The 72,089-nt window shown below is 47.9% G+C and overlaps 1 protein-coding gene across 1 annotated transcript; it reads left to right on the forward strand.

Moving 5' to 3' along the window:
- The first annotated feature begins 16,404 nt into the window (after window positions 1-16,404).
- LOC129405010 (uncharacterized protein C2orf78-like) lies at window positions 16,405-32,814 on the forward strand. The gene is made up of 4 exons (XM_055139973.1): window positions 16,405-16,436; window positions 23,851-23,927; window positions 29,064-29,840; window positions 30,938-32,814. The coding sequence occupies exons 1-4, from the start codon at window positions 16,405-16,407 to the stop codon at window positions 32,812-32,814; spliced, it is 2,763 nt and encodes a 920-aa protein (XP_054995948.1).
- Window positions 32,815-72,089: the final 39,275 nt, after the last annotated feature.

Raw genomic sequence — 72,089 nt, forward strand, 5'->3', positions numbered from 1 at the left:
TCTCTACATTCTCAGCAATGGAGAGCCATCAAATGCTTCCTTGACAGTGGGACTGTCTTTTCTTTTTTGGGGGGAAACCCTAGCAACAATAGTGAGTTATGTTTTGAAACATGGACTATAACCAAGATAAAGCGTAAACGAAAAAAAAAATATGTCCACAGCAATATATGTTCATTTAAAAACATCAGAAAATACATACAAAAAAAAAAGAAGAAAAAACAAAATACCTGCAACTATACTTATTCCAAAATAACTATTTGAAGCATCTTTATTTATATGCTTTTAGAATATATTCTCTGTATGCAATTTCTGTGCACACACACACGCTCGTGTGCACACACACAGGTGTGTATATAATTTTTTTATTGAAATCACAAATGCGCATAGTTATAAAGGTATGACTTTCCTTTGATAAATATAAACATGTTTGCCTACCAATGTTTTGGGCTTAACTCTTCTCAACTTAAGCAGTATAAAAATAAAGGGTTGTGGTAATCAAATAAAAAAAAAGATTAACCATCGTTGAATGTAACAAAACTTTTCCACGTGATGTGAAAATGAGCATGTGACACACCTGCATTGTGTGTGATCGGCAATGACTCACTTGCACAACACCTCCATCTCAGGCACTCTGGAGTTGGAAGATAACAGTGTTGGCCCAAGCAGGAGCAGTCACATGGGTCTCTGGTGGAACATGATGAACATCAAAGCATGCATGCATGTCGGGGTTCTGGAGGCTGACAGTAAAACCTAGGAAACAGGCACGTAATGGTTGCTAAACACCCATAAATGAATATGGTCAGGGACACACGTGTGTGTTAGAGCTAGAGTGGTATCTGTAAGTGGCCACTGGCATGATGCCCAGCACTAGACTGTTCTGGGGGTGGTGGTCACCCAGTGCTCTCAGATCTGTATGCTCCTATGACTTAGTCAATCACTGTGCGGAGGCAGAGCGGTGTGTGAGGACATGCCACCCTCCGTATGACAGTGAACACCAGTCATTGTCTCAGACAGGGGGAGCTAACCTGTGATGCTACAATCCCCTAGCCTGTCACACAGAGCCTCACACATGCTAAGCTTGTTGCTTGCCCACTGACCCTCATTGTAATGCCTTCTATTTATTACAACTGTGAATTAACTCACTCACTCAAAATGAATGCAGTCTGAGGAGTGCTCCCTTCAACACTCCGTGATCTTTTAGAGCTGCTCCCTTGAGACACGTATGCTAAGAAAGGGCAATAATGATCTTCTTATAGAAACATTGGTTACTACGCTAAAGGGGAGGAATAGCCAAGCACGAGTCCTACCTCTGAAGCTCAGCCCCTCTGACCTCATCTTCAGCCCATCCACAGTTTCCAATGGAACCCAGTGACAGAAGAACACAAAGAGTCAGGTAAGGCACATTTCTGTTGCACACAAGGGTACCCGGGCCTGGGGAGGGAAACCGGACACTGATGGTGAAAAGCCTACACTGGGAGTAGGTGGGTGTGGGAACATTAGGACTTCATGACTGAAATCCAATTATTAACAACTTCTTAACGTGTATCTCACTGTGATTCCATTTAAAGAAATATTCGGAAAACAAAAATAAAAGCTTTCTTTAAAAAGACAAGAAAGTGAGGGACAGTTCCCCCAACTGTGAGCACGGCTTGGCATCACTGGCCAGTGCTGAAACGGGAACAGATGCTGACAGAGAAATCTGTCTCCACCCCCTGAAGTGCCGCGCCCTACCCAGCAGTCAAACGGGTGCAACCCCAGGACTCCAAGTTTCAGGGAACCTGAGCGCCATCAGGCTGCTGTCCCGAGCAGGCGCCACAGCGAGCACCGCCCCTTCATCCAGTCAGGCGCAGCGGCTCCGCGTCCCCAAAGGTCACTCAGAACAGTCCAACCAAAGGCCTGGAGCTAGGCAGCGAGTGTCAGACAATCTCCACACACACTGACCCGCCTGGGGTCGCACCCACACGCCGCACGGTGGCGCCTTCCCGGCGGGGCCTCACGGCAGGTGCCTAGGCGAGAGCAGCCCCCGAGGGCGAATCCGCACACCTGCAGCTGTTTGCGGCCGCTCTCCCAGCACCCACTCCTCTCCCTCCCCTCCCCGCTCGCCCCTCTCTGAACCTTCCTCAGGAAACACCGCATCACCCCAGTCAGGGGGACGGGCTTGACCTCAGCGAGGAAAATGTCCTTTGTCTCAGGGAGGCAAATCTGAAGAAAAGAAAACCCGCTTGGCTCTGGCCAGAGCAACTCCCCTCTCTGGGCCCCGACGGCCCGTGAGGGAAAAGCCCGACGCCCTCACGCGGCCTCACTCGGGAAAAGTCGGCAGCGAAGGGGCCGCTGAGGCGGGACGCGGAGAAACCGCCCCGCGCGGTCGCGCTGACCCGAGTCCGCGACCCTCCCAGAGGAACAGCCGGAGCAGAGGCGGGACGCGGAGAAACCGCCCCGCGCGGTCGCGCTGACCCGAGTCCGCGACCCTCCCAGAGGAACAGCCGGAGCCAGAGGACGAGGACGGGTTTGGGCACAGACAGGCCCTCAGTCACAGTAGCTCCATCCACACCCTCCAGTCACGCGCCGGCAGGAGCGAGTCTCCGCCCCCAAAAGAGCGCGCGGCTGCCCAAGACAGAGCCAGGAAAGGCCCCTCAGCTGTGAGGGAAACAGGAGTGAACCGAGCAGGAAAGGGGACGCGAGGCCACGCCCCCAGCGGCTCACAGGCGAAGCCACGCCCCCAGAGGGACATGGTTGAGGCCACGCCCTAAGGAGGGGCACAGGCTAGGCCACACCCCCTGGAGGGGCATTGGCCAGGCCACACCCAGGCGGCTCACAGGTGAGGCCACGCCCTAAGGAGGGGCACAAGCCAGGCCACACCCCCAGGCGGCTCATAGGTGAGGTCACGCCTCGAGGAGGAGCACAGACCAGGCCACACCCCCAGGCGGCTCACAGGTGAGGCCACGCCCCTTGGAGGGGCACAGGCGAGGCCACACCCCTAGACCCTCAGTCTCACAGGTGAGGCCATGCTCCAAGGAGGGGCACATCGAGGCCACACTCCCAGACCCTCAGGCGGTGGCAAGGGACACACCCCCAGGAGGTAGTGTACCAGGAGGTACACTAGACTAGCAAGATCCCACCCCCACCTGGCACAAAAAGCAGTTTGAACAGAGAAGCAGAGGAAACCAACTTCTTAGAAACCAGAAAAGCAGGGGAGATATTCCAGGGGGCAAGGCGTTTGCTTGCACGTGGGTGACCCAGAGCACTGCCAGGAGTGAGTCCTGAGTAGGTGGGTCTGGGTGGCTCCCCAGGCCTCTCTGCCCCTGATATAACCAGGTCACGCCCCTGCCTCACTCTCAATCCCATGATATAGACAGGTCACGCCCCTGCCTCACTCTCAACCCCCGTACCCTTCCCCCATTTCCAGCCGCATGCGCGTGGGCGAGACCCCTGTGCTCTGGGCCTGTCGCGGGGCCTCCCAGCTGTACCAGGAGTTTCCTAGTCTCCAGCCGCAGCCACGTGCACCCCCTGCGTCCACCTCCTTATCGCTGCCTGGGCATCGAGTCCAGCCTGACCTGAACCTCATCTAGCCCTGCCTGTACCGGGCCTTAGCTGGGTCTAAGCAGCCTGCCCTACTGGGCCGTGGGGACGCAGAGCCCGACCTGACCCTGGAGACCCAAGGGGAGGAGAAAGTCTACAGAGATGGGGAAAAAGAGCTGGGCCTGGGGACTTTTACCGGCTCCTGTAGCGCTCCCTCAGCCATCCCATTGGCTACCTGTTAAAAGTGACACGACTAAAAACTCCTGGCGCCCCCTCCCCATCCATTCCTGCTGTATCAGTGAGACCTTACTCCCCGCCACCCCTTGGCAACAAACCTAGCAGTGGACTTTGATGGGGCAGCCCATGAGAAACCCTCTAAAAGCCAACTTGACCGCATAGGCTGCTCTGCTTATGTGGTGCCTAAGCATATGTGTCACCCACATCTCCCCTCTTGGGATGTGGGCTTTCATACTTTCATATGTATGTAATGCGAATATGTGATAGCGGCCCCTTCTGTACTGTAGAGAAGCCTTGGTTACTGTGAGCAGGTTACTGCAGGGAGGCTGTGTAGGGAAGTGAGGCCAAACTCCCAGGTGGCCCTCCAACCTGGCCACACCTCCAGGAGAGAGTACAGTGGGGAGGGGGTTTGCCTTTCACATGGCCAAGCCAGGTTCTATCCCTGGCACCCCACGGGGGTCCATGGGGTTCCTCCCTTGTGACATCATTTATTGGTGCGTAGGCACACAAGGTTCCCCACACTGCCAGGAGTGATTCCTGAGTGCAGAGCCAGGAGTAACCCTGGAGCGCTGCTGGGTGTGTATTTAATGCTGAATTTGGTTCCCCAGGACTGATCTCCCTGCTTGAGGATTTGCGTCCGAAGTCTCTGATGAAGTTCCAGAGGTGGCACTGGCCTCTACAGGAAACACAGGAATTTAGGTGCCACTGAGGCCTCTGATGTTGATCCAGAGGCAGCACTGTTTTCTAGGGTTTGTGCACCATTTTTTCTGCACTACTGGTTTTCTGGGTTTTTGTGAGTTAGGTCAGGAATTGGGAATGTCTTCTAGACTCTGTTTTGTGTGGGGAATGCCTGGGTGAGTGACTGATTTGGTCCCACAGCATCCACAGGATCTGAGTGGGCTCTAACATGCAGTTCTGTGGACGGCTACTTCAGCCTAATGGAGATGTCCGTCTCAGACGCTGGTCCTTCGAGGTTGATCCAAATGGGGGGCTCACACCAGCACTCTTAAGCTAAGACCCCGCGAGGGGTCTGGCCAGGCGAGCACCTGAGAGTCGCCTGTGACTTATCCATGGGGTCCCCTCCCTTGTGACATCAGCCATTGGGGGTAGGCACATATAAAATTCTCAGTATCCCCCTTCCCATGGACCAAGAAAGTCTGCTAGAATGGAATGATCTGGTAAGAGAGATGAAGGACCTTAAGTCCAAAATTTGATGTTATTCCACAGCACCATAACACGGGCTGCTTGCAGGAGGGTTCCACTGAGTGAACAGAAGGAAGTAGCATCATTCCTGCTCCAGGAGCAAACTCTGGAGACAAAGGTTCTGAAAATAACGGAGATACCCTTGTGCTTTTGCTACCTGTGCTGCCACTTCAGCAGCTGCAGTGCTGCCTCTCCATCCCTCTGACTGGCTGCATCCGGGGCCCTGCAGCTGAAGACAGCCAGCAGTCGCCATCTCCGTCCCTGCATTTCCTTTGGTATGAATTTCTCCCTAGAATATTCTTTTTTTTTTTTGTTTGGGTCACACCTGGCAATGCACAGGAGTTACTCCTGGCTCTGCACTGAGGAATTACCCACGGTGGAGCTCAGGGGGCCATAAGGGATGCTGGGAATCAAACCTGGGTCTGCCGCATGCAAGGCAAACACCCTACTCTCTGTGCTATTGCTCTAGCCCCCTAAAATATTCTTATTGATATCTATTAATTCCTCATTTTAAAAAGGAGCACATAACTGTACTTCTGGGTCACTGATAGATTAACATTTGACTCCAAATAGATCTGATAAAGTACTCAGAATCCACTGTAATTTTTTACTTTAAAAAAAACTTCATGCTGGGGCTGGAGCAATAGCACAGTGGGTAGGGTGTTTTCCTTGCACGCAGCAGACCGGAGTTCGATTCCCAGCATCCCATATGGTCCCCTGAGCACTGCCAGGAGTAATTTCTGAGTGCATGACCCAGGAGTAACCCCTGTGCATCACCGAGTGTGACCCAAAAAGAAAAAAAATTCATGCCCCTACTCCCCAAAAAAGAGGGCCAAGGACATAGTACAGGGGTTTACATCTTGCCTCCCATTCAATGACTGGCACTACATAGGGTTCACAGAGCACCCACGGGTCTGGCACAAAAGCTACCCTTGAACAAAAGAAATCAGGGGGCTAGGAGATAGTAAAGCAGTTAAGGCAAAGACAGAGAATGGTTCCAGCCCTGATTCAGTTCAATCCCTGGCACTACAAGGCTGGGTGTGACCAGTAGGTCTCTGAACACTGCTAGGTGTGGCAAAACCTCTCCACAAAATTTAAATCCCCCAATAGGCGTGTTATGTCCATAAAAATAGAAGGCTTATATGAGAGGTGCCCAGAGTTAATATTATTTGGATTCAATGAACTCTTAAGTTTCTCTGCAGTAACAAAAGCATAGCAGCAACTGTCTTCTTGTGTCCATACAAAAGGGACATAAAGGAGAGAGAAAATCAGTACTTCACTTACAAACACAAAGTCCAGAGATCTCTGAAGACTCTGACTTTACAAGTCACAGGTTTGATTAGAAGAAATGAGCAATTAACAGACAGGGAAAGCAGAGCATAAAGGAGAAGTTAGAGATGAATGGGAGCATTCACTTCAGGAGCTTTGTGATGGGTGTTACTCAGTAAACCTAAGCTTCTCCTGGTGGAGGAGAAAGGATTGATCAATATTATCCAGCCAGTGATAAGAAATCTACACACACATTGCAAACCAGAGTGTCCGTATATATTTGTATGTTTGTTTGTTTTTTGGTGTCCCTATATTTTATTTTTAGTACTTCGACTCTCAGGGAGTTTAAAAGTCTGTTTCAAGAGGAAATGGAGCAGGTTAATTTTCACTAGAAAGATGCCCCTCACAGACAAGCACTGTGATTCCTTGAAAATCAAACACTACAGATTGACAGTAAGATCAGGTTGATCGGGGTCAACCTGAATTAAAAGAAAGCCTGAGGAATACCATCCCAGCAATAATGGGATCGTAGATGCTGGAGTACTCGTGCAGAGCTAAGGCAGCTGTGGGCTGGGCAGTTAGTTCAAAGGGCTGCAGTGTGTGCTTCATGTGTGGAAGCTCCCGCCTACTTACCCAGTACCTCACAGAGTAGATGTCTGCCGAGTATGAAGAGATCACGAGCCCTGTGCTGTTCCTTCCCATGGCTCCGTTTCACAGAAGGAATGTTGCCACCACACTAAGATAATCAAATATCTGCAATGTCAAATGGTTGAGGGACCCATAGCCCAAGAGAAACTGAGTGACCGAGTACCTGGGGGTCACGTCTCTGCCAGCCCTGGCCTGACTCACCAAGCTCTCGGCCACTTGGATCCAATCCAGTAGCAATACCTCATTCCAAATTCCCCACAAAAAGAAATTCTTAAAAGTAAGTACTTTGTAGATGAGTATTTGGGTTTTTACAGGGGATAGAGTTGGCAATGCTCAGGTAACCATGCAACACTGCAGAACACATCAGATCACATCCAGTTTCCAGAATGCAAAGCATATATTATAGCCCACTGGGCTCTCCCCCAAGAAACCCAAATAATATTTTAAAGGAAATAATCAAAACTTTTTCTATAGCCAAGTCAAGATAATAACTACACGTAGACCCAGAATGCAAAGCAGACCCAGAAGGCAGAACCTCCTTCACTCCAGTCCCACCAGGACTTGGGCTTTGGTGACTGCCACCAAGGGGCATGAGGAAGCCCACACTGGACCTTCTGCCGCCCAAATCAACACATCCAAGACTGGCCGTAACACCACCAACTAAAAAAGAGCTGCTCTCAATGCTGAAGTAGGAATTGGTGAATCTTACGTAGTTGTAGCCAGCCACGTAGCCTCGGCCCCGAGGGTCCCACATGCTGCTGTATGTGCAAAGCACAGAACGCCACCTGCTCGGGAGTCAGAGCCTGAAAACGAAAGAGAAAGCACAGTCATTGGGACCAGGGGCCACATTTCCACACACCCTGAACTTGAGGAGCAAGAAGTTTCGAGAAGAAGCCAACCCTATCCCTATAGCATTTTCTCATCACCTAAGTGTTAGCAGATCAGACTAAGGGACTAACTTGCACTTCCTTGTGAGTCCTAAACACAGAGGGTCAGAAATAGCCTTCAACGGGGCTGGAGCAATAGCACAGCAGGTAGGGCATTTCCCTTGCACACAGCCAACCCAGGTTTGATTCCCAGCATCCCATATGGTCCCCTGGCACCACCAGGAGTGATTCCTGAGTGCAGAACCAGGAGTAACCCCTGTGCATTGCCAAGTGTGACCCAAAAAGGAAAAAAGAAAAAGAAATAGCCTGCAAGCTGAGTGCAAATTTGGATTTGAATCCAGGACTTCAGGTCTGAAGGGCTGGAGTGATAACACAGCGGGAAAGGCACTAACCTGGCATGTGGCCAACCTGCCTTCAATCTCTGGCACTCACCTGGTCTCCCCTGTGCACTCCCAGGAGTAATTCCTGAATGCAGAGCCAGGAGTAACCCCTGAGCAAAACCAGGTGAGCACAAAAAGTTAAAAAAATAAAAAAGCAAACATGTCTTCGGATTGTGCCTGCTCAGTCAAATCAAAGTGTTGAGCATAGCAAATAGGCCACCACACAAGCCTGTCTAATCTGAAAGCGGGACACAGTGGACAGCCCTGGGGTTAGGAGACCAGGGTGGGCAGCGGGGTACATGAGGAGGGAGAGGAGGCAGTCCCGGGGTGAGGAGACTGGGGTGAGCAGACAGAGAGTAGGTATAGGGGGAGAGGGGCAGTCCCGGGGTGAGGAGACTGGGGTGAGCAGACAGAGGGTAGGTGTGGGGGAGGGGGGCAGTCCTGGGGTGAGGAGACTGGGGTGGCGACTGGGTGAAGCACATCAGCGTGGGCACATGGACCCCCGCCTGCTCCATGTCTTCCTCAGTGATGTGGGCTTTGCCCTCTGCCCAGGCTTGGAACCCACTCTCGATCTCATCGCTGGACTTGACGTTTTCTGACTCCTTGTCGATCAGGGAGGAGGTGTAGTCCTCCAGCGAGACCAGCCCTTCCTGTGCACAGTGGGTAAGCGATCCCTCAGCCACTCCAGACAGAGTCTCAGGCTGCTCCCATCCACATCTCCTGCCCCAGACCTCAGCCCCACTCTCGAGTTTCCTGGCTCTGGTCTCTCTCCAGTGGTCCAGGCCCACTCTGCCCATTCCTGCGTCCCCACTGCAGGGCAAGGCCCTCCTACCTTCCTGGGTCCACGGCGTCCAGGAACTTCTCAAACCTGGGCTCGGGCTCAGCCTCCTCCACCATGGGCAGGTAGTAGCTGAGGCCTCTCAGGCAGGAGCAGAAATCCTTGTGAGTCAGACGCCCCGTCAGGTTGCCGTCAAAGTGTCTGAGGGAGAAGCACGGCCCTTAGGATTGATGCACAGCTTCATCGGGATGGGGAGGAGAGTCACATGGGGAAGGGGCGAGCAACCGCTTGTGGGGGAGCCCAGGGCTACATGGCTTGGCAGAGCAGAGCTGCAGTTTCTCCGGAGATGTGAATGCAGGGACCCAGGCCTCGAAAGCCAGAGCTGCAGCTCTTTCGTGTCTTCACTTCCATGACCAAAAAGGAAGGTGCCAAGGGCTAGCCACAGAAGGCCCCGGCACAAGAAGCCCATTTGCTGCGCCAGCTGCAGCCAGTGTGTGCCCAAGGACAGGGCTTTTTGCTTTGCTGCAGCTGTGAGGACTTTTCTGAAGCAAGCATTTCTGAGGCTGGGATGTTTCCCAAACCGTGTGTGGTTACACTATGGTGTGTGCTGTGCCATTCACAGTAAAGTACTAAGGAGTCATTCTCAGGAAGCCCACAAGGACCAAATGCCCTCTTCCAGTTGAGATCCACAGATGCTCCCTCAAGACCTCCACCACAACACGTGGAAAGCATCTGAAGACTTAAGGGACTGAAGACAAACAAAATGGAAATTATACTCCAAAGCAACCCCCCAAATCCATGGTTGCAACCACCCTGTCCACACACTGGTTTAAGATCCCACTGAGCCACTGTGGGGAACCCTGGGATTCAGAGATCTATGAGAAAGACCTAGAAAGGACAGAGCAGCCGTGGAAGCCATGCTCACTAGTAGGTTGCACTCAGAAGTTACTCCTGGCGGTGCTCAGGGGACCATATGGGAGGCTGGGAATCAAACCCGGCTTGGCTGCATGCCAGGCAAACGGCCTACCCGCTGTGCTATCGCTCCAGCCCCTTCTTGAATTCCTTGCATAATCTCATCTCTAGAATACACACCATTCACCTCATTGGCTTCCCAGTGAGATTCCAGAGTCCCTGTTTCTTTGGGCAAAGACCCAGTTAAGAAGACAGAAAAACATGACTCTCGGAGGCCAGCGTTTTGGACAGAGATACAGGTGCCCCGAGAGGAAACAGCTCCCAGTCCTCACAGACCCCTGCCCTGGTGTAGCCCCACTTGCCAAGACTCCTCTGGGAGCCAGCCCAGCCTCTACCCACACGCACTCCCAGAGACACTCAGCTCTGCGAAGGGGCCTCTGCTCTGCCTGGCAGGAAACAGCCACCAGCAGGGCCCCACCTGGTGGGGGGCAGGGTTGGGTGAGAGTCTGGCTCATGGTCTCAGCCCAATTTTGCTCCTGAGCTGATCCAGTCTAGGTGGCCTCAGCATGAGGTTCCCGGATAAGCCAGCACAGCAGACACGAGAGCAGAATACTGACCGTCCAGGAAGTAGGCCCTGGGCATGGTGGTCCCAGCAGGAGTCCGAGGAGAGAAAAGAGAAATGTGAGTCAGCAAGGACGCACAACACTGCTTGTCCAGGTGTACGAGACACGTGGATGCTCTGTCAGTAAACACCTTGCTCTCCCAGGGTCCCCCTGAGAAGCTCAGTGGCCCTCAGCCCCTGCTCTGGGACAAATATATCAGGAACGGGGTTTGGGGCACAGGCTGGACACAGGAATCTAGACTAGCAGTACCTCTAAGCTGTGCCCCCCCTGGCCTCTGTCTACCAGGATCTCTGGGCTCATGAATGGCATACCATTGTCTGGGACAAGCCCACCGCTCCATCACAGATGGTCACACTCCACACAAACTCTCAAAACTGCACTTCCGGAACCTACAGGACAACTGACCAGCTTGGACAGTTTCTTCTAACCCATGACACCGTCCACATTTCCAGGTCCCAAGACATCTGACCTATAGAATATTTTGCATTTAATTAAAGCAACAGCCACAGACTATCTCCTTCGTTCCCGTCAGTCCCAGTGACTGACACCTTCTTACTGGGTGTCCACACCAGGTTTGTCTCGCATTTGCAGGGAAACACATCTCCTGAGCCCGAGCATACTTGGTGACAGTCACAGGCAGTCAGAGCTGCTCTGGATGGAGAATCTTATACACATATTTCTTTGGCTTTGCATGCAGTGCTTGAGGGCTACTCGCAGTTCCGCCTAACTGCCACGAGATGGCGGTTTCTCTAAGAAATTTCCACCCTCAGGTGTGCTTCAGGGGTAGATAAGGGGTACTTCAGGACCTAGCATGCATTCTGGGGCGTGCAGCAGGAGCAGAGCCCCTAGGGGCTTGCCTTGCATTCTGCAGACTTGGGTACCTTCGCCGGTATCCCATGCGGTCCCCCAATCATGCCAAGAGTGATTCCTGAGTACAGAGCCAGTAGCCACCCCTGAGCATCGTCGATTGTGACCCCAAAACATAAAAAAATATCAGAGCAGCCTCAATCAGATGGCAGCAAATTCTTTCGCATGCAACCTAAGTGGGGTGCCGAGACAAATCTTGCTTCCACACCCCTCATTCTCACAGATGGGAGAACACCCTCAGATATATGGGGTGTCAGGCTGTGGGGTGCACAATACCAGAAAACTCTGATGAAGCAGTTCAGCCAGAGAATTAGCAGAGCAGGTTTAGAACTTCCTTGCTGAGAGAACATAACTTTTTTATTTAAAATCTTTAAAAAATGAAAGCTTGCCTTCCTTGATGTAGACGAGGTTCAATCCCAGGCATTTCTAATGGTCCCCAGAACCGCGCGGGCCCACACCAAACTCCCAAATAAAATTAAATTCTCAGCAGAATGGGTGTATGTAGAATTTCCAGGGAAAGAGATTGGCTGCCGAGGCTCTTTATTACCATGTTAAACAAAGTTCTTCGCGACCCACCCCAGTTCCCAGAGGAACGGCAGGTACCTTCACCCCAAAGTTCGGGAGACGTTGCGCTTGAATCTGGCCTCTTCCATCCTCCTCACGGAGAGCAGAGGACTTGGGACTTTCCCTTTGTGTGGGAACCCCGAAGTTCTCCCAGGGAGGGAGGAAGATACACGTCAGAAATGTGGGGTGCTGGGGGTGGGGTGACAGGCCGGTTTGGAGAGATCGCACTGCGGGGAGGCACAACCCTCTTCTGTGCTCTCCCTGGGTTCCAGCTCAGGCACCCTGGGGGGTCACCTGGGCCGCCCTAAGAAGCGTTGCGGCCACCACAGTCCAAGCCAGAGAAGCCAGAGCCACTCGCTCGGCCGGCCAGCGCCGTGGGCTGTGCAGCGGGTTGAGGATCCGGCTCCTCTGGACAGAAATTCTTTCCTTTTCCTGCAGAAATTCGGAGGGTCCCGGGAGCTGTGGTTCCCGAGAGGTCGGGACCTGGGTGGGCGTTTCTTAGAGGAGCGTCCCCGGGAGGGGGAAGCGCCCACAGCGCCCCCTCGCGGGCGTCGGCGGGAGAGCCGGGGCCGGACTTCCCGCCCGAGAGTCCCGCCCTGGGGTTGTGCCGGACTCGCCTGCGGGTCCCCAGGCTCTCGCGGGCCGCCGCGGGCCGTGCAGGGGGAGCCGCGCGGGGCGACCCGGGCGTCGGGGCTGAGCCCGGCAGCGCGGCCCGTGCTGGGCCCGCAGGAGCCTCTCCCCCTCCGAGCCCCGCTCGCCAGCGGCGCCTGTCCTGGCCGTCCCCGCACTCCGCGGTGTGAGGAGCAGAAGGCGGGGGAGGCCAGGCGCAGCGCGGCCCCAGCTGGGCGGGAGGAGCCTCCGGGAACGGCGCGTGTTTGTGTTTCGGGGCCACCCCCGCCCCTGCACCCAGGACTCACTCCCGACGGTGCTCGGGGAACCCACGGTGCAGGGACAGACCCCGGGCCGCCCCGGACAAGGCCAGCGCCCTCCCGGCCCAGTGCTCGATCCACGCCCTAGGCCGCGTTCTTGACCCTTCATGACCCCAGACCTAACACAGGCAAAGAGGCTGGAGATCTTGACCATGGGGAAGTCGGGCCGCGGCAGTTCCGCCCAGTGGCCACCAGAAGGCGCTGTGGGCCGTTTCCGTGCTACCCGACCTGGGCACTGGTACATAGGGGAGGGGCTGGCCTTGCACAAGGCCGACCCGGGTTCGACTCCCAGCATCCGGTAGCGTTCCCCTGAGCACAGCCAGTAATTCCAGGATGCAGAGAGAGAGAAGTCAGCCTTGAGCAACGCTGGGAGTAGCCCAAAAAGGCAAAGAAAAATAACCATCTTGCTTACATGCATGCACGCACACACACGCGCCCCATTTTTAAAAATCCAGCTGAGCCTCTCTCAACTAAGCTTCTGCAGAGTCTGTTCCTGCCCTGGCACACTTGTCCCTGTTCTCCCCGTCACTGACCACAGTTACTGCTCAGGGCCTCAGTCAGGCTGCACCTTGTCCCCGGGAGGCCCGTGGGTCCTTCCAGCACACACGGCCCCCAAACTCCCACCATGCCTGTGGGTCCTCCACTCTCTCCCTCAAGTCAGCCTCTCTCCTCCCAGAATGCCTGTGTCCCGATGCCGTGACTGACCTTCCCTCGCCGGAAGGAGCCCTACCAACTTCCTGGTTTCTCCCTGGACCATGAGGCCAGTTTCACTTGGGGTCAGTGGATCCCAGGCTCTGGGTGCCTCCCACAAGCACCATTTGTCTTGGTAGGGGGATCAACTTACTAAGCAGTGCTCAGAGGTTTGGGGGGCCCTCTTAGTGGGACTTGGTTGCTCGGGCCTTGAGGTGCTGAGGGACGCCAAGACCATAACTGTGTGTGGTGAACCTGTGGTGCCATGGATCAAAACTGGGTCTTTGAACATGCAAGACATGTGCTCTGGCTCCTGAGCTACCTCCCCAGTCCCTGGCCAGGCCCTTGTGGCCTTGTCATCCCAGACTGAAAACTGGAGGTGTCTGGATCTCCAAGAGTGATTGTGGGCTTCAGGAAAGATTCAATCCAGCACACACTCTTCAAGCAATGATGGACAGATGGAGTTGGTGGGCAAATGGCCCTGATTCTTGGCTCCCTCTCAGCCTGTGTGGGGCAATTCCCAAGTGCTGCCTGACTCACATTCTCCCAGATGTCCCCAGTGAAGCCGAGTACACCAAATGATGACAATGTAATGATGGCAGCCCGAGTCATGGGGCATTGCTAGGACAAGGAGGAAGTAGCTGTAAGCAAGAAAACCATGTACAAACATCACCGGCTTCTTCTATAGCTCTGTTTTCACATTGGGAGCACGGTGACAAGTACAAAAAGTGCCAAAGTGTTCCAGCCCTTCAACCACCCTAAATTGTTGGACTTTTGGTAACTCACTTGACTGTTGGTATTACAAGCTTCTCTATAGCTAAAACTTTAAGTGAATATTGTTTCTCTTAAATGTAGCAGGAGATTATCAATATCACAGATTTTTTTCGTCACCCTCTTGTTCCTTCCAGAAAAATTTCAAAATCCATCTGTATTGGGAACTGCACATTCTCTGCAGCTTCCCCTTCCCGTGGTGAACAATGCAGCTTCCCTAACAGGAAGGCTCTGCAACTACTCCAGAGTATCTACTCCAGCTGGTAGTGCTGCTTAGCACCTGCCCTCAGGCTCTGGCACCTCCTTCCAACCACTGATGGGTAGTGCCTATCTTGACCAACGTTCTAGCAGAACAATGCTGTCTGGGGTGTCTGGCCAGAGCCAGATGTCCACTTCAGCTGTTTCTTACCCGAGTGTTTTGGAGTGGGATATTGCAGGAAGTGTTGAAAAAAAGTCTTCCATGGGAGACTTTACTGGGACTGTCACTGACCAAGACACTGCTGTCTCTTCCATGTCAATGGTAGCTCGTTATGAGATAACCTTGGATACCGACATCATGGCGTCTCTGTTCCCATCACTTTCTGCCAGCCATGTTGAGAGGACACCATCTCAGGTTCCAAATCAGAGCCATAGCCTGTCGCTTCCCGACCAGGAAGGGAGCCAGGTGTTACTATCATCAGGGCACTCAGGGACCTCTCCTTTCTGGAGAACTAGATCCCTGCCTGCAATGCTATGGCTCCATGTCATACACAGGAGGCAGGGGCTCTGCCCTCCAAACGTACAGCAACACATCCCCAGAAATAGTTATGGTTCTAAAGGAGGTCCAGGCCTCAAGTAACCGACCACCAGACTCCACCTCTGGAATCTACTACTCTGTGCTTGCTCAACCCATCACAGAATTTAGTTATCAAGGTGAGTAAAACAGGGAAAAGGGAGAGTCAGCATTCAAAACTTCGGGTCAAATAGGCAAGTGGAAAACTGTCCGTAGGTAGATGGCATTTAAGTTAAATGCCATCTTACACTGAGATTTTTAAGTTTATGAAACTTGCAGTTAAGTTAACTATTTAATTTTAAACTCCCCTCACACATTTTACAGCACGTTATTTTAAATTCAGCATAAGAGTTCCTAGTGCAGATTGGAAGGTATGATAGTATAATGGCCATCTAGGCTTCATATGGTGAAACACCAGGAGCACACCAAAAAATGCCACATTTTTCAATGTCCTAGTTTGAGTCCCCCAGTATTACCAAACTAATAGTAAACTACATTTCATAACTATTGTTTTTGTGTGTTCTGAAGACATTTCAGAACTCTTATTCTGATGGTGCCCCTTTAACTTTCCTTTACTTTAATGTACAACAAGGTTCTGAATACACCTGGTGTTCAGAGATCCCATCCAGAGTCATCCAACCTACAATCTCTACTTGAGCACTGATTCTCTGATGAGTGGCGCTTAATTCCATCTCCTATTCCATGATATGAACTGTCCTTTTTTTTCCAGGAAAGTTGAGAAATTGAGAGTACCCTACAGTGCTAAGCTCTGTATAGCATTTAATAGTTTATAAATCTCTAATTTCGACCAACCCATCTCGACCAGGCTTCCTGAACCCTACTAGCTGGCCTATTCCTTCCTCAGACTGCAACTTCTAGACCTGCTCCCTACAGGACAACAGCTAGCACTTCTCTCCAGCGGGAGCCTCTTCCTGTCTCTTTGACCAAGCCCCAGGCCCCACCCAAATGTCAGAGTCAGGTTCTGCTCTAAGACTTCCATTTCCAACCAATTCCATGCAGAAAGCCCAATGTTCCCGAGCCAGTAATGTCAAAGCCCATCACAAAAAAGCAAAGACCAGAGCATGAGGCTATGAAAAGGAAGGCTTAACAGGATCACCTCTTTGGGGAAAGTGCAGTTTTTTTTGTTTTTTTTTTTTGCTTTTTTGGGTCACACCCAGCGATGCTCAGGGGTTACTCCTGGCTTTGCACTCAGGAATTACTCCTGGCGGTGCTTGGGGGACCATATGGGATGCCGGGGATCGAACCCGGGTCGGCCGCGTGCAAGGCAAACGCCCTACCCGCTGTGCTATCGCTTCGGCCCCAGAAAGTGCAGTTTTTTATTGAGAGAAAAAGAGATGGGCATCTCTCGATACTATGGCTATGAAATGTGAGTAACTGGAATGATGTGTGCCACTTTAGGTACCAGATGGTTGTCATAGACAAACACTTGAAATGCCATACACATTTCATTCATTCTGATATATTTTTAACAAGTTAAAGAAATGCATTAAAGTTTATAGATTGATAAAATAAAGTTCTAAATTTTGAGATGCTGTCAACTGTGTTTGTTATTTGGAGGTGTTTGGGGTTGGAGGATGGCATGAGAAAGAATGGGGAGTTAGAGAGAGGATAAAAGAGAAACAAAGATTCTAGAAAGAGAAACTTGGTTCGGGGTTTTAAAGCGCATAAGAGGAGAAATTTAAGGGCCTGATGAAGAGTAGGGGAGGGTCAGAGGAACAGTATTGCTTAGGGCATTTGCCTTGCAGGAGGCTGATCCAAGATTCATCCCTGGAATCCTATAGAGTCCCCTGAGTCCCACCAGATGTGATCCTTGAGCACAGAGCCAGGAGTAAGCCCTGAGCACAACCAAGTATGCCCCCATTTTTGGTCTCCAAAAAAGAATGGGAGAAATGGTATGGTGAGAGGGGTTGATTTAAGTAATGAAATCTAAATAGACTGAAGAAGGCAGATGAGTCTAAGATGAGTGTGTAAAACACAAAAATAAAAAGAAAGGGCGCGCAGGCGGCGAGGCAGGTGAAGGAAGGAAGAAGGCCAAACTGGTTGCTCGATCAGTTTATTTCATGTCCATCTCCATTCCATTCTCCTCTGATTCTCCTCCTGCTTCTTTCTCCCCCATCCTACTTCATTCTCTCTCTCTCTCTGCCTCTCTCCCGGCTCTTGGTCTCTCTCTCGATCTGTGGATCTGGCCCCCGTGGATCTGGCCCCCGTGGATCTGGCCCCCATGGATCTGGCCCCCAACCCACTCTTACAGCCTAGTTAAATCTCCACAGCATGAGGGGGTTGAGGCATACACATAGGTGTGGTCAGCAATAGGGTAAGGTTCTTTTCCCTCAGGGGATGCTTCTCCTAGGACTTAATTCTCTTTCAGCAGGAGGATCCACCCAAGGGCAGAGTCCCATGAATGTGTTTCTCTTCTCCTCAGCCAGCAAACATATAAGAATTCATAATATTAATTATTTTGTATGGACACAATAAGAGATGCATTAAAGCTTATAGAATTGCTCTCCTGGGGCCATCTCAATCTCAGACTACAGTGCTCAGGCCAGATCAGTCTTTCCTATCCCTGGCAGGGTCCCAGTCTCATAATTACTATTGGATCATGACAGCATTTGTCTATGATCAAGCTCTTAACTTATAGTTAAGAATTAGGCACTTTGGCCAGGCCCATCTCGATGCCAGGGTAGCACATAACTCACCGCTTGCCCTGGATCCTTCCCGTCCCACGTCGGGGACCCTACTTTGTGGTGCTAGGAACTGAGGGCAACTGAGGCTTAAGTGGAGAAAGCAGATACCCAGGAGGGAATAATATTCGAGGCCAATTAAGTCTTAAGTTATAAAAACATAATATTGTCTTCTTGTGTCTATACAAAAAAGACATAGCTTTAAAGTAAATTATTCAAAAGGCATAAAGAGGAGAGAAAGGCAATGTTATAATATTCAGTGTCCTAGGAAGTTCTGACCTTACCAATTAACAGAGTTTGATTAACGGAAGAGCAGATAAACTGGTAGAAATGGTTAACAGATAAACAATGGAATAGGAGTGACTTGGGAGCACTTTGATGGGTGTGACTGATAAACCTAAGCTCCTAGTGGCAAGGGGGAAAGGACAAACCAATGATATCCAACAGATGAGCAGAAGAATAGTATAAATTCTTTCATGGATGATGTCTCTATGTCTCATGACCACCTTTGGAAAATTAAGAGATTTGAGACACATCTCCAAAAGATTTGGGTGGTCCTATGCATAAATGATCACAGTTGTATGATCGGAACGCATATTACTGTGGAATGAAACTACAGTTGAGTGGTCAATGGCCCTCAGAGTTATTCACAGGCTACAGTTAAAAGGGAACAAGCCAAGAGAACAGCTGTAGCAGGAAGCCCGAAGATCAGCTCCTGGGAGATGTGAAGATAAATCACCATGTACTCAGGCCCTAGGTTCAGCACCCCTAGATACACCGTTTCACTTCATCTTCCCAACAATACTCAGAGCCGGTATTACGGGGTCACTTTGCTAGCGAGGTTCCACAATGAGGTCCATATGTCTACGTAAGTTCTTTGGATTTGCAAACTCCCAAGGAGGCCAAGCCAGCTTTCAGGCCACAGCATCCTGACACTGCAGGAGGGGGAGCTCAAAATATATTAGCATCAGAGGCTGGCTAGGTGGTCTTCCTCAGTTCCTGGTGCCTGCAGTCTGCTATAAACATCACTGTTTACTGAAGGTCAGACAAGAATCAATGCCACAAATGGTTTCGGCGTCTCGGCCATGGGGAGCTACTGGATTGGGATATGTGCACTAGGTCATCACTCCCAAAGCGGTTCCAACTGTGTCTCCTTGAGGCTGGGCAGGTCATGGTGGGAAGCGATGGTCCTAGGAGAGTTATGGGGTGATGGATGAAAGGGAAGGAAACGGGAAGTAGAGGTACCGGGGCAGCAGATGTGCATCATCGGAACGTTGGTGGATGTTTTTTAAAATGTTTTTTGCTGAAAAATTTAATTTCATAAGAGGAAAAACAAAAGTAGGAAAATAAAATAGGTTCCAAATGACAGGTTACATACAAGGCCAGAGAGAGCTCAAAGGGCTGGCATTCCTTCTGGCACTCCTGGCTGGAACTCTCCCAGCCTGGGCCCTCCCAGCACCACGTGGTTCAACCCCAAAGCAACCCCCAAAAGTTATCCACGCAAGGACTAAAGAAACCCAAAGCGTAAAGACAAAAACCATATGATCATATCAATAGATGCAGAGAAAGCATTTGACAAGATCCAACATCCTTTCATGATGAAAACCCTCGCCAAAATGGGGTTTGGAGGAACTTTCCTCAAGATAGTCGAAGCCATCTATCACAAGCCTACGGCAAGCATTATCCTCAACGGGGAAAAACTAAGGGCCTTTCCTCTGAGATCGGGCACAAGACAAGGATGCCCACTCTCACCACTCCTCTTCAATATAGTACTGGAAGTACTTGCAATAGCTATTAGACAAGAAAAAGAGATTAAGGGCATCCAGATAGGAAAGGAAGAAATCAAACTCTCACTATTTGCAGACGACATGATACTATATCTAGAGAAGCCTAAAACCTCTACTAAGAAACTCTTAGAAACAATAGACTTATACAGTAAAGTTGCAGGCTACAAAATCAATACCCAAAAATCCATGGCCTTCATATATGCAAACAATGAGGCAGAGGAAAGGGACATGAAAAGAGCAATCCCATTCACAATCGTGCCCCAGAAAATCAAGTACCTCGGAATCAGCTTAACCAAGGAAGTAAAAGACCTTTACAAAGAAAACTACAAAACGCTACTCCATGAAATCAAAGAGGACATGAGGAAATGGAAACATATACCCTGCTCGTGGATAGGGAGAATCAATGTTGTCAAAATGGCAATACTCCCTAAAGCATTATACAGATTCAATGCGATCCCTATAAGTATACCCATAACATTCTTCAAAGAAATGGATCAAGCAATCCTAAAATTCATATGGAATAACAAACGTCCAAGGATAGCTAAAACAATTCTTGGGAAAAAGATGATGGGAGGCATCACCCTCCCCAACCTCAAACTTTACTACAAAGCAGTAACAATTAAAACAGCGTGGTACTGGAACAAAGGCAGAGCCGTAGACCAATGGAACAGGGTGGAATATCCCTACACACAACCCCAAATGTATGATCATCTAATCTTTGATAAGGGAGCAAGAGATGTGAAGTGGAGCAAGGAAAGCCTCTTTAACAAATGGTGCTGGCACAACTGGACAACCACATGCAAAAAAATGGGTTTAGATCTTGACCTGACACCATGCAAAAAAGTCAGATCAAAATGGATTAAAGACCTCAACATTAGACCACAAACCATAAGGTACATTGAAGACAAGGTCGGCAAAACCCTCCACGATATTGAAGATAAAGGTATCTTCAAAGGTGACACGGAACTAAGCAATCTAGTAAAAACAGAGATCAACAAATGGGACTACATTAAACTAAAAAGCTTCTGCACCGCAAGAGATACAGTGACCAGAATACAAAGACTATCCACAGAATGGGAAAGGATATTTACACAATACCCATCAGATAAGGGGTTGATATCAATGGTATATAAAGCACTGGTTGAACTCTACAAGAAGAAAACATCCAACCCCATCAAAAAATGGGGCGAAGAAATGAACAGAAACTTTACCAAGGAAGAAATACGAATGGCCAAAAGGCACATGAAAAAGTGCTCTGCATCACTAATCATCAGAGAGATGCAGATCAAAACAACCATGAGATACCACCTCACACCACAGAGACTAGTGCACATCCAAAAGAACAAAAGCAACCGCTGTTGGAGAGGATGTGGGGAGAAAGGGACCCTTCTTCACTGCTGGTGGGAATGCCGACTGGTTCAGCCCTTCTGGAAAACAATTTGGACGATTCTCAAAAAATTAGATATTGAATTCCCATTTGACCCAGCAATACCACTGCTGGGAATATATCCCAGAGAGGCAAAAAAGTATAATCGAAACAACATCTGCACATGTATGTTCATCGCAGCACTGTTTACAATAGCCAGAATCTGGAAAAAACCCGAATGCCCCAGAACGGATGACTGGTTGAGGAAACTTTGGTACATCTATACAATGGAATACTATGCAGCTGTTAGAAAAAAGGAGGTCAAGAATTTTGTAGTTAAGTGGATGGGCATGAAAAGTTTCATGCTGAGTGAAATGCGTCAGAGAGAGAGAGACAGACATAGAAAGATTGCACTCATCTATGGTATATAGAATAACAGAGTGGGAGACTAACACCCAAGAACTGTAGAAATAAGTACCAGGAGGTTGACTCCATGGCTTCAAGGCTGGCCTCACGTTCCGGGGAAAGGGCAACTCAGAGAAGCGATCACCAACTACATTGTAGTCGAAGGCCATGTGGGGGAAGGGAGTTGCGGGCTGAATGAGGGCTAGAGATTGAGCACAGCGGCCACTCAACACCTTTATTGCAAACCACAACAGCTAATTAGAGAGAGAGAACAGAAGGGAATGCCCTGCCACAGTGGCAGGGTGGGGTGGGGGGAGATGGGATGGGGAGGATGGGAGGGAGGCTGGGTTTACTGGTGGTGGAGAATGGGCACTGGTGAAGGCACGGGTTCCCGAACTTTGTATGAGGGAAGTATAAGCACAAAAGTGTATAAATCTGTAACTGTACCCTCACGGTGATTCTCTAATTAAATATAAATAAATTTAAAAAAAAAAGAAACCCAAAGCAAGCTGCAGAACATTAAGTGTGGTGGCCTCATTTTCCTTTTGTGGGGCTGTGGGAGGGCGTTTGAAGTGAAGTTTTTTAAGTATTTCTTTAAGGGGAAAATAGTAACAACCCGTTGGCCAGCATAGAAATTAGAGGCCCCAGGGGGAGTGTACCCATGGCCTCATATTCCTACAGTGAAAAGGGTAAGGAGTACTATGTTTATGTAATTTGGAGTTTGCAAATAAAACCTCTATCACAGACCAAAGGTTATTCCCAATTTTCCTATTAACTTGTAGAAAATGAGTGAAGGAGAGAGAATTTGGACAGCAGATAGGACATTTGCCTTGCTTGTGGCCGACCCGGGTTTGGTTCCTCCGTCCCTCTCAGAGAACCTGGCAAGCTACAAAGAGTATCTCTGCTCTCATGGCTGAGCCTGGCAAGCTACCCATGCCATATTCGATATGAATACCACTGGGGCTGGCCCAAAACAAAACCTCTCCCTACACACATACACACACACACACACACACCAGATTTCTGGGGCTGGAATGATAGTATAGTTTGTAGGGTGCTAGTCATGCATGAAGACAATCTTCAAGGGACCATATAGGATGGGATGCCAGGGATTGAACCCAGGTCCACCGTGTGCAAGGCAAATGCCTTACCCACTGGCCGTCACTTTGATCCAGATGATGACATTATTTTAAGTTACAACTACCTTCAAGAAGTACTTTTGTTCATTCTGATTTCCTTCATAGATCCCCAATTATCCCATACTACTTGGGATTTTCTAATGGATGATGTAACTTGTTTATCCCAATAATTGTATCTGTCTAAATTGTTTCTCCTCTGCCAAATCCAAATGTCACTTTCAACTTCCATCCAGCAGGGTTCAGTCACAGAGAATAAGACACATAAGTATACAAACACCTGGATTGTCCAAGCTTAAGGGTCACGTGGGCATCCATCTGTGGTCTCACAGGCAGGTCAATACAATGCAATATTGCTCCCCCAACCCTCCCAGAGCCCAACAGATGAGCCATTGTTGAAGTTGGCAGACATCAAGGACAGTTAGTAAGTACATCGAAGTGCCCTAGGCACATGGAGAGCAGAGGCTAGTGTGGTTCACAGAGAATCACTAGGCATCCTTAAAATATAAAGTTGTTGGGGCAGGAGAGATAGCTCAGTGGGCAGGGCACCTGTCTCGCACCCAGTTGACTGGGCTCCTCCAGGAGTGATTGCTGCCTTCAGAGCCAGGAGCAAGCCCTGAGAATGGCCAGGGGAGGCCCCAAAACCAAAATAAATAGATAAATCTGACTGTGAAAGTTTTCTATTCTATTTTTGGCCATATTGTCCCCTTAATCTAAAGGACCCTAAACAGTATTAGTCTATGTTTTCCTGGCACAAGTTTGCAGTTGGCAGATACTTTGTCACCTATTCTATCCTTGCCTACTATTCTTTTCTGGGTGCGTGTTTGCTATCGGAATACCCTACCCTTAGGGTTTTTGGTTAGGGGATGATTTGGTTTCTCATAATAACCCATCACTTCCCAACCCTAAAGAAGTAATCATGTATATTATAAAGTATGAATACAAATGTAATCTTATTAAACATTACATAAAATATATTATTAATAACTTAATGTTATTGGTTACTAGGCAATATAAATGATTACCTAGAAACTTTGTTGATTTATTAATGAAATATCTAAGCTTTTTAGTATAATAGTATTTCCCTAACATGAGAGTCTCGGGAAGGTGAAACCGTTATAACTGTCTTGTAGGATTCCATCTTGCTAACCTGCTTAATTCTACCTCTCTATCCAATCCAGACTTCTTCTTGGGAATCTGACCTCCTTATTGGCTAGCCTCTACCTTTCAACTGCCTGCTTTATGACATCATTCTCCCACCAAACCTACCACCACATGGTAGAATCTTGGGGTTCCCATGCAGTGGTTTGTAAACACATTTGGATCATCGCAAGTGACCAGTGACCAATGACCAATGACCAGTGACCAGTCATCTGTACTGGACACTTGTGGTCTTCCGATTCAGTGTTCAGACGTACTCTCGTATCGTCTCCTCATCTCATCTACCTTTTGTTGATATTTCCCCTTCGCTGACCATGTCAGGTAAGAAATAATACTTTTCAAAGCTTTTCATTAGATTTCTTATCCCTAAACTTAGTAGTCAAGTAAAAACAGCATGTAATAATTGAAGAAAGTATTCAACTAGAATTTTATAAGCCCCATATTAGCTTGACTTTGACATTTGCTGTGTGATTTTAGACATTAACTTTCTTTCTCTCAGGTACAAAGTGTTTTAACTCATGTATTATATTATATTTTATACAGACTTTATTTATTTATTTTTTTTATGACAAGATTTTTTTTTAATGTCTTCTTTCTTCAGGGGCATAGATGGTGTTTCAAGTTGTAACATTCTAGTTGTAACCACCATGCAAAAATAGACTTAGAGAACTCTGAACTATTTTTTAGAACAGCATTAGTGCCATTCGTAACAAGTTCTACCTTTATGATCCAACGACTTTTAACTCCTAATATGGCATTATTCTTCAAGCTAAGAATTTTTGAGGGACAGAGATACTTAAGACCTAACTAACATCCAGCATAGCATAAATATAGGGATACTAAATACTGAAGGTGTGGTTTGTGGAATTGTGGACGTAACAGTTGATGAAGAAAGATTTTTGTGACAGTGATAGTAAACATCAGAACGTTCTAATCTCCAAAAAGAGGGAACACACTGGAAGCAGTGTTAGTATTGACGTAAATTAGGCAGACGCAGCAGTGGCAGACCTCTGTGTTCACTCCTGCTTCCCAGGTTGTTCAATATTTTCAAGAACGAAAACATTGAATATTGAATAATAAAGATGCTCAGACTCAGAGTTGGAAAGTAGAAAAGTATATTGAAAAGCAGGAGAGAAAAGAAAAGGAGCTTCCCAAGTGATGAGGAACTTAGTATAAAACTAAGTAAAAAAACGAGGGGGGTAAGCCTCCTAAAAGGCTCTCTGATAAACAATTTTTTTGGTAATTGGCAAATGCTACAAAAGATGCAAAGAAGTTACAAGAAAAAGCTCTTCCTGTAGAAATTTTCAGGTGGAAATCAGGATCTTGATATTTCTAATCAATTGACAAATGTTAGAGGATGTAAGGAAGTTACTGGTTTGTCTGTCTAGCCATTTGCCTCAGGGTTTGTGGACTCCCTTTGAGCCTAAGCTCCAGGGCAGAATTTTATGACCCTGTGAAATTCTTGGAAAGTTAAGACAGGACTTTGCCAATGCGGGTTTGATTCGTCCATCCCTCTTGGAGAGCCTGGCAAGGTATGGAGAGTATTCTGCCCACACAGCAGAGCCTGGTAAGCTACCCATGGCATATTTGATATGCCATACACAGTAACAACATTTCTCACAATGGAGAGGTCATTGGTGCCCGCTTGAGCAAGTCAATGAACAATGGGGATGATAGTGCTAAATCTATTTTATACAGACTTTATAAGCTCAAATACATGTTTATATACAAGTGTTCATTCTCTGTGTTTCCTTTCCTTTGTAAAAGTGATTTTTGCATGATAACCATGAAAAAAAGTAAATCAGAGACACTATTTTGACAGAAACAGAAAACGTAGGTGCTGTAGAAAACTGTTAATGTATACCAGGATGCTTTATCTGTAACGGTCTCTCCACTTGTGTTTGTACTTTATTATTTTACATTGAGTGCTATTTAAAAGTGTCTTTGAGTTTTCTTTCTAAACTAGGTGATAAGAAAAAATGGGGCGTGGGGAAGGTGTGGGGTGCTGAACAGTAGGGAGGCAAGTCCTGAAACATAAGGAAGTTTAGGGTCATTTTCATCCAGCATTGACCAACAGAAGCCAAGAAGAGGAGGATGATATGAAGGAGAATAAAATAGGAAATAAAAAAGACTATGGAGGGATTTATCAAGGAAGGGGAAACCGTTTGGGATAGAATGTTGAAGAGAACCAAAGATTTCAAATCAAAACAGAAAGAATATAGTTAAATATGCTGAGAGCAAGTCAAAGCAGTTTATTTTAATAACTGCTAGGACTCGAGGGTGTACTATGCCTCGAGTAGAGTACCAGGAGGAAGAGCAGTTTAACAGAAAGCCACGTTGGTGGTTTCTATTCTTATTGTCTCTTAGAACACACTTGGCACTTGGCAGTTTTGAATATAAACACGCTTCAGAAATGATGCTTCCTATAAATAATGAATAGTGGTTATCTAGGGAGATGGAAGAAGCAGAATGTTCAGTGTTTTTAATACATTCTAGTTTGTAAGCTACATGTATGCTCTGCCTGTAAAAATAAAGAAATGATATCTTCTAACTTGAATCAGAAGACTTGATTCTTTTGTGTGATAAGTAGGTTCCAAGTGAAGCCTGCTTGTCATCTTCACAAATAGTTTCTTCCTAACATAAGAGCATTTTGATAAAAGTCGACATCTATTTTTAGATCCTAAGAAGAAATAGAAAAGTCAAGTCTCACATGTCTAATTACACATTTATCTGGGTTGTGTGGAGTCTGAGTTTTTCTACACTAAAAACATTTGAATTGGAATTTTGGTGATCATTTCTTAAACTTTGGGAGTGACATTTTCCTGGTTGATAAAGACACTTGTAATCTAGGTTTTGAAAATAAATTTGAAATTTTTTGTGACCATTTTTTAAATGGCCTTTTCTGCTTCTTGTGTGATTTCCTGAAATTTTATGCTATGTTTAATACCTGTTGTTTGCTGGTTAATATTCAGAGGTATGAATGAGAATCATAACATAATTTCTTGTACTTATTATATTTCATTCTATTTTTTACTCATTTAAAACATACTTTTGGCTACCAAATGCAATCACATTTATTATATTTTCTGCTTGTTATGTAAGTTACTGGTCAATCTTTTCTGTTTTATGGACTGGTAAGGTGTGCACTCAAAAATCACCTCTTATTACACCTTCTGGCTATCACTTTTAGCAAAAATAGAATACTGCTTCATCTTGTATGCATGGCACAAGTTATTAACAAACTTATTGTCTTGTTTTCTTTGGTTTTGTTTGGGAACCACATCCAGTGTGGCTCAGGGCTTACACTTGGGTCTTCTCTCAGACACTTACCGTAACTATTCTGCTTGCTACATAGCCCAGATTTCATGAATATCTATATACTTCTTTTTCAGTTCTGTGATACATATTTTTCACAATTTTTTTCTTTATCTGTATATTTCCTCCCATGTAAATCACATGAAAAAGACAAACCTTACGTATGCATATTATTCTTTTCCCCCTGAGCCTGGCTGTCTTCCCAAGGGCCCCTCGGAGGGGGTGGGTTTCAGTTTCCCTCCTGCCCCAAGCAGGACTCCCAAGGCTTAAGACCTCAGGAGACTAGCCACAGCCATGCTCAAGGCCCCTCTTCACAAATTCGGATGAGCCTCACCCATGAAGGAACCGGCAGAGGAACCCAGGTGTGTGGGACCTGGGGCTGAGACCTCAAAGCCTGCTCGGATTGGGGACTGGGCCTCTTCCACCCAGATTCCCCATTTTCCAGTAGCTAGGCGGTCATACCCAGGGACTTCCCCCCGCCCCCCCTGCTGTGTAATGCCACCAATGGCCAACATACACAGACTATAAAAACAAGTTCTCAGAAGCGTGCGGCCGAGAAAGTTCTCTCCCTAGGAGAACCTGGCAAGGTACCGAGAGTTTCCTGCCCGCATGGGAGAGCCTGGCAAGCTTCCTGTGGCATATTCATATGCCAAAACCAGTAACAATGATGGGTTTCATTCACCTGATACTAAAAGAGCCCCCAGTGTGTCATTGTTGGGAAGGACTAGTAAAGAGAGGCTTCTAAAATCTCAGGGCTAGGATGAATGGAGACGTTACTGAGACTTCTAGAGAAATTTGAAGATCAACGGGATGATGATGATGATGATGATGATGATATTTTGGGGGTCTATTCTTTTAGTTTATGATGATGATGATGATGATGATGATGTTTTATTAGTGAATCACCGTGAGGGTGATGATTATTTTAACTAGGGTTGTTAGTAACTATTTTGCAGGGCAGCAATTTGACACAGAATTTATTATTTTATTTATTTATTTATTTGCTTTTTGGGTGACACCTGACGATGCACAGGGGTTACTCCTGGCTCATGCACTCAGGAATTACTCCTGGCGGTGCTCGGGGGACCACATGGGATGCTGGGAATCAAACCCAGGTCGGCCACACAAGGCAAACGCCCTACCCGCTATGCTAGCACTCCAGCCCCGGCACTGAGAATTTAAATAACAGTCTTCCTTCCAAAAGCACTTCTTGAGTAAACTCAATTACTCATTTTTTAGGTAGAATCAGAAACCAGGGTAAGGTTGCTAACCTTCAATGCATCGACTAGATTGAGTCATATGTGAAGCGTAGGTAACAGATACGAATTGCGAAAGCCTAATGAAAATCTGGAGATTTCCATGGTAATAGTTGTAGTGACGGCAAATGCCTACATTAATGTGAGGTATCTTCCTCCTAGTTTCTGGCATTGTAGTGATCAAGGCAGAGTCCTGGCAAGAACGTCCGCATGCTTAGGTTTCATAACCTGGTAATACATAAGGGACAGAGAGATAGTACAGGAGGGGATAAGGCACTTGCCTTGTACGCAGACAATCCAGTTGGATCTCTGTCACTGCATCCAGTCTCCTGAGCACTACAAGGAGTCACTCCAGAGTACAGAGCAAGGAATAGCCCAAGATCACTGCCGGGTATTGGTCCAAACTCCACCCCACCCCACTCCCAATAAAAATAATGAGAAAACATGACCAAGTCTCTATGCCATCTCTGGGCCACGAGTTTCTTTCTTCTGCAATAAAATGTTAGTCATTCTCTTAGAACTCATACGTTATTTTGTAGAATGGAAGCATTTTAAGAAATAAGGTATGAGTTCAATAGGAGAGCAAGCTACAGGTAGAGCTAGGGCAAGGAGGAAATAGCCGTAAGCAAGAAAACCATGTACACATATCACTGGAGTCTTCTATAGCTCTGTTTTCACTTTGGGAGCATGGTGACAAGTACACAAAGTGCACAAGTGTTCCAGCCCTTCAACCACCCTAAATTGTTGGACTTTTGGTAACTCACTTGACTGTTGGTATTACAAGTTTCTCTATAGCTAAAACTTTAAGTGAATATCGTTTCTTTTAATTGTAGCAGGAGATTATCAATCTCACAGATTTTTTTCGTCACCCTCTTGTTCCTTACAGAAAATTTTCAAAATCCATCTGTATTGGGAACTGCACATTCTCTGCAGCTTCCCCTTTCCATGGTGAACAATGCAGCTTCCCTAACAGGAAGAGTCTACAACTACTCCAGAGTATCTGCTCCAGCTGGTAGTGCTGCTTGGCACCTGCCCTCAACCTCTGGCACCTCTTTCCAACCACTGATGGGTAGTGCCTATCTTGACCAATGTTCTAGCAGAACAATGCTGCCTGGAGTGTCTGGCCAGAGCCAGATGTCCACTTCAGCTGCTTCCTACCCGAGTGTTTTGGAGTGGGATATTGCAGGAAGTACTGAAGAAAAGTCTTCCATGGGAGACTTTACTGGGACTGTCACTGACCAAGACACTGCTGTCTCTTCCATGTCAATGGTAGCTCGTTATGAGATAACCTTAGCTACCAACATCATGGCGTCTCTGTACCCATCACTTTCTGCCAGCCATGTTGAGAGGACACCATCTCAGGTTCCAAATCAGAGTCATAGCCTGTCGCTTCCCGACCAGGATGGGAGCCAGGTGCACTACTATCATCAGGGCACTCAGGGACCTCCCCTTTCTGGAGAACTAGATCCCTGCCTGCAATGCTATGGCTCCATGTCATATACAGGAGGTAGGGGCTCTGCCCTCCAAACGTACAGCAACACATCCCCAGAAATGGATATGGTTCTAAAGGAGGTCCAGGCCTCAAGTAACCGACCACCAGACTCCACCTCTGGAATCTACTACTCTGTGCTTGCTCAACCCATCACAGAATTTAGTTATCAAGGTGAGTAAAACAGGGAGAAGGGAAAGTCAGCATTCAAAACTTGGGGTCAAATATGCAAATGGGAAACTGTCCATAGACGGGTGACATGTAAGCTTAATAAACTGAGATTTTTAAATTTATGAAACCTGAAGTTAAATAAACTCAGTTTAAGTTTAAACTCCCCTCACTCATTTTACAGCACCTATTTTCACACCTAAGATAAGGACTCCTAATGCAGATTGGAAGGCATGATAGGATAATGGCCATGTAGGTTTCATAGAAGAAAACTTCAGGAGCATAACAAGGAATGCCACATTTTCATAGTTGATCAGTCCCCCAGCATTACCACAGTAACAATAAACTCCATTTCTTAAACTATTGTTTTTGTGATTTCTGAAGACATTTTAGAACTCTCATTCTGATGGCACCACATTAACTTTCCCTTTAATGTACAAGAAGGTTCTCAATACACCTTGTACTGGGAGATCCTGTCCAAACTACTTATCAAATCTAAAATCTCTACTTGAGCCCAGACTTCATGAGGAAGTGGTGATTTATTCCTTCTCCTATTCCATGATATGAACTATTCATTTTTTTTTGGTTAGGAAAGTGAAGAAATTGACTATATTATGCGAAGCTCTGTATAGCATTTAATAGTTTACAAATATCTAGCTTGAAAAAATCTTTAGTTTGAGGGAGGCAGAATGTGGGTCACAGCCCCCAGTGCTCAGGCCTTAATCCTGGCTCTGTGCTCAGAGATCACTGCTGAAGGTGCTTAGGGGACCGAATGTGATCCTGAGGATCAAACTGAGGTCAGCTTTGCGCAGGGCAGGTGCCTTACAGACTGCTATCCCTCTGTCCCAAGTCTCTTATTTTCAGTTTGCACAAAAATTCTTTCAAATACAAAGAAAAACAAGACAACGGCACCACACGAACGACAGAAAGAACTACACAGTTACCTCCAATCTTCTAGCACAGGGCCATGTCCATGATCCTTAGAGAGAGCCAGTACCAATGCCTTGCCCGTTGCTGGCAGGTGAACAATTGTAGCACCACTTATTGTGTGGGAGGAGTATCTTGTTTACAGGGACCTGATTTCTTCTTTGGTTCCTTTGTAGTGATGAATTCCCTGGGGATGGAGGCTTCCCTGGCATTGCAACCTTCAGGTCAGACATTTTGTCTGACACAAACTTCAGAATTGCCCGAGTCTTGCAGTAACAGGAATCAAATACTTGAGAGGAACCTACCACCCGAGCTCAGGGATGTTCCCATAATAGCTCCAGCCCAAAGGAGCCTGGCACTGCCTTCCGCTACAACTCAAGAACAAACAGATAAGAGTTTGGATGAGATGAAAATTGGGCTTTCAAAGTCTCTGGATACCTTGCAGATCCCAATAGAAAACCAAGATCCTCCCCTGTGCCCTTTAGCAACCCCCAATATCCACCAGCTCCTGGCCTGCATTCACCCTCTCAGCCAAGAGCAACAGCCTGGCTCTGAAACTACTGGTCAGGAAAAGAATGGTCTATGTTTTGAGGACCCAGGAACACTTGAAAGTGGGACTGAATCTGGCGGTAGTCGTGCAGACATCACTACACTGGTGGAAGACATACATCTCCCCCAGCTCTTAGATCGCTTAAAAGAACTAGATCAATGCAAAGATCTGCAGGCAATGAACACCGCAGATACCATCACTCTGAATCAGGTGCAAGAAAATTCACGTGGCACTAAGGGACCCTCCCATCCAACCCAGAAGAACAAAAATAAGACCTCTGAGCCTCTTGAGGGAGAACCCAAGGCCAAAATCCCGCCAAAAGACCCAGAACGCTTGCCAGGGGGAGAAGTGATTGTTTGTAATGCTGCAGTCAGTGACAGGTGTCCTGTGACCAGGGCCAAACAGAACAGCAAACCTCAGAAAGCTGCATCCAGCAGGATCAGCAAGACAAAGAGCCATGGGCAGGAGAAGACAAAAAAGGCCAGAGAAAACTCTAAGAAAGCTGAGGAGAGTAAGCAGCCAGGGAACAAGGTCCGGGCAAAAGAGAAGCCCACCACTGCCAGGATGAAACACAAGAAAAGTGAACCTGAGCTCTGCCAGGAGGCCTTTAAAAAGCCCCGCAGCTGCCCAGGCATGCGCATGCTAGAGTCCGTGCAAGTGTTTCACGCACTGGGGAAGAAGAGTGATCAAAAGCCTGGATTCTCTTCCTCCCGGGTCCTGGGTAGTTCAAAGAAGCTCCATCCATCCTCAGCTGTCAAACCCTGGCTAGGTGCCACAAAGGATGGAAAAGATCTTGAGGAAACTCAGGTCAGAGCGCAGAAACCAAGCAGCAGTGCCCAAGAATGCTCATTTCCATCCCAGTACGAGCTGCCACCTCCTGGGAAGGTCAAATTGGTACCTTTGCCTTTTCTAACCATGGAGAAGCCACGAGCTCGACCTGTTCCTCGGAGACCACAGTCTCTGGCTTCACATCGTCCAGCTGCAGCTCACCCTGCCAGGCCTGGCTCTACCAACTCAGCTCAGCCAACTGCCTCCAATTCATCCCGGCCAACCACTGCATCTTTGCCAGGTCCTGCCAAGCCAGCTCAGCCCATTTCAACCAACCCATCTCGACCAGGCTTGCTGAACCCTACTAGCCGGCCCATTCTTCAGCCTGCAACTTCTAGACCTGCTCCCTACAGGACAACAGCTAGCACTTCTCTCCAGCGGGAGCCTCTTCCTGTCTCTGTGACCAAGCCCCAGGCTCCACCCAAATCTCAGAGTCAGTTACTACTCCAAGACTTCCGTTTCCAACCAATTCCATGGAGAAAACCCAATGTTCCTGAGCCAGTGATGTCAAAGCCCATCACAAAAGAGCAAAGACCAGAGCGTGAGGCTCTGAAAAGGAAGGCTCAGCAGGAGCGTGAGAACGCTGCCAAATGCACCTCTTTGGGGAAAGTGCACATTTTTATCAAGAGAGAAAAAGAGATGGACCTCTCTCGACACTATGGCTACGTAATGTGAGTATCTGGGATGGTTGGTGCCACTTTAGGCACCAGATGGTTGCCATAGACAAACACCTGAGATGCCATAACATTTCATTCATTCTGATATATTTTTAATAAGTTAAAGGGATGCATTAAAGTTAATAGACTAGTAATAAAAGTTCTGAATTTTGAGACGCTGTCAACAGTGTTTGTTATTTGGAGGGGGTTGGGGCTGGAGGATGGCATGAGAAAAAATGGGAAGTTAGTGAGAGAACAAAGAGGAAACAGACAAGACTGTACGAAAGAGAAAGAGACTTGGTCCGGGGTTTTAAAGCCCCAAAGAGGAGAAATTCCATGGGCCTGACGATGAGTAGGGGAGGGTCAGAGGAATATTATAGCTGATTGGGCATTTGCCCTGCATGCAAGGCTGACCCAAGTTCGATCCTTGCAATCCTATATGGTCCCCCGAGTCCCACCAGATGTGATCCTTGAGCACAGAGCCAGGAGTAAGCCCTGAGCACAACCAAGTATGCCCCCATTCCCAGTCTCCTCCAAAAATGAATGGGAGAAATGGCATGGTGAGGGGCTTTGATTTAAATAATGAAATTGGAATAGACTGAAGAAGGCGGATGAGTCTAAGATGACCAGAAGAATAGTAAAACTTCTTTCATGCAGGCTGTCTTTATGCCTCACGACCACCAGTGGAAAATAGATTTGAGACACATCTCCAAAAGGTTTGGGTGGTCTATCCATAAATGATCGTGGCTGGGAGTTGCAAACAAATATACTGGGGAAGAAACCTACCAGATAGAGGTCAACGGCCCTCAGAGTTACTCAGGGGTGACCGTTAACAGTGACTAACCCAAGAGAACAGTTGTAGCAGGAATCCCGAAGATCAGCTCCTGGGAGATGTGAAGATAAATCACCACGTGCTCAGGCCCGATGGTCAGCACCCCTAGATGCAGAGTTTCGCTTCATCTTCCCAACAATACTCAGAGCCGGTATTATGCTCCCACTCTGCAAGCGAGGTCCAACAGTGAGGTCCATATCTATGTAAGTTCTTTGGATTTGCAAACTCCCCAGGTGGCCAAGGCGGCTTTCAGGCCACAGCACCCTGACACTGCTGGAGGGAGAGCCCAAAATATACTAGCTTGACGGGCCAGCTAGGTGGTTTTCCACGGGTCCTGGTGCCTGCAGCCTGCTGTAAACATTGCCGTTTACTGAAGCTCACTCAAGAATCAATGCTCTAAATGGAGCTGGGGGTTGGGCCGTGGGGAAGAACCGGACTGGGACATGCGCACTAGGTCGCCACTCCCCAAGCGGTTGGTACCGGTTCTCCTTTCGGCTGGGAAGCCGTTGGTGGGAAGAGATGGTCCTAGGAGAGTTATGGGGTGGTGGATGAAAGGGAAGGAAAAGGGGAAGGGCTGGCACAGGGACAGTAGGATGTCATCATGGGAAGGTTGGTGGTTTACATGAAAATGTTTTTAGTGAAAAATTGTATTCCATAAATGAGAGGAACAACAAAAACAGGTTAGAACAAATAAAATAGGTTTAAAATAGCAGATCATATACAAGATCAGAGATAGCTCGAAGGGCCAGAATTCATTCTGGAGTTCCTTGCTGGATCTTGAGCAGGCAACCTGGTTCCCGCAACCACCGTCACCACGTGATGTGACTCCAAAATAACCCCGAGTGTTATAGATGCAAGGACTCAAGAAACCCAAAGCAAGCTGCATAACCTTGAGAGTGTTGGATTCCTTTTTCTTTTGGGGGTGGTGGAAGGGGCTTTAAAGTGAAGTGTTTTCAGCATTTCTTTAAAGAAATAAAGAAATAGTAACAATACCTTGGGGCTGGAGCGATAGCACAGCAGGGAGGGCATTTGCTTTGCACGAGGCCGACCCGGGTTCAAATCCCAGCATCCCATATGGTCCCCTGAGCACCGCCAGGGGTAATTCCTGAGTGCAGAGCCAGGAGTAACACCTGTGCATCGCCGGGCGTGACCCAAAAAGCAAACAAACAAACAAACAAACAAACAAAAACAAGAAAAAAAATTAAAGAAATAGTAACAATACCTTGGGGAAAAATAGTAGCAACACCTTGGTCAGCACAAGGGATTATGGCCCAAAGGGGTCTGTCCTGACACCTTATATTGTTATAATGCAAAAGGCAAGATGTACTATGTTTAGCTAATTTAGAGTTTGCAAAGAACAACAAACAGCCCAACAGTTGTTTGTTACAGCCCAACACTTATTGCCAATTTTCCCAGGTGCTTCTAGGGAATGAGTGAAGGAGAGAGAACTTGCACCCTTTTAAAATACACATCTGCATAAAGATATTTTTTGTTGGATCCATCATTGGAGACTAACTTCCGTGGCATTTGGTGTACTTGCTAGCTTTGCAAGTATTACCAGTATTTTATCTATCCCATTTTCATCATCGCCAAAAACAGCCTCTTCACTATCCACTAACCTCTCCATTTTCTCTCTCCTCTGGTTCCTGGCAACACTCTCCTTTTGTCTTTATGAATTTGCATCCTCTGAGCACTTCATATACATGGACCCTAAGATATGTGTCATTGTGACTGCCTTTGTCCAAACCTGGTGCTTTCAAAGTTCATCTGTGCTACAGTGTGTCAGTACTTCATATGACTAATATTCTGTTGTATGGATCTATCATATTGCAGAGGTTTCCACACTTTATAAATGGACAGAGCCCTGGACGTCTCATACGCAGGCTAAGGGAAATATTGACAGTGAGAGGAGACATAGTACAGAGGGTAGGATGCTTGGCTTGCATGCAGTAGGCCTGGATTGGCTCCCAGACCATCCATATGTTCCCCTGAACCCTGTCAGGAGTGATCCCTGAGCACAGAGCCAAGAGGAAGCTCTGAGCACCATCAGGTATGGCTCAAACACACACACAAAAGCATTCACACACATACAAAATACAGTCCCGTTCATGTAGCTTTAGACGGTAACAATCTCATGGTGTAGACTGGCCAATGGCCACTCAAAGAGATCATCAACCCCGCAAATGTTCCTTTGTTTAGTAAAAGCTTGATTGAATGGATGCTATGGCTGGCGATGGAGAGATCTGGTACATTATCAGGTGAGCCAATGGCATGACATTTGTTCTGACAAAATGGAGGCAGAAGAAGATGATGCAGAGAAGAGAAGGTCATGTGACCATGGAGGCCAAGACCCGAGTGTATTAGCCACCAGACAAGCCGCGTGACAGTTCTCAGAAGTTAAAAGAAAATGCAGGCTAAAGTCATTCTAGAGAGGGCATGCATCCTGGCTGACACCATAGTCCCAGTGATGTGTCTATTAAATTTCTGGCTTCCAGGAGTGTGGATTTTATTTTTCTTTTGATGTGCAAGCTACCAGTGATTAGTTAGAGCAGTCACAGAAAAAAAAACACAACACTTCAATAGCATAAGAGCTTGTAAAACAATACAGTGCTTCAGCAACAAATATTTGAAACCAGTACATATAAAATTTTAAAATCTTTTCTATTCCATTTTTGTTTTTTTCTTTTTGGGTCACACCCAGTGATGCACAGGGATTATTCCTGACTCTTGCTCTCAGGAATTACTCCTGGCGGTGTTCAGGGGACCATATGGGATGCTGGGAATAGAACGCCCTACCCACTGTGCTATTGCTCCAGCCCCTCCTATTCCATTCTTAACTAAACACAGTACTGTTAATGGAACGTGTGTCACTGTTCTGCAGGTAGCGACATCTAGAGCCTGGGACTTAAGTTAAACATGACCAGCCTTGTTTCCTGCTCCACACTGATATTCTAACTATTTTGGCTCTTTATTATAATGACTCCCCAAAAAAGCAGCTTTGCAATGATGGAGAGCACTGAAGGGAATGTAAGATGATCTTATGTTGAAAATGGGAATTGACTCGCTAGATGCTCATGCAGAATCTAAAAGATGTCAAGTGCTTATAGGGCGCTTGCCTTGGAAATGGTTGACCCATGTTCAAACACTGGCATATCATCTGGTCCCCTGAACCTGCCAGGAGAGATTCCTGTGCACAGGGAGTAAGCCCTGAGAACCACCGAGTGTGGGTCCCCCAAAAGTTTTGTGAATGTCCTGCTAAATTATATCAGTTGTTTTTGTGGCCCTGTGGTACCCCAGTATATCTTATGACCTAAATCCTAAATTTTTTTGTGGCCCTAAAATTTGTCAAAGAGCAACCATAATGTTTCTTTCAAAACATGAGATGCTACCCCCTTTCCATTCAAACACTCCCATAGGTCCTAATTTTTCTAAGAGTTAAAGCCAACATTTTTTTAAATTTTTTAAATTTTATTGAATCACTGTGAGATAGTTACAAGTTTTCATGTCTGGGTTACAATCTCACAATGATCAAACACCCATCCCTCCACCAGTGTACATTCCCCATCACCAATATCCCTGGTATACCCCTTCTTTCCCACCCTCCCCCTGCCTCTATGGCAGACAATATTCCCCATACTATGTCTCTAATTTGGGGCATTATAGCCTGCAACACAGACACTGAGAGGTCATCATGTTTGGTCCATTATCTACTTTTGGCATGCATCTCCCATCCCAACTGGTTCCTCCAGCCATCATTTTCTTAGTGATCCCTTCTCTATTCCATCTGCCTTCTTCCCTCTGCTCATGAAGCAGTCTTACAGCTATGGGGCAATCCCCCTGGCCCTTGTATCTACTGTCCTTGGGAGTCAGCCTCATGTGATAGTATTTTATACTCCACAGGTGAGTGCAGTCCCTCTATGTCTGTCCCTCTGTTTCTGACTCATTTCACTTAGCATGATACTCTCCATGTTTATCCATTTATAAGCAAATTTCATGACTTCATCTCTCCTAATAGCTGCATAGTATTCCATTGTGTAGATGTACCAAAGTTTCTTTAACCAGTCTTCTGTTTTAGGGTACTCGGGTTGTTTCCATATTTTGAAAGCCAACATTCTCACAATGGTCTGTAAGGCCCCTTTCTTGTACTTTCCTTTTTCTTTCTTTCTTTCCTCTTCCTCTTTTCCTTCCTTGCTTGCTTACGTGTTTCCTTCCTTCCTTCCTTCCTTCCTTCCTTCCTTCCTTCCTTCCTTCCTTCCTTCCTTCCTTCCTTCTCTTTCTCTTTATTTCTTCTTTTTTTAATTTTTTTTTTTTTGGTTTTTGGGTCACACCCGGCAATGCACAGTGGTAACTCCTGGCTCATGCCTCATGCACTCAGGAATTACTCCTGGCGGTGCTGAGGGGACCATATGGGATGCTGGGGTTTGAACCCGGGTCGGCCTCGTGCTAGGAAAACGCCCTACTCGCTGTGCTATTGCTCCAGCCCTCTTTATTTCTTCTTTCTTTCTTTCCTTCTTTTTTCTATGTTCCTTTTGTTAATTAGGGATCAGCAAATATTTTCTATTTAAAAAATCACACGCAGTAGATAGTTTAGTCTTTGAGGATCTGTCTCTGTCTCATCTCTGCATTTTTACTATGAAATCAGCCCCTGGAGCCTTGGCTGATCCTTCACCAGAAAATTTCCTAATTGTGTCTTTGCACAAGCTCCTGCTGCGTTTTCTTTTCTTCACTTCTAAAAAATATTTCTACTCCAGGGATTGAACAATAGTATAGTGTTAATATATTAATATTCCATGTGACTGACTCTGGTTATAACTCCAGCACCACATGTGGTCCCTGAGCACCACGAGGAGTCACTCCTGAGCACATAGACAGGAGTACTTGAGTACCACTGGGGCTGGCCCAAAATCTCTCCCTAAACACACACACACACACACACACACAGAGAGAGAGAGAGAGAGAGAGAGAGAGAGAGAGAGAGACAGAGTTCTAGGGCTGGATTGATAGAAAAATGAGTAGAGTGCTTTCCATGTATGAAGACAATCCTTAAGGGTTCATGGGACCATATGGGATGGGATGCCAGGGGTTGAACACAGGTCCACCATGTGCAAAGCAAATGCCTTATTCACTGGACTACCACTTTGATCCAGATATGACACTATTTTAAATTAAAACTGCCTTCAAGGACTACTTTTATCATTCTGATTCCCTTTATAAATCCCCAATTATCCCCAATTATCCCATAGTACTTGGGATTTTCTCATAGATGGTGTAATTTCTTTATCACAATAATTTCCTATAACCTGTCTAAATTGTTTCTAATCTGCCTGTTGTGCTAAGGTTTGGTTAGGCGGTCTAAGACATTGACATATGCATGTGAAAGAAATAATTTACGGAGACTAACAAGCTGTCTCTCGTATTGTGACCCAGAGCAGCCTGTTCAGCCCCATTTATTAACTAGCTTATCATCCTAACCAATAATATTCAGCCACATCGGCAGAATATAAATTAACGTAGTCAACAGAAACAGAATCAAAGTCAGTTACATAAACAGAAAAACATAGTGTAATAGAGACATTATTGGTGCCCGCTAAATGGTCAGAGATGGATGTACAGGTAATCTGACAAACAACAAGGGCAATTTAGTTGAGGGTAACAGGAACTGCACTGTTCTACCAAGAAATGAAAAACACATGGCTTTTAGGAAGAGTAATCTTTGCATGGCTTATTCCACTACCTAAAATGTTCTTTTGTTAGTGTGAAGATACATTGCATAGCAGTATTTACCCCATTAGTCACTAATCCTCCTCAACATAAAAGCCTCTTTCTAATATAGATACAAGAATGCTACTATTATATGCCTACTGTAACTGACTACTTCAAGGACTACTTTTATCATTCTGATTCCCTTTATAAATCCCCAATTATCCCATAGTACTTGGGATTTTCTCATAGATGGTGTAATTTCTTTATCACAATAATTTCCTATAACCTGTCTAAATTGTTTCTAATCTGCCTGTTGTGCTAAGGTTTGGTTAGGCGGTCTAAGACATTGACATATGTCCTTGATGTCTCTGTCAACTTCAACACCTGTTGAAGATCTGGTGGCTCACCTATTTGGATCCGGTGGGGTTGGGGGAGCAATATTCTATTGTTTGACCTGCCTGTGAGACCACTGATGGCTGCCCAGGTGACCCTAAATCTTGGACAATCAGCACTGAGATTTTAGCAGCTTCTCCTTACTCATATTTCCCAATGACTGGAGGCTCTTTTAGTGTCAGGGGAATGAGACCTATCGTTACTGTTTTTGGCATATCAAATATGCCATGGGTAGCTTGCCAGGCTCTGCCTCTATGTATGTATAATACATGTATGTATGCATGTATGTATAATAATAATCATTATTATATTATTATTACAGCAGAGCCTGGCAAGCTCCCTGTGGCGAATTCAACATGGCGAAAACAGTAACAACAACAGGTCTCATTCCCCTAACCCTGAAAGAAGCCTTCTATCGTTGGGAAAGATGAGTAAGGAGAGAATGCTAAAATCTCAGGACTTGGACAAATGGAGACATTACTGGCACCTGTTCGAGTAAATCGATGAACAATGGGATGACGACAGTGATACAGTGATATAATAGTAGCATGCAATTCTTTTTATCTCATTCTATATTATAATACCCAGTCACAACTGCCAATTGTAGCACTGTAGCACTGTCATCCCGTTGTTCACCGATTTGCTCGAGCAGGCACCAGTAACATCTCTGTTGTGAGACTTGTTACTGTTTTTGGTATATCGAATATGGCACGGGTAGCTTGTCAGGCTCTGCCATGCGTGCGGGATACTCTCAGTAGTTTGCCGGGCTCGCTAAGAGGGATGGAGGAATCGAACCTGGGCCAGCCGCATGCAAGGCAAATGCCCTACCTGCTGTGCTATTGCTCTGGCCAACTGCCAATTACTCATTTAAAAATGACTTTTTAAACCCCAAATAAGATAATAATAAAATCCATAACTCAAAATGGGTGTAAGTAAAATGATTCTAAGGGCTGGAGTGATAGGACTACAGTAGGTAGGGCAACTGCCTTACATGCTGCTGAACTGGGTTCGATCTCTGGCACTCCACAGAGTCCCCAGGCCTGCCAGGAGTGAACTCTGAGTGCAGAGTCAGGAGTCAGCCCTGACCTTGCTGGGTGTGGCCCCAAAGCAAAACAAAAAATGTCTTATTTCTTTTTATTCTTGTTAGAAATCACCACTTTGAGAATAGAACACTAATCTAAAACAAAGCCATTGAATTATGAGGATGCAATTAACTGGAGGTAACACAAGGAAATTCATTTGAAATAAAACTGACCACTTATTCACTGTGAATATTAATTATAGCAAAACACATAGACACATAGATAATGAAGACCTTTCGAAGGACAAAAATTCACTTTCCCAAGAAATAATTTTGAGGGACTGTAGGTACCAGTCTTCGAACTATAGGTGGAGCCCTTACCTCTGATATCACTGGTATATGAACATATACCTCTTCATATCACTGGTATTACTAACTTCTAGGAATAATTTCATTAGGATTTCAATTGAAAATGAACATAATTTGTATGCATCCATGATATCTTCCCACTTATGTGAAGTGGGGAGGAGAAAGAGGTAGCCTAGAGAAGAAAATTCGCCACTTTCTCTCTATTCACCTCTGCCGGGTGAATGGCTGGGGAAATCTAGGAATGAGTCGACAGTGAGCCTTCTTTGCAGGAAAGGAAAGTTAGTTGTTACCCAGACCTTATCCAGAATGTTCAGGTCCATCATCTTTGCCTCTTAGAAAAGAGTTCTAGGAGGAGAGGAGCAGTGAAAACCGAATTTATTTGGAAGTTTGGATTGGTGGGGAGTGGAGTGAAAGAGAAAGAGAGTGAATACACACTCAAGAGAGAATCTGGTCTTCTCCAGAGTGGAGAGAGAGCCCCAGTACACATCCCAGCACTAAAGTATAAAGGTATGAAAGTATACATCTCAAGAGGGGAGATGTGGGCAGCACATGTGATCGAGCACCACATGCATGTGCTTCCTTTGCTCAAGTTGACTTTTATATGGTTTCTCTCAACCTGCCCCACATGGGGCTGTCTACCTAAGAAAGAGTCTGTTGCTAAGGGTGGTTGCCAAGGGGCAGTCCTTTCCTGGCATTTGTTCCTGCTCTAGCTGCGCATTGAAGACTTCCAGCCTTCTCTGGATCTGTTGCTGGCATCAGGTGAGGTCTTGTCAGGCCTTAGTTCCTGTGTTTACAAGGTGGGTTTTTATTATCTTTTTTTACAAGGTGGGTTTTTAGCAGCCTTAGGAATAGTTGGGTTTTATTACTTCCCAAGAACTCATTGCCATGTGGGGGCCCTTCCCTACCTGCCTAACTGCCTGATTCACTCACAGTTTACAAATATAAGAATCCAGTGCAACTTGCTATATTTCCTTTTATTTTCCACTCCACATCTTTTCCCTCCCAATTATTTACTTTTCAAATTCCATTTGCCACTTTATATTCCCAATTTGGGTTCACACCGAAATTGTTTTGTGTTTAATACCCAAGGTATTTCCGCATTGAGCATCCCCAGGGCCTACCAATGTTCAAGACATGTCATTTTAGGGCCAAAGAGATACAACATGGTGTGAGGTACTTGCCTTGCGTGTGACTGAGCCTACTTTAATCCTCAGCACTGCATATGTTCCCCTGAGCAGGTGGTCCCTCGAGCATAGGCAGGGGTCACTCCTAAGCACAAAGCAAGAAAGACTCTTGAGTACCTCCAAATGTGGCCCTCGGTCCACAGATCCTTCCCCAAATAGAGGGCATTTTAGTGTCTCAAACATTGGAGTTCACTCAGCCTTTCCTTGAGGAATTTACTCGTCTTTTTTTTTTTTTTTTTGCTTTTTGGGTCACATCCAGCGATGCTCAGGGATCACTCTTGGCTCTGCACTCAGGAGTTACCCCTGGCCGTGCTCTGGGGACCATATGGGATGCTGGGGATCGAACCTGGGTTGGCCGAGTGCAAGGCAAACGTCATACCCGCTGTGCTATCACTCCAGCCCCGAATTTACTCATCTTTAAAGACTTTTTCCTTAAGATGACTTTTACTCTTCATCCATGAAGGACTTAAGATCATAGGAACTAAGTTGTCTGTTTTCATTATGCATCCAGGGGTTAGTGTAGATCTGTGAGCATGAGAGTAACTCGATAAATATTTGCTCAGTCAATGCAGCCATGGAAGCATGGAGGCATTTTGCTGCTAGTTCTGTCTTCTAGTGAAAACTTGGTCCCAGGAGCATAACGGCCAGTGTTTTCCATTTTCCTCCCTTAGTTATCACTATAACAAGCTACCCATAACTGTAACTCATTTGAAGGACAGTGCAACCTTTTTTTTTTTTCTTTTTGGGTCACACCCGGCGATGCACAGGGGTTACTCCTGGCTCATGCACTCAGGAATCACTCCTGGAGCTGCTCAGGGGACCATATGGGATGCTGGGAATCAAACCTGGGTCGACGGCCTGCAAGGCAAACGCCCTACCCGCTGTGCTATCGGTCCAGCCCCCAGGACAGTGCAACCTTTAATTCAACAACACTGGAACATCCAACAGTATTTGAATGTTATCTGGAATCCCACATTGTTCTAGACACTGGGTGAAAAGCTGTGAATGAGTCAGAAGAAATTTCTGTCTTCCTAGAGATTATATTCAAGTGGTAGTCTTTTAAGGTAGATTTGAGCATATTGTTTTCATGATCGAAATTGTCATTGGATGATGTAGATGATATAGATTCACAGGAATAGTATTTTGAGTAGCTTAGTTATGCTTTGCAACATTCCTTCTTGCAGGATAACATTGCCACAGGTAGCTCAGGTTTATTTGGGTTACTCCCATCACAGTGCTCCCATTCCTCTGTGTTTATAACTTCTTTCTTTGTCTGTTAACTGGTAAATATTATTATTTTTCTCTTCCTTAAGTCCTTTGCATAGTTAATTTAGAGCAATGTCCTTTTGGTATGGGCACAAGAAGACAGTTAATGTTATGGTTTTGTAACATGAGAGTTAATTAACTCCAAATGATATTTTCCTCCTGGGCATCTGTTCTTTCGACTTAAGCCTCGGTTGCCCTGACTTCCTAGTATCCCCAAAAGCAGGGTCCCGACAAAGGACTGGATGGACCTGAGGTCGGTGGGCCCCACTGGTTACTTATGTGAAGCAGGGAGGAGAAAGATGGTCACTTTCTCCCCAACTGCCTCTGCCACCCGGGACCCAGGGTTACTGGGTTCTTGTCTTGCCTCGCAGAAAGGAATTTCAGGAGTAGATAAGCAGTGAAATAGATAAATTTTATTTGGAGGAGTTTTAAGGTGTGAAGGAGGAGGAGGAAAGAGAGAGTAAAGCACTCAAGAGAGAACACGGCTTCTCCAGGAGCAGAGAGAGCCCCAACACACACCCTAGCATTAGACACGCAAGCATGAAAGTACACATCTCAAGAGGGGAGATGTGGCGGTCAACACGTGCTCAGGTGCCACATGTGCTCAGCCGCGTGGGCGCAAGCAGCACGTGGGCTCTGGCAGCATATGCGCACCCTTCCTTTGTTCAAGGTGGCTTTTATAGGGTTTCTCCAACATGCCCCCACGTGGGGCTTCTTCCCAGGTAAAAGTCCGTTGCTAAGGAGTTTACCAGGGAGGTTGGGAGTAGTTATGGTCTTCTTTTGGCTGAATCACTGAAGTTATTTTTGTATGGGCACAGTAAACGATGCATTGAGGCTTGTAGGGCAGCTCTCCTGGCAACATCTCGCCACAGACTCAGACTACAGTTCTCAGGCCAGATTCCCAATCCTGCCAGGGTCTGAATCTTGTTATTATTTTTTGGATCATGCAAGCATTTGTCCATGACCAAGCTCTTAACTTAGAGTTAAGCACTATGGCACTTTGGCCGCTCTCCACCCAGACGTGATCTGGGCAGCCGTACATGTGCGCCCCTCCGTTGCTGAGCGCCCAGATGATCCCAGAGGCCATCTGACTACTCTCAGCACCAGCAGCTTCTTGCAGAAATGCCTCTAGACTGTGAACTAAGCTTGCAATGATGCAGTTTTTGGCAGAAATTTCCCTGGACTTAGCTACTAAAATACAAAAATCCAAAACCTCATATCTCTTCAGCAAGGGAAAACAAATTATCAAATGCTGCCTTTTCTGGAGCCCTTATGCACTATTGGTGAAAATGTTGACTAGTTCGACCTCTTTGGAATACAATATGGACATATCATTGGCTCTCACTGCCCAAGACACTATTTCTGAAGAATATTTACACTCCTATGTTTATTATAGCATTGTTCACCATAGCCATGGTCCAGAAATAATACTAGTGCTCAGAACAATGAGATGGATAAAGAAACCATGTTAAAGAACAAATATACAGAAAAGAAAAAAAAACATGGTAAATAAACATTAAAAAATTAAACACAATGGAGTATTTAGTGCTATGAAGTTATATCTTATGGTTTTATTTGCAATTTACTGCAAAGTTAATGGAATTGGAGAATATCTTGCTGAATAAAGTCATTTAGAGTGGCAGTGGAAAAAAAAATGCTGCCTTTTCAGCAGGTTTGATTTTGGGGGGTAAATTCCAAATAATAATAGTGAGTTTTATGTTGAAATACTGAATGTAATCAAAGTAAAGAGAAGAAAGTAAAGTGAAAATTATCAGCTGCACAGGCCGGGGTCAGGCATGGGGTGGGAGGTATACTGGAGTTCTTGGTGGTGGGACATGGGCACTGGTGAAGGGATGGGTGTTTTGAGCATTGTATCACGGAGACTTAAGCCTGAAATCTTTGTGACGTTTCACATGGTGATTCAATAAAATTTTTTTTTAAAAAAAGCATTTTTGGCACTTCGGCCAGTCCCATCTCGATGCCACGGTAGCACATAGCTCACCGCTTGCCCTGCGTCTGATGTAGGCAGGTAGATAGGGAAAGGCCCTGGACAATGAAACAGGTCAGCAAAAGTTCTGGGAGGAAAATTCCAAGGCTGGTCCACATTGTGGATATGGATAAGATCTTGAGCAGCAGACCCTGAGGAGATTGGACCCCTCCCCATGAAGGAAATTCCCCGAAATCCCTCAGATCTCTCCCTCAATGCTAGGAGAAGAAGAATACCCCTGGGTGGTGTTTCTGCCCTTGAGCCTGATGGGCAGTCAGGAAGGGCTTTCTTATGTTGCTTCTGCTACCAGACTGGGTGTAGCGTGGGCCCAGAGGGCAGGGGTGGAGAGAGAGTGGGGGAGAGGCAGTAAAGGAGAGTGAGGGTAGTCATTGAGGAGAAGCAGTCTGAGTCAGAATCCAGAGAGGAGAGAGAGAACCCAGGCTGTGAGCTGGAGCGGAGAGATGAGTGGGAGAGACAGAAGACGGGAATGAGGAGCAGAGTGAGACTAGAATGGGGAGCTCAGAGACTGGGACAGGTGTGTGGAGAGAATGGAATAAATGGCAGCAGATAAATCAGTCGGCTTAACCCTCACTTCCTCTTTCTTCTGTCTGCCCCATGACTCGGGCTGCCCTGGCTGGGAGAGCAGCCTGAGGGCCCCCCAACCCAGGCGGTGAGGGGGAGAGCCATCGGGGCCTCCCCTAGTCACCCCGGATATTTTACACCTTCCCAAACCAGTTCCCTAACCTTGTGTTCAAATACGGAAAAATAACAGGAAAATGTTAATTACTCTCACATTAAGTGAAAGTGCTTGTACCTGAGGGCCAGAGAGATAGTGCAGGGGTGACAGTGCTGCACTTACATGTGGTCTTTTCTGGTTCCATCCCCAGCACTGCGAAAACTTCCCTAAGCAGTATTCTCTGAGCAGTGCTGGATGTGGTCTCACCCTCACGCCCAAATAAGAAGTTCATTCAGTACATCTTACCAGATTAGGGGGTAATTGGAACTGGGTAGTTGGGGAAAGAAATTTTAAAAAATAGATAAAAGAAAAGTATTGCATCTCTAATGGTGTTGAGATCAGACTACCAAATGATAGATAATAATTAGCATTAAGGGTAGAACGGAATTCACATGGGCCCTTTATAGTTACATGTTTTTCCCACCTAGTTATGGCAAAGAATTGTGGGATTTTGAGATTGCCAATTCTTTCATCACTGTGGGCTTTCTTGAGGGTCTCAGCTTTGTGGAAAGAGCCCTTATTTGACAGGAGCCACAGCATGTGGTATTTTTCCCCTTGATTTCTTAAGGTAGAGATTTGTGGGATAAACACAGTGGGCATGGCTTGGCTCTGCTGTGATGTGGTGAACCATATTAGTTGATGCCATCTGTTTCTCTCTTTTTTTTTCTATTTAAAATCTTTATTGTTTTAGCATCAAAAGTTTTCTTTCCATAGAGGAATGGTTATGCAGTATCAGTGCATATTCTATGGAAAATTCATACCTCAATGATCAGTGTATCACTGTCATCCCCTTAGTCATTGATTTGCTCAAGCGAGCACCAGTAACATCTCCAATAGTCCCAGCCCTGAGATTTTAGCAGCCTCTCCTAACTCGTCCTTCCCAATGGTGTTGTATTGGAGGCTCTTTCAGGGTCAGGGGAATGAGACCCTTTTTTTTTTTTTGGCTTTTTGGGAAACACCCAGCAATGCACAGGGGTTACTCCTGGCTCATGCACTCAGGAATTACTCCTGGCGGTGCTTGGGGGACCATATGGGATGCTGGGAATTGAACTTGGGTCGGCCGCGTGCAAGGCAAATGCCCTACCCACTGTGCTATCGCTCCAGCCCCGAAGACCCATTATTTTTACTGCTTTTGGCATATCGAATACACCACAGGGAGCTTGCCAGGCTCTGCCATCAAGTAACTAGCTAGAAATCTGAGCCAGCACTATGCCGAACTAGTGTGCAGGGTTAAGGACACAAAGCTGCCAATGCAGGTAGTGCACAGAAAGAATATGCAGTGTTCAGAAAGTCTACGGCCGAGGGAACAGAGCAGCAGCAGTGCACTGCACTGATGCCTAGAGCAGAACACAGAGCAGGACTGAAGGAAGGATGCTCTCCGCACAGAGCCCCGGGCACAGGGACCCAGTTCTGTTCCTGAACCTTCCTCGCTAGTCTAGAGCACTGTAACACTTAAGCCATTATCTGCCTAATGAGTTCATGGCAGTCACACAGTTTATTCTGCTTCCAATCACAGCCAAAATGAACAATTAGGGTCCAGCAATAAAAACTGGCTTAGAGGCGTCTTTAGTAAAAAGCTAAACAAACCCAAAATTTGTTGCCATTTTTTTATAATTTATATATTTATTAATTAGTGAGTCACAGTGAAGGTACAGTTACAGATTGACACATTTTCGTGCTTCTTTTTCCCTCATGCAATGTTTGAGAGCCCATCCCTGCACCAGTGTCCATTCTTCACCACCAATGAACCCAGTATCCCTCCCACCCCCCAACCCATCCCCCCCACCCCACCTCGCCTCTGTGGCAAAGCATTCCAGTTTGTTCTCTCTCTCTCCTTTTGGGTGTTGTAGATTGCAGTAGGAGTATTGAGGGGCCATCATGTTCAGTCTCTAGTCTACTTTCAGCACGCATCTCCCTCCCCTCGTGGGATTTCCAATCACATTTTACTTGGTGTTCCCTTCTCTATCTGGGATGACTTTCTCCCAGCATGTGAGGCCAGCCTCCAAGCTATGGAGCCAACCTCCTGGTATTATATACTACTATTCTTGGGTATTAGTCTCCTACTCCATTATTTTATATTCCACAGATGAGTGCAATCTTTCTATGTCTGTCCCTCTTTCTGGCTCATTTCACTTAGCATGATACTTTCCATGTTGATCCACTTATATGCAAAGTTCATGACTTCATCTTTTCTAACAGCTGCTTAGTATTCCATTGTATAGATGTACCAAAGTTTCTTTAACCAGTCATCTGTTCTTGGGCACTCGGGTTTTTTCCAGATTCTGGCTATTGTAAACAGTACCACAATGAACATATAAGTGCAGATGTCATTTCGACTATACTTTTTTGTTTCTCTGGGAGATATTCCCAGCAGTGGTATTGCTGGATCAAATGGAAGCTCAATTTCTAATTTTTTGAAAAGCGTCCATATTGTTTTCCAAAGGAGCTGAACCAGTCGGCATTCCCACCAGCAGTGTAGAAGGGTCCCTTTCTCCCCACATCCTCTCCAACAGTGATTGCTTTTGTTCTTTTGGATGTGTGCCATTCTCTGTGGTATGAGGTGGTATCTCATGGTTTTTTTGATTTGCATCTCCCTGATGATTAGTGATGCAGAGCATTTTTTCATGTCTCTTTTAGCCATTCGTATCTCTTTCTTGGAAAATTTTCTGTTCATTTTTTTGGCCCATTTTCTGATGGGGTTAGATGTTTTCTTCTTGTAGAGTTCAACCAGTGCTTTATATACCCTTGATATCAATCCCTTATCGGATGGGTATTGGGTGAATATCCTTTCCCATTCTGTAGATTGCCTTTGTATTCTAGTCACTGTGTCTTTTGCAGTGCAGAAGCTTCTTAGTTTAAAATAGTCCATTTGTTTATCTCTGTTTCTACTAGATTGATTAGTTCTGTGTCATCTTTGAAGATGCCTTTAGCTTCAATATCATGAAGGGTTTTGCTGATCTTGTCCTCGATGTACCTTATGGATTGTGGTCTGATGTTGAGGTCTTTAATCCATTTTGATCTGAATTTTGTGCATGGTGTCAGGTCGAGGTCTAAGCCCATTCTTTTGCATGTGGTTGTCCAGTTATGCCAGCACCATTTGTTGAAGAGGCTTTCCTTGCTCCACTTCACATTTCTTGCCCCCTTATCAAAGATTAGATGATCATACATTTGGGGTTATGTGCAGGGATACTCCACTCTGTTCCATTGGTGTGCGGCTCTGCCTTTGTTCCAGTATCATGCTGTTTTAATTGTTACCAATTTGTAGTAAAGTTTAAGGTTGGGGAGGGTGATGCCTCCCATCATCTTTTCCCCAAGAATTGTTTTAGCTATTCGTGGGCATTTATTGTTCCATATGAATTTCAGGATTGCTTGATCCATTTATTTGAAGAATGTCATGGGTATCCTTATAGGGATCGCATTGAATCTGCATAATGCTTTGGGAAGTATTGCCATTTTGACAATGTTGATTCTCCCTATCCATGAGCAGGGGATATGTTTCCATTTCCTCCTGTCCTCTTTTATTTCATGGAGTAGCGTTTTATAGTTTTCTTTGTAGAGGTCCTTTACTTCTTTAGTTAAGCTGATTCCGAGGTATTTGATTTTCTGGGGCACGATTGTGAATGGGATTGCTTTTTTCATGTCCCTTTCGGAGAGCCACCTCCCCTGGACAGACAATTGAGACTGACAGAAGAAGGACCAGGGGACGGAGAAACTGGGTCCGGGCTCCAGGCTGATGGGTAGACAGTTGATTTCTCTCTCCCTCCCTGTGTAGTCCAATTACTCCCCTTACGGCACAATCATAGTCAGAGTGTTGGTCATAGTCCCAGTCATCATAGTTCCCTTATCTTAGTCTTCTCGTAGACCTCAGAGTCCTCTCCTTTCTTATCGCCTTCCTAGTCTCGTCTTATTCTCATAGTCCTCTCCTTCCAGTCATTGTTGTCATCTGGTCCTCCTCCTACTCCCGGACTTTCTAGTCCCCTCTTACTCCTTACAGCATAGTTCTATAGAAATCATGAAGGGTGGGGTACACATAGGTGGGGTTGAACATTGTCATAACAACAAACAGAGGTAAAGCCACCCCTTCAGGAGAAGTCCTAGGAGATTAACTCTAGGACAAAAATCTCATCGGAGGGTTCAGCACTCTAGGTTACTAGATCTGCTCAAAGGCAGGATTCCATCCAGGGTGAATTGCTTTCTCCATTCGCAGTTAGTAATCCATTTGAACAATTAGAGTAAATGTACTTCTTATCATACTTCTAGTCATTTTGTATGAACACATTAAGAGATATATTAAGCTTAAAGTTTGGTTCTTCCTGGGAACATCTCGCTATATATCCCAGACCACAGTCCTCAGGTTAGGTTAGTCTTTCCTAACCCCAGCAGGGTCCATATGCAGTTACTTCTTTTTGGGTCATGACAGAGTTTGTCCCATGACCATGCTTTTAACTTATTGTACCTCTGCTGTTTAGCTTGTCTCCTTTCGATGGCAGGGTAGCTTACTGCTTGCCCTGAGTCCATCCAGTCCATTTGTGGAAAGCCTGCTTTTGGGGAACTAGGAAGAAAGGGCAAGTGAGGTTTAAGTCCGGTAAATAGGATGCCCAGTAGTAAATATTATTTTGGAGTCAATTAACTCCGATGTGACAAAGCATAGCATGTACTGTCTTTCTGAGTCTATATAAAAAGAACATTGCTCAATAATGTATGCAACTGACATAAAGGAAAGTGAAAGCAATATAGGATTATTTGTGCTTGATGGAATTGGGTATGTCTCAGGGGCACTCTTGTGGGAGTAACTCAATAAACCTAAGCTCCCTGTGGGAGCAGCAAGGACAACCCATTGTTATCCAACAGAAAGCTACCTGAAGAAGACTTCAAAACAACTGTCTTACTGATACTCACTGAAATGAGGACGTCTATGGAAGGTAATGTCAGTAAAAACAGAAGTCTGATATAAGCTTGAGGAAAGTCCAAGCAGAGATAATAGAGCTAAAGAATGTATCAGCTGAAATTTAAAAATTAGAATAGAAAGCTTCAACAGCAGAATGGAAAAAAAATCAGTGACCTCAAAGGTAAAGTAGTGTAGAACAAATTAAAAAATTTATCACCAGTAAACAGACCATCCAAGTAATATTAAAGGAAATTTAATAAAAAGAACAAGAAGCCTCATTTGGAAGTAGTGAGAAACCTTGAAAAAAAGAAAAAGCAGGAGAGAAGTAGACTGATAATGGAGACTCATTATTTTCATTTTAGTGGTCTCCCACCTGGTGACCAAGGACTTGTTGGTCATTCCTAATTATTCACGTGCCTGAGGAGCTCAGTGACTGGGCTTGGTGCTTCATGTCATGCTCTTTAGGCCAGCGCGTATGGGCATACCCACCTGTTCTATGAGGTGAGGTTTGATTCGTCCTTGTGGGTGAATTAGATTCTGATGCCTGCACCAGGCAGATGTCATGCTGTGGTTGGTTTGCTTCTTGTCCAGGTCTTAATATTCACAACTTCCTTGTATCCTTCTTCCTATTTATGGTGGTGATACGCAAAGCATGCAGGTGGGATTTGTCTGATACTCCCAATTGTTATCACTGACAGCTTTTTTTTTTAAATGTATTTGGTTTTTCTAAGGTTTTTTTGAGTGATCTTTGGGGACGTGGTGGCAGCTGCACCTGATGTTTGTCTGAATGGTTGGACAGTGTAGTGCTTGGTTGGGACAGTGGCCTGAATGCTCCTCAGGTCCTGTGATGCTCAGAGACAGCGGGATTCATCTGTTTGTGTGGTATGGCACTGAGCTGCAGGGACTGAATATAGATTTCGATATGTGTGAAACATCTGTTCCCGTTTGAGTGCAGGCCAGTGATGCCTAGCAGTGTTCAGATGCTTTCCATGCCAGGTACCTTTGTGTTCACCAGAAATGTGCCGTCCTGACTCTTTCTGTCATTAAGTTCTCTTTGGAGTGGTGGATGGGCACCTGATGAGCACCAGGTCAGAACCCCTGAGCTCTAATTAGAGGTAGGACCCCTGCCTTGCTACTGCTCCACTTAGGGTAGTAACGAATGTTACTATAAGAAGATCATGACTGCCCTGTGTTAGGGACTCTCTCAAGGGAGCAGTTCTAAGGGATCAGGAAGTACTCAGTGGAACACTACTTCTAATACTGCATTCATTTTGTAGTGTGAGTGGGCTAAGAATTCACAGTTGTTCACTTGCAGTGGGAAGGCTATAAACTGAACGTGTCCGAGGCCCTGTGTGACAGCATAGGGAATTGTAGCTTTACAGGTCGCTTCCCACTGTATGAAGTAATGACTTGTGCTCATCGTCAGATGGAGGGTGTGGTGTCCTCACACAGCTCTTTGCTTCTGCACAGAGATTGACGAAGTAGTAGGAGCATACAGATCTGAGAGCACTGGGTGAACACCACCCACAGAAAAATCTAAAGGGGAAGTCCATTGAATTGGACTGTGCCGGACATCATGCCAGTGACCACTTAAAGCCAACCCTTGAGCTCTTTAACTCGTGTCATGTCTCTGACCATGTGCGTGGGGTTTTGGCAACCATTACATGCCTGTTTTCTAGGTTTTCCTGTCAACCTCCAGAACCCTGACAAGCATGCCTAGCTTGGTGCTCACCGTGACCCAATGGAAAACCCCGAGACTGCTCCTACTCCTGCCACAACTCTGTTCGCTTCCAGCTGAGATGGTGGTGCCTGAGAGGGAGGTGCTGTGCAGAGGTGAGTCACTCACACACAGGGGCCTGGGGAGGGGAGTGTGTGCTGTTTGTACTTAGTAGGAAGTGTGTATGTACACTGGTATTCAGAATTGTGTCATGTCATATACATATTTATTCACAATTTGTGGAAAATGGTTTGTTGCATTCAAGTGTTCTTATTTTTCAGTTTTTACAATGGGTAATTCTATGATTCATGAATGAAGTCCCAGCTTTTATATGGTGGAACACATGTAATGTCCTAGATTCAGAGCCCATGTGTTGTTCAAGGACCCCTTAGTTGTGGTTCAGGATGGCCCTTTGGGGGCTGGAGTGGGGAGGGGAGTAAGTGCTGTTTGTAGTTAGTGGGAAGTGTGCAGGTACATTGGTATATAACTCTGCATCTTTGGGTTCCTGCTCTAGAAAGGTATGCACATCTTTAATCATTCCCTGCAGTTTTCTTTGGATCTACTAACTGGTCAGGTGCTACACTCACTTCACTTGCTTGAAATGATAAGCCACTGAACCATGCTCATGTTTTTAGAATGTGTTTTTATTCCTACTTAGTGTGTCACACACCTCACTTGAATGATCATGACCTGACCTTACTCTTGGCCATTTTCATTACATTGCACACCTGTTACTTTGTGCATCCTTTTGTTCTCTTTGCCTGCCAAGTTTCTCTCCTGAGTCCAGTGTAATAATAATTTCATTTCATATTCTTTAAGTGTGCTCCTATCAGGGCCTGGAGCAAGTCATAGCAGCTAAGACACTTTCCTTTCACAAGCCCATAATAAGTTTGATCCCTGGCACTCTCTAGGGTCCCCTAAGCCATGCAATGATGGTTCCTGAGCCCTGAGCCAGGAGTAATCCCTGAGTGCTTCCTGGTGTGTCACAAAGAAATGAAACAAAACAGTCACTGTTACCAATATTTGTCATTCATTGACCTACTTTGAAATTGTATGATGGTTAAGTTGCTCTTCTGAGATTATGGTTGTGACTTGCAATATTTTTGTAGTATTCATTGCCTCTCTAAATTCTAGATTTACTTAAAAATCCATCTATCTGAATGGCGCAGTCTGCTGTTCGATCACTGTATCATTGTCACCCCTTTATTTGTCGATTTACTCTCGCAGGCACCAGTAACACCCCTATTACCCTCAGCCCTGAGATTTTAGCAGCCTCTTCTTACTCATCTTTCCCAGTGATTGGAGGGTCTTTCAGGGTCAGGGGAATGAGACCTATCGTTACTGTTTTTGGCATATTGAACACACGATGGGTAGCTTGCCAAGCTCTGCTGTGTGGGCAGGATAGTCTCGGTAGCTTGCTGGGCTCTCCGAGAGGTACATATGTGTCTGTTACTGTCTTTGGGATATGAATATGCCACAGGGAGCTTGATAAATTCTCCCAAGCAGGCAATAGATTCTTGGTAGTTTGTCAGTTTCTCCAAGAGGGAGAACTGGGCTATAAGATGTCTTCTCTTCTGGAAGCTTGGTTTTACAGTCCTTGGATGTTGGCCGTTGATAGGATTACTGGGCGCTTGGGGCAGTTTTTGGGTGTGACCGCCTAGCTACTGGAAAATGGGGGATCTGGGTGGAAGAGGCTCAGTCCCGATCTGAGAAGCCTTGGAGATCTCGGCCCCGGATCCCACACACCTGGGTTCCTCTGCCAGTTCTTTCATGCGTGAGGCTCGTCCAAACGTGGGGGAGTTTCCTTGAGCATGGCTGTAGCTGGGTTCTGGAGGTCTTCAACTGTTGAGGCTCTGCTCGGGACAGGGAGGGAAACGCAACCCATCCCCTCTGAGGGGCCCCGGTGAAGACAGCCAAGCGCAGGAGCAAGAGACCGCATCGCTCACTTCGGAGCTCTCTTCCGGAAGCTTACTTTTATAGTCTCTGGATGTTGGCCATTAATTGGATTAAACAGTGCCAGGGGCAGTGTAAAAGATAATTAATAGCATAATAATAACGTATTATATAGTAGCACTACACTGCACTGTCGTTCCATTGTTCATTGATTTTCTTGAGCGGGCAACAGTAACGTCTCCATTGTGAGACTTGTTGTTTACTGTTTTTGGCATATCAAATATGCCATGGGTAACTTGCCAGGCTCTGACTTGTGGGCGGGATACTCTTGGTAGCTTGCTGGGCTCTCTGAGAGGGATGGAGGAATCAAACCTGGGTTGGCTGCATGCAAGGCAAAACACCCTACCCACTGTTACATACTAGTACTATAATTTTCTAACTACTGCAGGTACTAGAGACACACAAAAGAATCTCAGAACCCAGCAGCTAGCTGCAGAGATGCTTTCAGAATTTGCAGTAGGCCACATTCACCGGGCTACTCCAGATGGGAGCAAGTGCTGTCCCTCCGCCTGCCTAATAGGAAATCCAGCAGCCGCCATCTTCCAGAACTCAACGAAAAGCCCAGGTATGTGAGAGCAGTAGCATCAAACGCCAGGCCTCATGGAACAGGGGAGAAGTTGGTCCCTCTCCTTCCCGCCACCCCGATGGGACTCTGAGATGACGCCCACGAAATGCCCCCGGCTACTTATTAAGCTCCTAAGCGACCATGATCCAGAGACATACAAATGAACCATGGAACTGAGCAGCTCGCTGCAGAGATCTCTCCAGAACCTAAATATTAAAATTTTAGAATTCCAGGAGAGAAGCTGCATGACATTATATGCTATTCATTATAAACAATACAAAACAAATTGTCTAGCATTGCCTTTTCGGCAGGTTTGAATGGTGCTGGGAAAATTCCAAATAATAATGGTGGGACTGGTGTCTAAATATTAAATGTCATCAAAGTAGAGAGAGAAATTTTCACCACACAGGCTGGGAAAGCGTTGTGCTGAGTTAGGGAGAAGATACAGGGGATTTTGGTAGTGGAAAATGTGCAATGGTGGAGGGATGGGTATTTAATCATTGTATGACCGAAACTCAAACACAAAAGCTTTGTAGTGGTATCTCACAGTGATTCAATAAATTAATAAATAAAGGAACAAAATAAAACAAAAAACCTATTGCAGATCCTTTTACAGTGAAGTCCACTTTATTACTCACAGTTAAGATTGTATTACCATGCTTGGGGCTGGAGCGATAGCACAGTAGGTAGGGCGTTTGCCTTGCACTCGGCCGACCCGGGTTCAATTCCCAGCATCCCGTATGGTCCCCTGAGCACCACCAGGACTAACCCCTGAGTGCAAAGCCAGGAGGTAACCCCTTTGCATTGCTGGGTGTGACCCAAAAAGCAAAAAAAAAAAAGATTGTATTACCATGCTGAAGAAATAATAGCCCTATGCTTTAGCTGCATGTGTTTCTGCTAAGCACAGCGCCATTTTAGCTATGCATAGTACCCTACATTTTGCAACCTTTAATATAATCATTGAATTTTCCTTCCTGCTTTACCACTCCTAAAGCCCAATGGCAATCTATCTTAGCATTGTCAAAGGACAGCATATGCAGCAGTATATATGTAGCTCCATGAAATGGGAACAATCTTAGTCAAATGATCTTCTATCGGGCAATGACCTCCACATAGGTTACTCAGGCCCCTGTTTAACATTAACAAAGGGATGAACTGTGAATCTTTTTTTTTTTTTTGCTTTTTGGGTCACACCTGGTGATACTCAGGGCTGACTCCTGGCTCTGCACTCAGAAATCACTCCTGGTGGTGCTCTGTGGACCATATGGGATGCTGGGAATCGAATACCCTAGTCAAACGCCCTACCCGCTATTCTATCACTCCAGCCCCTGAACTGTGAATTTTGGAGTGGATTTTTTTCCCCAAGCTTTTAGAGGACAGCAACTAACTTGAGAACTAACCTTCCTGCCGTAAGCAGATAGTAGTTCTCTATCCACTCAAATGTCAGGTCTTGTCCATTGATCCATAGATATATTGATCTTGGGATTAGGTTTTGCATTTATAATTCCCCCGGGACTACACAAGTCTCATATCCCCACTGCCAGAATTTGGCGTGGGAGAGACAGGTGCAAGGCAATTGTTCCAAATCTGCAAGAATCATCGCATTCTGCTGTAGCTAATTCAAGAAGTCCCATAGTACAAAGAGAGTCAGGTCCTTACTGCATACAAGCCTGGTTTCATTCTTTGAAAGTCTCAAAAGGAAAGAAGTGTGTAGGTATTCGTCCTCCCCTTCTGGGAATTCTTTATTTTCGGTGACAGGAATATGACAAGATCCAGGTAGAAATATGCACTCATAGTCCCTCCTAAGTGAGAATGCCAAATTCCTTGCTGAATTCTAAATAAGATTGGCAAGCTGGCTTTGGCCTTTACTGTTTTTTCTGATGGATCTGAGAGAGAGCAGGTGATCTGGGAGGCCAAGGCCATTCCTTACTCTCTTTCCTTTCTCTTACACTAGGTTTTTCCACATTTTCTAAGGAATCCTTGTGAAGGGTTAGGGAGAGTGGAGGTTTTACCTTTTGAAAAGGAACTAGGAGAAAAGGGCAGTTAGCCCCCTCTTCCTCCTCAGATGGTTTCTCCTCAGAACTGTTCTAATTTCTTTTCCTTGCTTTCCTTTCATCCTTTTCCTGTGCCCTTTTAATTCAATGATTCGAAAGCGGCTAGGACCAAGTAACAAAGGGACAACCCAGAATCAGGTAGGATGCCCCATTTCTTTGAGCATCTCTCAGTTCTAAGATCAGTTCTAAGATCGAACAAGTTCTCAGATCATTTTCTTCCATTGTTTGGAATGTAAAGTTCCTTGGAGGGTAGCCAGGGATCATGCTGCCCAATAGCCTGAAATAATTTCAGAAAGTCTTCCCTTTCATTTTAAATCCTGATATATGCATTATATGCATCAGTGCTTGTAGGAGTTCAATATAATCCCCATGTTTAGAAGTACTTTGCCTCATTCTTTTTTTTTTCTTTTTGGGTGACAATAGTGATGCACAGGGGTTACTCCTAGCTCATGCACTAAGGAATTACTCCCGGAGGTGCTCGGGGGACCATATGGGATGCTAGGAATGGAAACCAGGTTGACCGCATGGAAGGCAAACGCCCTGCTCGCTGTGCTATCTCTACAGCCCCTTTGCCCCAATCTTAACCCAATTAACAAATCTCTCTGGAGCTCAAACTCACCCTTGGAGCTTTGTTTCCTCCACTTCAGCAGGGATCCACTGCCTCAGTTCTGGGTATGCCTAGTTTATTGAGGTTTTTTGTTTAGGGTTATGATTTGGTTAGGTTAGGGTTGGGAATGTGTTTAGGGTTAGGGGTTAGGACGAGGGTAGGGGTTGTGGTTGTGCTTAGAATTAAGGGTGAGTTGAGGTTGGGGTTGGAATTAGGTTAGGATTAAGGCATTAGGGTTAAGTTGAGGAATCTGGTTTGGGTAGGGTTAGTCTAGGTTTAGGTTTCAGGTAGGGTTTGGAGAGAGTTATAAATAGGGTAAAGGGTGGGGTAGGAGTGTGGGTAGGGTTAGAGTTAGAGATAGGTAAATAGTCATCTTTCTTTAGGAGCTGACGGGTATGACTGTGTATGTACCACAGCTTCCCACTGACTTGGGCACTAGCCAATGGTTGCCTCCAGATCATGGGTCTTGTCACAGACACCATTTCAATGGCAATGAACATGGCTCCCATTTTGGATGGAGTTAACAAGAGAGAGTTTCTGCCTCCCACTGAAAACCCACCCCTCACACATGACTCCACAGCAGTTTCCCAGCAGGCACCCTTGCAGGGCCATCTCTGTTGGCTCAGGGAGTCTCAGCCTCAGAAGAAGCTCCTGATCAAGCAAGATGCAGGGACAGAGGGTGTTTGAGGGCAGGAGAGGTTGGTGTCCCTGAAGGAGGGAATGACTGAGTCCTATCCCAAGAGGGGACAGCCAGACCTCGGCACCCACCCTCTGAGTGGGCATCTGGAGACTCATGTGCCTGTAGCCCATCTGGGAATGCAGCCCCCACAAGTGTTTCCCAGACACAGGCCCTGTGCATGGCCACTCAGTGGGCCAAGTTCCTTCGGCATCATGGCCTTATTTTGGGGGGAAGGGCAGTTTCAGGGATGGCAGTTTCTGTGGAAATTTGTGCAATGTGTCTAGAGCAGAATGAGGAGAGATGTGTAGGACACCAGGGTCCTGGACACTCTGACAAACAGTTGCCTCCACTGTAGCTAAAAAGAGGGAGGAAGTCATGACCTGACTGGGGGCTGAGTTTGGGGGTTATGGGGGACACCAGTAGACCTTGTCTCATGCTCACGCCCTACCTCCCTGAGCCTGACAGCCTGTCCCAACCCTCAGTGACATCTGCTTTTGCAGAGGGGAGGGAGCCCGAGAGGGTAGAGGGTTCCCAGGTCTGTGGGATGGAGGACACAACTCTGGAGTCCAGGGCCCAGGGGTCTGGACAGGGGAGACATGAAAAATCCAGTTCAACTGAATCCTCAGTTAGGACCCATGTTCTATTTGCAGATAGTTGGGGAAACCTCTCCACTTCCTGGTTCAGTCAGTTGGTGCCATAGCAGGGGAGGGCATTTGGTTAGATTGAAGGAATTCATCAGCTCATGGAACCCTGGAAGATGACCTCACTTCCCTAGTGACCATCCCCAACTGCCATAGAACCCTGGTTTTCCTGTGAGCTCATTCTCGAGAAAGTGACCGTCTAGTTCACTTGCACTGAGAAGCAATAGACATGTTTTCATGCTCTGGGCTGAGGCGAGCCCAGAGTGAGGGTGATCGCTGTCCCTGCAGACTGTGGAGGAGGGCTCGTCCCCACCCACAACACCTGTCCCAGGTGAGGAGGAACTCAAGGGTAATCCGGGCCCACAGGTTCAATAGTTCACAGTTGTGATACACCTCAGCGGATTCACACCCCTGTTACTGTGTGTGTCTCTGCGTGTGTGTCTGTGGGTGTGAATGAAATTTGATTGTGTGAGTTTTGGGTCATGGTCCAAGGGTGTCTGAGGGAAGTGAGTCCTGTTCTTACTGGAAGGAGCAGCTGCCTCGTGAGGGAAGGCTGGTGTGTGTCATGGACTCTTCTTGACAAAACAGAGTTTCTAAAAAATGGAGCCTTCACCAGTGAATATTTCCCATCAACAACATTCCCAGTTTTCCTCCCACCACCCTCACCCCACACCTACCTCTTTGGCATGAAATTTTCTTGTCTCTCTCTCTCTCTATTTCTCTCTGTCTCTGATTCGCTCTCTTCTCTCTCCTCTCTCTCTCTCCTTTGGACCATTATAGCCTGCAGTACAGGTACTGAGAGGTTATCATGTTTATTCCATTACCTACTTTCAGCACGCTCTTCTTATTCATGGTTAACTACTTTTGTCATAGTGGTCCTCCTCTATCCTAACTGCCTTCCCTGTCCCTCCCAAAACTTGTGGACCAGTTCTCCTGGCCCTGTTTGCAATGTCCTTGGGAATGAGTGTCATACTGGTGAATTTCATGATGTCTTTTCTGGTGGCTGTGTAGTATTCCATTGTGTAGATGTACCATAATTTCCTTATTTAGTCCTCTGTTCTCGATACTCGGGCTGTTTTCAGATTCAGGCTACTGTGAATAGTGCTGCAATGAACATAGAAGTGCAGATGACGTTTCAGCTCTGTGCCTATTTAGTCTGGGGTATATTCCCAGAAGTGGCATTGCTGGGTCCTATGGAAACTCAATTTCTAATATTGAGCGGAGGGAAATGCCCATATTGTTTTCCAAAAAGGCTTGACCAGTCGGTTTTCCCACCAACAAGGAATGAGACCCCCTTTCTCCCTGCATCTGTGCCAGCACTGGTCGTTCTTATTCCATTTGCTGTGTGCAGTCTCTGTGGTGAGAGATGATATTTCACTGTTGGACCAAACAGATTCTTCAAGGGGGCCCCCGTGTCAGGTCCCTCCTGGGGGTGACGGACTCTGTATTGCAGAGCTCAGCTCAGGACATCCCAGTAGAGCTCCTGCTGGGAAGCAGCTCTTCTAGCTGCCAGGACAGGAGCCCGGGACTGCATGTCTGCAGTGACACCCAGTGCCCGGCACAGGTGAGCAGGTGACATGTGCTCCCACGCTCAGGGTCTGAGATGGGGAGGTGGGTGGAGAGCCCAGTTCCCAGCCCAAGACACTTGAGACTCTTCCATGGTGACCCCTCGGGGTGTCCATGGCCCAACTCAGGGTGATCCAATCCCCAGTGCTCCTCTGGCACAGGGTCAGCTGAAAGTCCATCCCCAGCCACTTCAGAACAAGGAGCTGATCCAGAGGGCCATGCCACGTTCCCGTTGGTCACATTGTGTCTGCACTGCTGCTGCCTGACCTTGTCCTCATTGCCCAGAGACACAGGGCTCAGACAGCTCCCCTGTCTGGCTAACTCTCCAGTCAGGAAGCAGCTCAGGTTGGGGGTTAGAGAGAGAAGGAGCAGAGGGCTGCGGTGTTTGTCTCCCTGAAACTGCCATCCCTGGGACGCACCCCCGGGGAAGGAGGCCCAGAGTAAGGAGCTGTGTTGGCTGCATCACTATACTCCTTCAGGACACTTGGGGACAGGTCTCAGCCCCGAGAGCAGGGAGACCTCAGCTGGCATCAGCCACTGAGCATCTCAGCAGCGCATCAGGGCCCTCTGTGGCCTCTAGCTGCAGTCTGGGTCTGAGGCCTCCCCAGTACCAGCCAAAGCAGGTAAGGCCCTGCCTCCTACTGGCCAGGGACAGAGTCTGTGGGATGCTCCCAGGGCCACCTGGAGGGGAGATTTGGCAGCACATGCCAGCTCTCTCCACTAGGGGCAGTATTGGAACACACTGGCACTGGGCACATGGGGGCCTCACAGGAGAGGCCCAGAGAGAAGGGGAAGACCTGGGGAGGGATCTGCCACACCTCTGAAGCCCCTCAGCGGGGCTCCCCAGCCCCTCCAGGGGGGCGGAACAAACTGAAGAGGAGGCAGGTCCTGAGAGCAGCTGCAGGACCTTCTCTGCTGATGAGGAGGGAACTGCCCAGCTACCCCCTGCTGACCCTCTGCAGGGGTGGGTTCCTGGAGACCCTCTGGGCTATGCGTGACCTCTGGCTTTTGAATGTTCCCAGTTGACAACAGCAGACTTCATTTGTCAGAAGGGCAGTCCTCAGCCCAATTCCTTGCACATGTGCGCGCTCCTGTTTCCACCCCAGGAGCTGGTTTTCCCGCAGTTCTGAGCTCCAGACCCTCAGCACCTGCCCCCTGGGGAACTCCCTGACTGTCTTGCACCCCTGCCCACCAGCAGGAGGAGCCTGTGTGCCCGCGCTCTCCGGATGAGGCCTGCGAGATGCTGACCCTCAGCGAAAGAACTGTGGAGATGTTCTCCCTGATGCAAACCTCCCCTGGGCGGAAGTTCTCCTCTGTTACCACCATCCTTCCTACTGGCCTGGCCTTCCCCATTCCCGCGTGGATCCTGCAGCAGATGCTGCGCTGGTGAGAGCCGCCCCGCCAGCCCCTGGGCCCCGCCTGCCTCCCCGCCTGGGGTGCTCAGAAGGAGCCAGGGCCTCTCTGAGCTTCTGCTGGTTCTTCTGAACACGGTGGTGGGGAGAGTCACGCAAGGTCCTGGAGGAGGACATGGGATGGGCTGTGACAGTGCTGGGCTGTTGCCTGGTCTCCTGGCCAAGAGCTTCCTGTTCATTCTTGTTCCTGCCCACGGAATAGCAGCCAAAACACTCAGAGCCTGTGGCTTGGGACTCCCAAAGTACATGCACAGGAATCCCCCTCCCAACTCCAAAGCACTTCTGTCCCCCATGCCCAGGTCTTCCTCTCAGTGTTGCTGTGGGCACTAGACGCTCTGGGGGGGGCACACAAGTGTCCCAGCACCCCGGGACAGGAGAAGGGTTTGGTGGAGGTTTTTCCATACGTCAAAGCAGCACCTGGTCGTGCAGCATTTCTCCACACAACATTGTCACGCGAGAGCAGAGCGACTCCCTGGGACTCAGTCCTGGTCTGAGCCTCAGGATCCTGCCGTGTGTCCCGAACACTCCATGGGCCTTGTCCTGCTTCCTCTAGGTCTGAATGCCTCCTCCCGTACTTGGAGCAGGTTCTCAACGACGAAGATGCACTGAAGCAGTGAGTGGTCCAGGGTCCCCCATCCACAGGGGTCAGCCGGGGCTGTGTTGGGTGCTGGGGGTGGGAGAAGCCCGAGCTCAGGCATCATTTCCCCCACACGGGAACCTCCCAGACACAGTCCCTGCATCACAGAGGGCTGAAGAGGGGTCCTGGGGCTCAGGAAACAGCAGACTGTACTGGGGTCTCCCTGAGTGGCCCACACTCCCTGCCCCACCGCCCTCGTCTGGCCTCCTCTCACTCCCTCCTGCTCAGCATCCCTGGGCCTCAGCAGCAGACGTGCCCAGCAGGTGCTCTAGAATTCCCAGCAGCCCAGGACAGGCCCAGGTGGGGAAGGTCATTCTCACGACCTTGGGGGCTGAGGGCATGGAGACCCACTCACAGGTTCTCTGTTGGGTCTTCTCAGTGACATGATGGCTCAGCTGGGCTCCAGGTGAGGGGAACTTCTGTGGGAGCAGGGGAGGCGCGTTCCAGGGTCCTGACTCTGCTCCCCGCATTCTCCGCAGCGCCCTGAGTCCCATGTCAGGGGCCTGGCCTGAGGGCTATGCTGAGTGGCTGTGCTGTGTCCACGTGCAATCGATGCTGGGCTGCATTCTGGTGCATTTCTCTGGCTCTGGCCTCCAAGTGCAGGTCAAGAAGGAACTTCTCCTGACCGCACTGACCGGGGCTCAGGGTAAAGGCCCTGCCCTCTGGGGTGGCTGGGCTCCTGCAGGTCGTGTCTGGGGACAGGGCTCCTCTGTTTCTGGTTGTGGTTTGGCACGACCCTGAGGCGGGGCCTTTCTCTTCAGACGTTGCTCCAGCCCCAGCAGTTGTCCCAGAACCACCTGAGGAGCTGGGCCTGCCTCCGCGGGATGCCCCAGAGCCGGAGCCTCTCGAAGCCTCAGCTGCGGCTGCAGCACCACGGGCTGAGCTGGAGGCCGCCAGGCCTGGAGACATGCATGATGCCAGCTCGTGGGCAGCTGCCAGCAGGGCCACCGAGGCAGCTGGCGGCCCTGAGCCTTCCTGCCCAGGCAGCAGGCCCTTGGAGGAGCCGGGGAACAAGGAGGTCTCCGTCAGCATGTTCCCTGCCCGGCTGGTGGCCGAGCAGCTGACATTCATGGACGCGGTGAGAGGCAGCGTCCGCCCACACCTGCCATCCCGGGTACCTCTGCTGGCAGCAGCCCTCCTGGCCCACACTCACCCTCTGAGCCCGCACTGTCCCTGGATGGCCGAGATGGCCCATGGCAGGGGAGCCCCGGGGAGGGGTGCGTGTCCGTGAGCTCAACAGAGCAGTGGTGGGAGGGGGGGTTCTTGTGGCGCGGAGACTAGTGTCGGTGGTCCGAGTGTCTGCTATGGTCTGAGCAGCCTGGACTCCTTCATGAGGCCCCTCCAGGCGGTTCCCTTCAAGGGGCACGCAGGAACCAGCCCCTAGCGCCGCTGCCACAGAGGATTGTGCCTCTGAGGGGCACAAAGAGGGGAGCCGGGGAGGACCCTGAGCCTGGTAGGGTCCCAGGAGCACACAGAGGGGCCCTGTGCCTGCCCCCGGCATCTGTCTGGGTTCCGGAGTCCTGAGACCCTCAGTGCCCAGCACATCAAAGGCCCGATTGGGACGGGCCCTGTCCTCTGTCCTGTCTCCTGGGGTGTCCGTGGCTGAGCCCGTCCCTCTTTCTAGGAGCTGTTCCTGGAGCTGGTGCCATACCACTGCCGGGGGCCCCTCTGGTCTCAGAGGAACAAGCTGGGCCACGAGCATGTGTGCCCCACTGCGCGGGCCATCGAATGCCAGTTCATCAGTGTGGCCAACTGTGTCCTCTCCACCTGCCTCAGGGAACTGAGCCCGCCTGCGCGGGCACGGATGCTGGAATACTGGATCCTGGTGGCCCAGGTATGCTGGGGAGGTTCCCTGTGGAGTTGAGGTCCCTGTGTCCTGGGGGTCCAGGTATGTGGTGGCTGAATCCCTGTGGAGTTGAGGGCACTGCATCCTGGGGACCAAGGTGTTGGAGCAGAGTCCCTGTGGAGTTGGGGTCCCTGGGTGCTGGGGGTCCAGTATGTTGGGGCTGGGTCCCTGTGGAGTTAGGGGCACTGCATCCAGGGGACCCAGGTATGTGGGGGCAGAGTCCCTGTGGAGTTGGGGACACTGGGTCCTGGTAGACGGTATGTTGGGGATGGGGGTCCCTATGGAGTTGTGGGCACTGAGCCATGGGGGCCTGGATATGTGGGGGTGGGGGTCCCTGTGGAGTTGGGGCTGCCTGTTCTCCTGTGAAGCTCAGGAGGGAAGATGGTCTCCTGCTCCTAGGACCATGGGCATTTCCTGCAGGGACGGTGTCCTGGGGCCGTCCCAGTGGGGACCCATCATCCTGCCTGCTCCTTCCTGGAGTCATGCGCACACTCTCCCGGGGTTTCCTTGGGGATCTCTGTGTCCCCCGTAGACCCCAGACCCTCAATGTCCCGAATATGGGGCTTTGGACCGAGGCCTGCAGGGAGCTCAGACTCCAGCTGCCCTGTCCCCTGCTCTTGCCTCCCAGGAGTGCCAGCGCCTCCACAACTGGGCGTCCACCTATGCCATCCTCTGTGCCCTGCAGAACCCTGTCATCTGCCGACTCCGCACCAGCTGGCGCCACGTGTCCTGGTGGGTGCCCCGGGGATGTGGTCTCTGCGCTCTGTCTGCAGAGCCTCTCAGTGAGCTGAGACCCCTGGGGACAGCAGACTGGGGGTCAGACGCTGGGCAGGGAGCGGGACTCCGGCTTCCCGCAGCTAAACGGGGGGGGGGGGGGGGCCGGGGATGCAGGGACAGCTCCCTCAGGACAAAAATGCTCCCTCCCTAGGTGGAGCCAGAGGAAGCTGAAGGCCCTGTGCAGACAGGCCCGGAAACATAGACTCTGCAAGCCCCCACAGGTAGTGTGCAAGCTGGAGGCCGGCATGGAGGAGGCAGGGAGGGAGGGGTGGGTGTTGGACAGGTTTCTGTGACTTTCCAATCTTGTCTGCATGGGCACGGCAGGCGTGGGGGTGGGTTCAGGCCCTGTTGGGGGCGATGGGGGTAGGAGGCCCTGGGGGCATCTGCTTGGGGCTGCTGCTCTGGGTGGGGGCTGCAGGCTCAGTGTCGCGGTTCTCCTCAGTGTGGGCCTGAGGGAGGAGAGTGGGGGCCCGGCGTGCGGGCACAGAGGCTCAGGGTCGGGTGCTCATACCAGGAGGAGCAGTGCTGCAGCTTTGTGTCCTACCTGAGGAACCTCTGGAGGCCCCAGGTGAGGGGCGTGTGCGGGACCCAGGGACATGGGGTGGCCCCCACAGGGGTCTTCCCTCAGAAAGGAGGCCCGGCCCCAACCCTGCCTCCTGCATACCCCGTCCCGACCCAGGGCGGAGTGGGTGGCTGCAGAGCTCGTGCAAGGAGGGTGTGTGTGGGAGCCTGGGAGAGGGCTGGGACCCTGGGACCCACTGGAGGGTTCTCAGCCGTGCGGGGAGGAGGACATCGGGAGGCCCTGGAGGGGCTCCTGTTCACCTGGAGCCTGGCAGTGGGAGGCTGAGGCTTGGGGGTGTCCTGGGGACCCCAGTGCAGGGCCCCTTTCTAACGGCCCCTTTGGCACAGGGTGTGGTCCCCTTCCTGGGGCCCTTCCTCCAGGAGATGGAGAGTCTGGACAGAGAAATGGAGGATTTTGTGGTGAGTGAGCTGGGGGCTGGGTGGGCTGGAGCCGACACCCCCCTGCACCTCAGCCCTGGGCAGAGCTCCTGAGGGAAACTCCCCGGGCCCTGGGCCCGACAGCAGAGGCAAGAGCAGCACGGGGCACCCAGGCCTCGTCTCCCAGTTCCCAGGGATCAGCAGAGCCCTGGTGCAGAACCACCTGAGGTCGGGGGCATCCCCAGCCTCTCCCTCAGCAAGAGGCGTGAGGCAAAGGGACCTCAGGATCCACCTCAGGGGCAAGGTCCTTGTCCCCGCAGGGACACCCCAGTGTGTCACAGGGCAGGTGGGTCTGAGTCCCTGACACCCAGCCCTGTCCTTTGAGCTCAGAGCCTGGCACAGGGTCCCCCATTGGCCCTTTCTCATGCACTTGGCTGTTTGCTTCCAGGGGGAGGTGATCAACAAGGAGAAATTAACAAAGGTGAGCACTGGGACTTGGCAGGGGAACAGAGGAGGGGACCTGACTTCCCTGTCCCTGGTCCCCTGTCAGATCCTCCTTGTCTCTGTCCCTCTGGCCTGACACTCACAGTAGGAGAATGAAACAGTGGAAAACCCAAATATGCGTGTGGGGTGTAGGGATCCATCAAGGGGAACTTCCTGGTGCAGGGGTGTTTTCTGATCTCAGACAAGTGGAGATGCTGATGGGCAGAGTGAAGGGGGATCCCTGTGGAAATTTTCCTTCTAGTCCACCTTTGGGCAGCCCTGGCCTGGACGGCGCCACAGCCACTCAGGTCTTTCCCTTCCTTCCTTCGCAATGTCCCAGGAAACTAAGATTCTCCTGGAGATTGTTGAGCTCCAGGAGGCCGCGGAGAACTACCGCCTGCAGCCCCACGAGCAGTTTCTCACCTGGTTTCAGGACCTGGAGCTGATCACGATGGAGGAAAGGTGGGAGGGCCAGGCCTGGATCGGGGAGGGCCTGCGTTCCGGTCCCTGGGACATCTGTGTCGTGTCCCTGCACCCACAGTCCAGATTGATTTGCAGCCTGGGCCCTTCTGATCCCCTGAGCCTGGGAGGGACCGTGCTAGTGTGGCTTCGGTCGCCAAATTCTTCCTCTCTGTCCCCAGCTACATCCTGTCCATCCAGTGGGAGCCCCCGTTTGAGGCATTCAACTACCACCTCCTCCTGGAAGGAGCATCAAAGGAAGCCACTGTCCACACTTACTTTAACATATCCTTCAGTTGTGCTTCTGTTTAAACAATCTCAACTATATTGTATTTGTTATTAACATTGAGTTAGTTTAGTATTAAAACAATTGACCGAAAAAATGTGTCGTATTGCAATTTCCTAGTGACACAATGTCCCTCCCTGGACGTCCCCACACACTCGGCACCACACCAGCAGCAGCCGAGTCATCATCACAGGGGCGGGGGATGTGGAGATACTTACCCAGAAACTTGCTTCATCTCCTTGGTTTCTGAAACTTCCTTTCTGCACAGGAATCTTAGGTGGACATCGCTGTCAGGAAGGCTCTGCTTCTTCCTGTGTGCATTCCCCTGCACACCGGGGCTGTTCTCATTGCTGGGGAAACTCTTGCACTTGTTCGGGGTATCTGCGGGATATCTTCTGGTATATCCTCAAGTGGGGCAGATGCAGTCTCTGCAGCATCATCCTCTAGTGAAGGTTTTTAGCAGGAATGAACTGGCTTCCCTGGACCCCAGCCCCTTCGGGTGAAGCTGAGCTGCTCTTCACTATTTCTGTCCTTCTGCTAGGCACTAAGTAGGAGGGTCCTGTTGTTCCAGAGAAGGCGCCCAGTCATGTTCAGTCCCCACCCCAGCCAGCTCACTGCCACCCTTCCTGGTTGATCCAGAACCTGGTGTCCTAAATGAGGCCCACAGATGGCCCATGACCCCCCATACTTCCCTTCCTTCTAGGGCCGAGTTCAAAGCAGGGGTTGAGCAGAGTGAGGGTTTGGGTGGGGATGGTGGGGTGGGCAGCAGGGCAGAAGAGAGCCCAGGAGATCGGGAAAACAGGAGTAACCTCAGGCCCTCAAAGTCAGAAGGAGGAACCAGATTGATAGTACAGAAGGCAGGTGCTTGCCTTGCATGTGGCCGACCATGGTCAATCCCCGGCATCTTCTATGGTCCTTCAAGTCCTGCCGGGAGGAATCCCCGAGAACAAAGCCAGAAGTAACTCCTGAGCACTGCTGGGTGTGACCAAATAAGCATAAAAACAATCAAGCAAACCAATCCAGGTCGCATAATAAAGGGCTCAAGAGCAAAGGCACCCAGGAGAGCTGAGTCTCCCTCATGGCTGCGGGTGCTTCTTCCTCAGCACAGGGGGCCTTACCTTCAGGGCACAAAGGTCATTAGAAATGTGGGATTCAGTCTTGCCTGCAAAGAGAATGGTCTATTTGAGAGAGGAACCTTCCCCAAGTTTCCCCTGTCCCAGGAAATCGGGAGAGGGGCTGCATTTCCTTTTGACACAGGGACCCTGAAGGAGAAGAGACCAGGGCTGCTTGGGAAGCACCTTCCTGCCCCTCCCAAGGGAGCATCCGGCAGCCAGAATGTCCAGGGAGCGAACGTAGTGTAAAGAGGCCATCCAACAGCTGCCATGTGGCACATTGACATCACACCCACAAAAACAATATTCAGGTTGCTGATAATTCCATTCCATATTCCAATGTGTCACATCTGCCTGATGAGAAAATTTGGAAGGACAGAATGAGAAATCCCTTTATACCCACATAGATACACCCGTGTACATAGTCACATACATCTACACAGCTCCAAATAAAGTTAATAAGAAAGAATATTTATAATAATTACAATATTAATAAGATAAATAATATTTATCCTTACAGTGCATAAAGTGTATGGATAGGTTGTCTTATTTCACAGTTGACTTTCTTTAAATGCCAGAGAAACAAATATTTCACTTCACTTGGAAAGCAAAGTATGTATAAATTGTGGGCGGGTGTGTGTGTTTAGAATGAAACCCAGGATTTCACTAGGCGAGGCAAATGCTCGGCCTCGATGCCTTGTCCAAAACATATAGATGAATTTTAGAATGCATTTCTACTTTTGGATTTTTTCGTTCACAAATCAACCTGATTGAGGCTCAGTAGAGTTCTGAACTGCTTCTGATCTCCCATCCTCTCGTCAGCAGACAGATGACAAGGTGACACGGCTAATGAAGTGTGTCCTGGGCCTGCGGGACAGCCCCACAGCAGAACACGGCTAGAGGCCGTCAGGAGGCGCCACCTCGTGAATCCTCTGCAGCATACTACAAATCTGCCTAGGACCATTGCTAAAGACTTCAACATTTCTAATATGTCAATTCTGAGTGTCTTAGTGCTACGCCCACAGCTGTGACACCTGTGTAGCTGTAGCGAAATGCTACTGCGCTGGAGGTCTGCAGATGAGAGGTTGAGGTGGGAGCTCCCCGGAGCGGGGCCTCAGGCAGTTCCCCTACAATCTGTGGTCATCACGTGACCTGATGACACCAGAAACTGCTGGAGCACAAGACAACCTTGGTTTTGCCTTAGCTTAACTATCTGTGCCTTTCTTCTGTGCATTTCTTATCTGTGCATTCGTATTGGAACAGTACGAGCGTTTCCTGATCAGGATGTTGCCAACACCACAGGCCGGCCAGAATTAGATGAATTAATTCTGAAGCCCCCCTTTCCTTTTGTTTAAGCACCTGTCTCAGAAGCATAGTAGAATGCTGGAGACGCCTCATTGGGTTTTTTCTAAACAAGGTTGAGGATAAAAAGAGCTGTTCTTGGAAATCAAAGCAACAGACGAAATGAAAGTAAAAACAAAGGTGTTGCAGAAATCACAGCATAGTGAGACAAAAACATTTCCAGAAAGAAGAGTTGGCTAAGATTCCCTGCAGGGACACAATATTTTGTGGGAGAGCGATGGCGGACTTTGCCGCCACGTTGCTCCCCCCTGCAGTAAAAGATTACCTAGATCCACCCCCCTTTTTTACAGGAACTAACGACAACATTGGGAATAGATGGGTAAACTATGAAGGGAAACAACGGTTGTTTTCAGAGCTCCCATTTATGGCTAGATTAGCTAGATGAAGAAAACCCTGATGTTTATTATTTAAACCTTTTGCAATATATTATAACAAATTCCTGACGGGAGAAAGGGCCTTAAACACCTAATGCTAAACTAACACGGATGTGATCATTGGCGCGAAACAGACATTTCAAAGAACCTTAGCTTTACCCTAGCCTTACAGGAAAACAAGAGGTCACAGAAGCGATATGCGGAATTAACTCATACTGTATTGTACTTCGTTAATAATTCTTCTGCTGAATTATAATCATCAAAGTAGTGTTCTGATGGTGTATTGTAATCATCAAAGCAGTGGTCTAATGGTGTAACCTGATGTTGTAATCCCCTGCTTATTGCTATTTCCTTGGAGAAACAATATATAAGCACAGCTTTGCAGAATAAAGTTGCAGCAGTTCACCAGCTTATAGTGTGGCTGTCTGTCATTCCCTCGCCGATTCCTGACTTTTCCTGATTCCTTCGACCCTGGTCCCCAGTGGTCGGTGGTCTCCACTGGGTGGTCTGCGGCATCTTAGGAAACCATTTGAAAGCCAAAGCAGTCGTTAAGAAAAAAATACCACTAAGGAGAAAAGTCTTTTAGAGACACTTGTCCAAGTGTATCTTGTAAAGGTACAAGTGTATCTTTAAGATACGCTTATTCTAAAAGAGGGCAGGGACAGATAGTGCAGGGTTCAGGCTCCTATGTGCCTGGCCCGTGTGTGCACCCCAGTATTATCCCTGATACTGTCAGGGCATCCAACCATCATGGGTGCAGCTCTCAGTCTCTGGGCGGAGTCTGGGGGACCCTGAGCCCTACGGGGAAACCCTTATAACAAGGTGCCTTGACTAAAAAGATGGTAAAGCCTAAGATTCCAGATGTATGTAGAATGTCCAATTTTACTTATTTTTATCAAATTTAAAATTATTGGGGGAGCTGGAGTAATACCTCAACGGGTAGGGTGTTTTCCATTCACAGGGCCAACCAGAGTTCGATTCCCAGCATCCCATATTGTTCCCTGAACACGCCAGGAGTCATTCCTGAATGAAGAGCCAGGAGTAACCCCTGAGCAGTGGATTTTGGTGTTTTTGGTTTATGGTCTGACTCAAAAAGCAAAAAAAAAAAAGTAAATAAATACAAATCGTTCTGTTGCCACACTCAGCCTTTCCAGGCTGGGTCTTTCCCTAGTACCCTTATCTGACTTAACAGTCTGATAAGTCAGAGCTTATCTGACTGTTCTCAGGAGTCTCTTCTGGCAGAGCATGGGGCATGAAAGGTGTCAGGGTCAAGCAGTGGTCAGTCACGAGCATGGAAGGTGCAGGGGTGAAACAGTGGTCAGTCATATGCAAAACAAGAACCTTGACTCTGGTACTGGCTCTTGGGTCCCAGAAAGCCCAATTTTAAGCTACATAGTTGAATTGTTTCAAGGCAGCTGACCTCAGGCTCTGAAGAAAACTAATTGT

This window comes from Sorex araneus, chromosome 5 (assembly GCF_027595985.1).
Source record: "Sorex araneus isolate mSorAra2 chromosome 5, mSorAra2.pri, whole genome shotgun sequence".
Lineage (NCBI taxonomy): Eukaryota > Metazoa > Chordata > Mammalia > Eulipotyphla > Soricidae > Sorex > Sorex araneus.

Coding starts and splice junctions, on each gene's coding strand:
- LOC129405010 (XM_055139973.1), top strand. CDS start 16,405: ATGGGCATCTCTCGATACTATGGCTATGAAAT. Junction 16,437..23,850: donor CGATACTATGGCTATGAAAT/GTGAGTAACTGG, acceptor CTTCCGATTCAG/TGTTCAGACGTACTCTCGTA. Junction 29,841..30,937: donor CACAGAATTTAGTTATCAAG/GTGAGTAAAACA, acceptor GTTCCTTTGTAG/TGATGAATTCCCTGGGGATG.